The sequence below is a fragment of the Equus caballus genome, chromosome 18 (assembly GCF_041296265.1).
Source record: "Equus caballus isolate H_3958 breed thoroughbred chromosome 18, TB-T2T, whole genome shotgun sequence".
Classification (NCBI taxonomy): domain Eukaryota; kingdom Metazoa; phylum Chordata; class Mammalia; order Perissodactyla; family Equidae; genus Equus; species Equus caballus.
Genome location: NC_091701.1, coordinates 570,144 through 631,091, shown reverse-complemented (window position 1 = coordinate 631,091; position 60,948 = coordinate 570,144). Strand labels below are relative to the sequence as shown.

Sequence of the window (60,948 nt, the reverse complement as noted above, 5' to 3'; positions counted from 1 at the left end):
GGTTTATGGTCTAAATGACACCCGGACACTCCTCTGCTACCGGCAGCCGGGGCCTGCTTCCTGCCTCCTTCCATCAAGGTCAGCTCCAACTCTCACCTGAAAGGTTGGACTCTAGGTGTTGCTGACTTCCTGTTCCCCGTTCACCTGGGGAATCCCTACATTTCTCTTCAATTCCTGGTTTCTGCTGGTTGAGCTGCCTCGTGTGCAGAAACCTTACAGCACTTGACAAATTAAGGCAGTGCCAGCAAGCACTGTTGTGGTCAAGGAAGGCATGTTTCATCCTCCTTTCACCAACATTCAAAGGGCAAACGACTTGTGACAGGACCTATATTAAACGCAGGGACCCAGAGCTAATTATGGGCTAACATTTACTGGGCACAAGGCAGACTCCTGAACTAAGTCTTCACATTCTCTCCTTCGCTGGTCCCCACAGTAAGCGTATAAGGGATGTGGGCCTGGCTGGGCAGGTGGCAGGTAGAGGCCTTGGTGGTCCATGCTCATCACAGACACAGAACAGCTCTCCAGCAGCCTGGGGAGGGTGCCGTCTTGGGGAGGGATGGCTGGGAGTCCGCCTCGATGAACCTGACAATGTCACACAGTCAGGAAGACCACACTGAGCGGGAAGCTCACAGAGCAGGATCAGGGTTTTGGAGCATCAAATTTACTCGTCTTTCTGTCTCCCTGGAGTTCTGGCCAGTTTGAAGGTCTGTCTGGATGGGGGACTGTTTTCTGGCTGGGTAGTCCATCTGTCTGTCTGTCCAGCTGGAGATTTTCCTGGCTGAGTGTCTACCTGTTTAGATGGGGATCTGTCTGGCTGTTGTCTTTCTGACCGGGGCTCTGCACGTCTGTCAAGCCAGGGGCTTGTCTGAGGGTCTTATCAAGCTGGGAGTCAGTCTGTCTGGAGTCCCTTTTTCCAGCTGAGTCTCTCTACTTGGAGGTTCATCAGTCTGTCTGGCTAGGGGCTGGTCTGTCAGTCTGGTCAGACAATCTGTGAGGCTAGAGGTCTGTCTCACTGGCTGCAGATTTGTCTGTCAAGCTGGTAGTCTGTGTGCATCTGCTGTCCAGCTCCAAGGTTGGGGGACTCTCTGGCCAGGGGCCTATGTGAACAGCTAGGGGTCAGTCTGGTTGAAGGTCTTTCTCTCTCTCTGGCTGGGGGTCTGTCTTGCTGGGGGTTCATTCATCTGTCCTGATGGGGGCCCACTACTTTATCTGGTTTAGGATCTGTCCATCCAGCTTGGGATCTAGCTAGCCAGTTGGCTTGGGGTCCACCTATCTCTCCAGCTGAGAATAGTGTCTCACTGTCCGGCTGGGAGTCCATCTGTCCAACTAGGGGTTCAACCATCCAACGAGTCCAACCTATTTGAGGGGCTGGGGGTCCATCTGGGTAGCAGGGAGTCTGTCTATCTCAAGGATCTGCTGATATGCAGTGTATGCCCAGCTAGGAGATGGTCCCGGATAGTGGGGGCCCACCTGGCTACCTTCTCAGCAGGAGATGCATCAATTTGTCTGCCAAAATGTGGGTTCTGTGTAGTTGGTGGGGTCTGTCCACCTGTCTGGAAGTCTACCTATCTGCCTGGTTGGGAGTTGGGCCGGTAGGTTAGGATGTCTGTGCAATTAAGGGTCTGTCTGTGTGGCCTGGTATCTGTCTGACTGAGTCCACCTGGCTAGCTGGAAGTCTGTCTGACAAGAAGGTCTGTCAGTTTGCCCACCTGGGGGTGGGTCTGTGTAACTGAGGGGTCTGTCTAGCTGAGAGAATGTCTGTATCTGTTTAGCTAGGGATCTGTTTATATCTGTTTGGGAGTTTGTCCAGCTAGGTAGACGTCCATCTGGCTGGTGTCTGTCTGGTTATGTAGCTGGGGGAGGGGCCCTGTCTTTTTGGTGGCCTCTCTTGCTGGAAGCGGTCTGTCAGGCTGTTGGTTGGTCTTTCTCTATGGCTAGAGGTCCATCCAACCAGCTGTGGACTGTCCCTCTGAAGGTCTGTCTAGGGGTATGGCTAGCTGCCTGCTCAGGTTGGGGGTCCATATGTCTGTCTGGCCATCTGGTGAGCTTTCTACCTATCTGTGAAATCAGTCTGGTTGGCTGTTTTTATGCCTGGCTTGGATCTGTCTTAATGGTGGGGGGTGGTCCACCATTCTTTCTCAGGGACCATCCATCTCTCTGTGTCTGAGCGTCTGAGTGTGGGAGGCTCAGATACTGAGATAAACTACTGTATTATGTGGTGAACCGCGAAGTCTCCAGAAGCCCACCTGTCCATCCTCCCCTTCACAACTGGGGGGTCCTGCCCAGCCCTTTAAGGTTGGGCCCACTCCTGATGTTTATTCTTGAATCTGCTCAATGCCATCTCACCAGCCATTATTTCCCAACTACTCCCACGCTCCAAACCTTGAACGCTATGATCACCGGGACAAAGCCCCCACATTTCCCACTCTGAGAAACTTTTATTTTGATCCAGGTTCAGCATTCCCACGCAGCAGAGCATGGCCGTCAGCTGTCCAAGTGCCCATGGGGAGCAACAGGCAGGCGGGGGCGCAGCACTCACACCCGGGTCCACTCCACAGGGGGGTCCCGGGGTCCTTTAGGCCTTCCAATGCGTAGGTTGAAGCCTGAGAAAGGAGGGGAACCATGGGTCTTACGGAGAAGCTGAGACGTGGAGAGGTAGGCAAACTGTGGAAGGCCATCCTCAAGCCTCCAGACCCTCCTGGTTTACTGCAGCCACACCCACAGGACTCTGAGGGCATGGGTCCCATGCCGCCATGCCTAAACCCCAAACTCTGGGATTCAGTCAAAGCTGCAGAGTCCCAGCGACCCAGCCTTTGGGGGACTTACCTAGCCCACCGGTCTGAGCTCCATCCGCCACGTCCTCGTAGGCGCCAGGCGCAGCAGCGCTTCGGTCAGCAGGAGCTGCGAGCAGGAAACCACCCCACGAATCAGCTCAGGCCGCCCCGCCGAGCGCCGGCCCCGATCCGGGCGGAGACGCCTCCTCCGGGAGCCCGCCGAGGTGGGCGTGGCGGGCCCAGAGCGAGACCTCCACAGCGAAGCCCACCCGGCCCGGCCCCGCGAGTCCGCCTGTGACACTTCCGGGCGTGACCACACCGCGGGCGACAGTCCCAGAGGCGTGGCTAGGGACGCACGGACGTCCGCCTCAGGGCATGACCAAGCCACACCTGTGGGCGGGGGTCCTCGTGGCCGCCAGGGCCTTCCCGACCCCAGCGGGAGCAGGTGGGCGCCGGACCCCCCAGCCCCGCGCCCCACCCGGCCTCAACTCACCGCGGCTCGGCGGCGCCCCCCGCGCGTCCTCCGCGGGCGCCTGGGGCCGCCGGGCGCGCGGCGCCACCTGGCTGTAGAGCGGCGCCTCCTCCGTGCCGCGCGCCCCCGACCCCGGCCCGGGGCCCGCCAGCGCCCCGCGCTTCTGCACCACCGCGTACGTGTCGGCCATGGCGAGGGCCGGGGGCCCGGGTACCGAGATGCTCCTGCGGTGGGGAGGGCGGGGAGGAAGTGAAACGGCGGCGCCGAGGGAGGGAGGGAGGCAGGGGGTGGGCAGCGTGCTCAGCGCGCAAACCACAGGCTTCCTTCCCCAGTTAAGGAGGGAGGAGGCGGGCGGCTCTCAGAGAGGAGGAGGGGTCTCTGGGTTCGGGGATCTGGTTTCTCTGTCCCTAGCGCCCAGCAAGTTAAGGAGATGAAAGAGGTCAGAGGCCAGCTCGGTAGGTGAACGGGGCAGAGCATTGGTATTGAGGGGTGGTCATTTCTGTGTAATTGTTTATTGAGTAAGTGAGTGAGGAAGTGGCATCGAAAGGGGAGGAAGGGATAGCCTCAAAATGGAGAGCTAGTCTCAAGGATGAGGGGGTGAAATCTCTGCCGCAAAGGAGAGTCAGTTCCGTGTCCGCAGCACCCAACCTGAGGCCTGACAAGTGCGCGGCATCAAGAAATATTTGCTGAATTTATGACTGGGGGGCAAGGAAAGCGCTAACATCGGAATGTAGGACTAGCCTTCGAGGCAGAGGCAGCGGGATGTCTGGGGTTAAAGAGTCATCTTGGGGCAGGTTCCCAGAGCTGAATTCAAACAAAAGGCCAGTGAATATTTGATGAACTGAACAGCAATGAAGGGGCTGGTATTTCAAGGGTGAGAAAAAGGTTAGCTTCTGAGCATGAGCAATTGGAAAGGGAAGAATGAGAGGAGGGAGCTGGGTACCTGAGGACCCCCCCAGGTAGGCGGGGTGTGGCAGGAAGGGTCTGGGAACTCCGGAGGGAGAGGGCATCATCGAAGAGTGGGGCACGATTCTGGGGAAAGACAGAAGGGGAAGGGCATGAGTTTTGGGGGGAACTGGCCAGGCCCATGATGGGGGTCACAATGGGCTCTGTGAAGTGAGCTCAGTGGGGACAGTCTGATAAGGGAGCAAAGAGGAAGACAAAGGTAGATATCAGAGTGAGTCAGTCCGTGCTTCCAGAAGGAATCCAGGGGCTGGATACTGTGATAGTGGTGGTCATAGACTTCTGCTCTGGGTCCTGGTCTCTGAAGGTGTTGATGGTGGACAGGAAGAGAGTAGGAAGGGGACCTTGGTACCTCCTTTAGGTTCTGGTAATGGGGGCTAGAGTTCCGCAGTGCTGAGAAGAACATCTGAGCCACCGTGTGGTACAGGAACTTGTACTGCTCCTGGTGGGGGAAGAGGGGTCGTCAGGAAGGGCAGACAAGAGGAGGAGGGACTTGTTCTTGCAATAAGGAGGCTGAGGCTCGCACCTCTGTCTGTACAGCCGCAGGCCGCTGCTTCCGCATCTCAAGAACAACGTCGAAGAGGCTGAAGTTAGGTGGAATCATCTGGGTCAGAAAGACAGGGAACATGAGCAGGACCTCGTGGGCATGGGACCCACACTGCACACGTGCCCTCTTCATACCTGGGTCAGGAGCAGCTGCCTCACATAATCCACTGTGCACAGGACGCCTGTTCGCCCACAGCCCGCGCTGAAAAGGGAGAATCAGCAAGCTCGGTCAGGGTCTGCCCACAACCCCTTCTAAACAGGGCATTTAGAATTGGGGATGAGGACCCTACTAGGGGATCCCTTGCATCACCTTTTGATAATCAGAATCCCCAGATTATAATTGAAAGGAAAAACTTTTTAATTGCTTACATTTGTTGAGCATCAACTGTGTGCTTACTCCCTAGCTGGCAGTCTGTACTCAACAAATGCTAACAATGTCAGTCAAGGGCGCGTGAGCAAGTGTGGCCTCGGGCTTCTGGAAAAGGCACTGTCACTGCAAGGCCCTGCACTGGCCTCCCTGCCTCTCTGTCCCAGTCCCCACCAGACGCCCATAAAGCCCGTCTCCTACACCTGCAGTGGACACAGAGGGGGCTGAGACCAGAGCCCTGGAGGCGACGAGCTGCCTCCACCATGGCGAGCACATGGTCAGGATTGCCAGGGACCCCTTTGTCTGGCCAGGACATATACTGCAGCTGGTACACCGGACGGGATTCCTGAAACACAGGAAAATAGGGGCAAAGAATCAAAAAAGAAAGAAAAGCATTTATTGAACACCTACTACATGTCAGGCCCAGTTCCAAACATCTTCCATTTAAATCCAACTGATAACTGAGGAGATAGGTACTATTATTACTGCCCATTTTACAGATGAGAACACAGACAGGAAACAGCTCTCCAGTCTGTGAGCCTCCTCCTCCCCTTTCAGTACCTTCTGGAAAGTGACTTGGAGGGTCCTGAGCATGGTGTCTGCATTCAGCCGTGTCTCCCTGGTCTGAAGATGTGGGGCAGGTAGGAAGAGGGGAGAACAAGATCACCAGGGCCAAAAGACACATTTATAGAAAACAAGTATTTCTGATTAAAAGTCAAATACAAACAACACATTTTTAAATATTCATTTAGCCCAAACTTCCCCACAGTTTTTGTGAATGAAACATTTCAGAGGGGAGAAAGAGAACTATGATTAAAAACTCAGACAAGCTCATTTATAGTGAAAAAGATTTCTTTTGTTCTAAAATAAAAGTTTTCTTGTATGTATTAAGTAACAACTATATGTATTGACTTCAGGTGAGAGATTTTCTCTGAGTTCTTTTAAAATGGTAAGGAAATAAGGATTTTAAGAACCTAACCAGGCACATTGATATTACAGAGATAAAACCATGATCTTAGTTAAAATGCAAAAGCAGTGCATATGTTGAGTTCTGACTGTCTGCCTGTGAGTAGCAGAGAGCTCCCTGCAGGGTGAGGGGATGTGGGAAGCTTGATCCTTTCAGGCCTGAACCAAAAGCTTTTGTAAGGGAGGAAGACAAATCCTCTACCCTCTGGTCTTTCCGGCTGGCCCACGAATTAAACTGACATGAGGCAGAATAACAGGAGAAAATCAAAGCTTTATAACATGTATACATGGCAGAAACCCAGGAAAGCTGAGTAACTCACCAAAATGGCCAAAGTTGTCACCTTAAATAGCGTCTTTAGCTAAACAAAAAAGGAGAGTGTTGGGGGTAGTGGTTTGGGACTCAAAGGGGAGGAAAGCAATTCACATGGAGATGGAAAAGCAAATGTGGTAAATAGAACTTTGATAAGAGTGGGCTTAGCAAGGATCCTCCCAGGCTCCCTGGAACCCAGAGTTATCTATGTTGATGGCCTGTCCTGGCCACCAGGCTTTATCTTAAATTCCTTTAGGCAGTTAGGGGAGGAAGTCAAAGTTTCTTTCAGTCTTTTTTTCTTAAAAATAATCAAGGTAAGGCAAAGAGACACATTTTGGGGTGGCCAATTCTGATCCCCCACACTTTCCACTCTGAGAATCTTCTGTGAAACCTTCCACAACATCCAAGACTCCATGAACTCTGTTCCCATCCGTGCCCCAGCTCACCAGGGTGATGCAAAAAAGCCCAATCTGCAATGGCTCCTGTTCTTGGGCCCAGTAGCGCTCACACTTTTTCTGCAGAAGGCAAAGGAGAAAGAGCAGGGACTGAAGAGGGGTATCTGCTCCAGAGTTCAGCTCAGCATGTCCACACTCCCACAGGACTCCCCAGGTACTGCTGGTGGAAGCACAGGCAGCTGCAGCTGTAAAGGGGGCCAGCTGGCAGAGCTTAAACACACACAGACTCAGTGGAGACTTTGAGCTTCTGACTGTGCAGGAGGGAGACACTCCAGGATATTCTCCTACTGTAAGCAACTTAAAAAACTGGGCAAAATATATGAGCCACATTTTCAGATGTTGGCACAGGCATTGCAGGACTGATCACTGAATGGAGGGAAACACATGAGTCAAACCCTATGAGCACCCAGCTTATTGCCTAGAGGCTGAAGGACACAGAGAGTGCAATGATCCCACTGAGCTGAGGAGCCAGACATCAGGGCTCAGGGAGGCCAAGGCAGCCAGAATTTCAAAGGCAGAGTCCTGAAAGAACAGAGCTATGCAAACAAAAGCAAAAGCTCCGTAAGTCTGCATGGAGGTCCCCTTGAGGCTTTAGCTGAATGATAATCTGAACACATATAACGTGAAAGCCCATGAGGCCAGGCAAGAATAACATTCCATGAAAGAGTAATAACTAGGGACCTGTAAGATGAACACTTAACCTGTGTAAAATTAAGAATAAGCATCCAATAAAAATTTACTGGACATAAAAAGAAGCAAGAAAACGTGACCCATAACCAGGAGAAAAATCAGTCAATAGAAACATACTTGATAGAGATAAGGAAAGAAGCAGACCTGAAAACAGCTTTTATAAATATTGTAAGTATATTCCAAGATGAAAAGGAATCATAAACCTGGTGAAAAGTGAAATGAAAGATATAAAAAAGACCTAAAGGGAACTTCTACAGAGGAAAAATAAAATACATGAAATGAAACATTCACTGTCTAATACCAGAAGAAAATATAAGTGAACACGAAGACACAGCAATAGAAACTATTCAAAATGAAAAAGAGAGAAAAATGACTGGGAAAAAATGAATGGAGAATCAGTTACCTGTGAAAATATATCAAGTAGTCTAGTATATATGCACTTTGAGTCTGGAGCAAGAGGAGAGAGAGGGAAGAACAGAAACTATATCTGAATAACAGCTGGAAAATTATCCAAATTTGATGAAGCTATGAACCCACACATCCAAGAAGGTCAATGAACCATAGGGCCATAAAGCACACACCAACATAAAGCCACACCAACGTGGATCATGATCAAACTGCTGAAAAAGAATGATAAAGAGAAAATATTAAAGAATCACACAAAAAAGACACATTACATACTGAAGTACAAAGATAAGAATGATGAAGAATTTTGTCAGAAACTCTGCAAGCCACTGGTCAATGATGTGGTATCCTAAAAAGGCTGAAATTTTTTAAAAAACACAAAACTTTTAGACAAACAAAAGCTGAGAGAATTTATCACAAGCAATCCTGAACTATGAGAAATATTAAAGTAAGCTCTTCATATAAAAGGAACATGATACCAAATGGAATGTGGGTCCACACAAAAAGAATGAATAGTAGAGAAAAAGTAAATATGTGGCTAAATATAAAAGGTATTTCTCATTTTTAACATCTTTAAAAAATAATCTAATGAATTTTACCAAGCAAGGAAGAATAGCAATTCTTCATAAACTTTTCAAAAAAAATCAAAGAAGGAACATTTCCCAACATATTTTATGAGGCCACTATTACTCTGATACCAAAACCAGACATGGACATCAAAGGAAAGAAAACTACTAACCAATGTTTCAAGAATATAAACACAAAAATTCTCAACAAAATAGTAGCAAAGGATTATATACCATGACCAACAGGAATTAATCCCAGGAATGCAAAATTGGTTCAATATATGAAAATCAATGTGATAAGTCATATTAATAGAAAATAAAGCCAAAACACACAATCATCTGAATCGATACCGAAAAAATTTTTGAACAAAATCCAACACCTTTTCATGATGAAAACACAAAAGAAGCTAGAATTAGAAAGGAAATTTCTCAGCATGATTAAAAAACACCCACATCTACAAAAAACCTCCATAGCTAAGCTCATACCTAATGATGGATATCTGAATATTTTACCCTTAAGATCAGGAACAAGACAAGGGTGTTTGCTCTTGCCACTTCTGTTCAGCTTTGTACTGGAAGTTCTAGCCAGTGCAATTAGGAAAAAAGAAAGGAAGGAAAGGAGGGAGGGAGGAAGGAAGAAGGGAAGAGTGAGAATGGAAGATAGGGAGGGAGGGAAGGAGGAAGGGTATTCAGAGTGGAAAGGTTTCAATTTGCGGATGACATGATGTTATATATAGAAAACTCTGAAGAATATACACACACTATTAGAGCTAATAAACAAGTTCAGCAAGGTTGCAAGATATAAGATGAATACATAAAAATCAATTGTATTTCTATATAGCAAAAACTATTTGGTTTGCAATAAGCAAACTGAAAATGAAATTAAGAAAACCACTCCGTTTACAGTAGCATCAAAAAGTACAAACTACTTAGGAATAAATTTAACAAAGTACAAGACTTCTAACCTAAACACTATAAAACATTGCTGAAAGAAATTAAAGAGGACCTAGATAAATGAAAAGACATCCATGTTCATGGATTGGAAGGCAATGTTGTTAGGATGGCAGTAGCCCCCAAATAGATAAATTCACTACAATCCTTATAAAAATCTCAGAAGGCTTTTTGGGAAGCTGATCTTAACATTAATACGCTAACATTGATAAGTGTGTCGCGGATACCCAAGAGCACCCTCAGTTTTGATGATTCACCAGCAGGACTCACAGAGTTGTACTCATGGCTGTGATTTATTACAATGACAGCATACAAAAGAAAATCTGCAAAGGGAAAAGGTGCATAGGGCGAAGTTACAGGAAATAAGGCTCCAGTTTCCAAGGATCTTCTCCCAGTGGAGCTGCACAGGATGTGCTTAATTCCCCCAGCAATGAGTTGTGATAACATGTGTGAAAAGTCCACAGGGAGGCTCATTAGGGACTCAGTGCCCAGGGTTTTTATTGGGGCACTCTATGCAATATGTAGGCAGCCTCTGATTAGTATGTACCCAAACTTCAGACTCCCAGAAGGAAAGCAGGTGTTCACCTAAACCATATTGTTTGTATAAACAGTTTAGGCATAGTGAGCCACTCTTATAAGAAATTCAGTTTCCAGGGGCCGGCTGGGCGGCGCAGCGGTTAAGTGCACACGTTCCAATTCTCGGCAGCCCGGTGGTTTGCCGGTTCGGATCCTGGGTGTGGACATGGCACCGCTTGGTAAGCCATGCTGTGGCAGGCATCCCACATATAAAGTAGAGGAAGATGGGCACGGATGTGAGCTCAGGGCCAGTCTTCCTCAGCAAAAAGAGGAGGATTGGCGGCAGATGTTAGCTCAGGGCTAATCTTCCTCAAAAAAAAAAAAAAAAAAAATCCAATTTCCCGCCAAGAGCCAACCTTGAAGGAAGGCCTTTTTAAGCATAAGCAGTTGAGCCTGCTACGTTAACTCTTTTCTGCACAGCAAGTGACTCAGAATAGCCAAAACAATCTTGAAAAAGAACAAATTTGGAGAACTCACACTTCTTGTTTTCAAAACTAACTACAAAGCTACAATAATAAACAAAACCCTGTAGTACTGGCACAAATATAGATATATCAATCAATGGAATAGAATTGAGAATCCAGAAGTAAACCTTTACATTTATGGTCAATTGATTTTCAATAAGGATACCAAGACTATTAATGGGGAAAGCACAGTCTTTTCAACAAATGGTGCTGGGACAACTGAATAGCTACATACAAAAGAATGAATTTGGACCCCTACCTCACATCATACACAAAAATTAACCTAAAATGAATCAGAGACCTAAGTGTAAGAAATAAAACTTTGAAAAACTTAGAAGAAAACATTGAGTAAATCTTTATGACCTTTGGTTAGACAATGACTTCTTAGATACAATGCCAAAAGTACAAGCCAAACAATTATAGACTGGAATTCCTCAGAATTACTAAGTGGGCTTCAAAGGACACTATCAAAAAAACGAAAAGAGTGGGGCCGGCCCCATGCCCAAGTGGCTAAGTTTGTGCATTCCGCTTCAGCAGCCCAGGGTTTCACTGGTTCAGATCCTGGGTACAGACATAGCACTGCTCATCAAGCCGTGCTGAGGTGAGGTGGTGTCCCCCACATAGTAGAACGAGAAGGACCTACAACTAGAATATACAACTATGTACTGGGGGGCTTTGGGGAGAAGGAAAAAAAAGAAAAGAGGAAGATTGGCAACAGATGCTAACTCAGGGCCAATCTTTAAAAAGAAAAATTATTAAAAAAGAAAATGACCCACAGAATGGGAAAAATATTTGTAAATCATACACTGATAAGGGACTTGTATCCAGAAGAATTCTTACAACTCAGTAATAAAAAGACAACCTAATTAAAAAATGGGCAAAGGATCTGAACAGATATTTGTCCAAAGAAGATATACAAATGGAAAAATAAGCACATGAAAAGATGTTCACATCATTAGGTAAATACAAACTAAAACCACAATGAGATACCCCTTCCCACCCATTAGGATGGCTAATAAAAATAAAAATAAAAACAAAAACAGAAAATAACAAGTGTTGGTGAGTGTATGGAGAAAGTGGAACCCTTGTGCATTGCTGATGAGACTGTAAAATGGTGCAGCCACTGTGGAAAACAACAAAAAATTAAACAGAGAATTTCCATATGATTCAGCAATTCTCCTTCTAGCTATATACTCCCAAGAATTGAAAACAGGGACTCAAAACAGATACATATACCAATGCTCATTGCAGCATTACTCGCAATAGCCAAAAGGTAGAAACAACCCAAATATCCATTAACAGATGAATGGATACACAAAATGTGGTGTGTACATACAATGGAATATTATTCAGCCTTAAAAAGAATGACATTCTGATACATGCTACAACATGGATGAACCATGAAAACATTGTAAGTGAAATAAGCTAGACACAAAAGGGCAAGTATTTTATGATTCTAGGTACCTAGAATAGGCAAATTAACAGAGACAGAAAGTACAATAAAGGCTACCAGGAGCAGGGAAAGGGGGAATACGGAGTAATTGTTAAGTGGGTAGAGAGTTTCTTTTTGGGATGATGAACAAGTTCTGGAAACAGATAGTGGTGATGGTTGTACAACATTGTGAATGTACTTAATGCTTCTGAGGTATGCATTTGAAATAGTTAAAATGGCAAATTTTATGTTATGTATATTTTACCACAATTGGAAAAAAAAAGACATAATGAAATACCACTTTACACCTAGTATGATGGCTGTAATAAAAAACCAGACAATAACAACTGTTAATAAGGATGTGAAGAAATTGGAACCCTCATACATTGCTGGCTGGAATGAAAAACGATGTCGTCACTGCAGAAGACAGTCTGGCAGTTCCTCAAAAATGTTAAAAATAGAGTTACCATATGACGCAGCCATTTCACCTCTAGGTGTATACCCAAGAGAAATGAAAACATACATCTACATAAACACTTGCATGCGAAGGTTCATAGCAGCATTATTCACGATAGCTCCAAAGTGGAAACAGCTCAAATTCTAGAAACTGATTAATGAATGAATAAAATGTAGTAGAGCCATTCAACAGAATATTATTCAGCAATAAAAGGAAGTGAAGTACTGATGTATGCTATAACATACATGGACTTTAAAAACATTATGCTAAGTGAAAGAAGTCAGTCACAAAAGACAACATACTATATGATTGTGTTATATGAAAAGTCCAGGGTAGGCAAAGCTATAGAGACCAAAAATAGATTAGGGTTAGGGTGGAGACTGGTGGGAAATGGGGAGTGACTGCTAATGGATACAGCGTTTCTTTATGGAATGATAAAAATAGTCTAAAATTTATTGCGGTGATAGTTGCATAACTCAGGAATATACCAAAAACAGTTGAATTGCACACTTTAAATGGGTGAATTGCAACTCAATAAAGCTGTTTTTAAAAAACAGATAATCTATAGCAAAAATAATAGCAGTGTATTGTGGAGTATATTTTATATTTGGAATTAAAACGTATGACAATAGCATAAAGCATGGAAAGGGAAAACTGAAATAGACTATTGTAAAGTTCTCATATTGTACATGAAATGGGATAATATTATTTGAACGTAGACTGTGATAACTTAAAGGTATGTATTATAAACCCTAAACCCACCACTAAGCATATAATACCAAGAGGTATTATTATTCAATGGAATCATATTCCATTGAATGGATCTACCACATTTTATTTAACTAATAAGTGAATAATGACTATGAAACTGACTCATGAAAATCCTCAATCTGAAAGAAGATAGAAAAGAAGAAGAAAGGAACAAAGAACAGATGGAACAAATAGAAAAGAAACAGCACTACCATATGATCCAGCAATTCTACTTCTAGGTATTTATCCAAAGAAAACAAAAACACTAATTTGAAAAGATCCATGCACCTCTATGTTCATTGCAGCATTATTTACAACAGCCAAGACATGGAAACAAGCTGAGTGCCCATCAATGGATGAATGGATAAAGATGTGGCGCGCATGCGCGCGCACACACACACACACACACACACACACACACACACACACACACACACGGAATACTACTCAGCCATGAAAAAGAATGAAATCTTGCTATTTATGATAACATGGATGTCTCTTTAGGGCATTATGTTAAGCAAAATAAGTCAGATAAAGACAAATACTATATGATCTCACTTATATATGGAATCTAAAAAAACAAAACAAAATAACAAAACAAAACAGAAATAGACTCATACATACAGAGAAAAAACTAGTGGTTGCCAGAAGGAAAGGGTTGGGGGGTTGGACAAAATAGGGGAAAAGGATTAAGAGGTACAAACCTCCAGTTATAAAATAAATAAGCCATGAGGATATAATATACAGCATAGAAAATATAGTCAATAATATTGTCATAAGTTTGTATGATGTCACATGGTAACTAAACATATTGTGGTCATCATTTATAATGTATAAAAATATTGCATCCCTATGTTGTACATCTGAAACTAATATAATACTGTACTTCAATTAAAAAAAAGACCCTTTCCCCAAAAGAGAAAGAAAGAAAGAAAACAAATAGCAAGATAGTAGATTTAGATCATTATTGATCGTTACATTAAAGACTAAATACCACAATTAAAGGCAGAGATTGTCAGACTCGATACAAAAGTAGGTCCCTACAATATGCCACCTACAAGAAACACACTTTAAAAATAAAGATAAATATAGACAGATAGCAAAAGAATGGAAAAAGATATATCATGCACACTCTAAGCTAGAGAAATTTAAATGGCTCTATTAATATCAAAGTCACTTCAGAAAAAGGAACATTATGAGAGATAAAGAGGGACACTACATGTTGGAAAAGGGACTGATTCATGGGGGAAACATAACCCTAACTGTATACACACTAATTGTAGAGTTTTAAAATACCATGGGTCAAAGAAGAAATCACAAGGGAAATTAGAACATATTTTCAACTAATTGAAAATCAAGTTTGTCAGTTGCAGCTAAAGCAAGGCTTAGAGAAAAATGAATAACATTAAGTGCTTATATCTGAAAAAAGAAAAACCTCAAATCAATTATTTACGTTTAAGAAACTAGAAAAAGAAGAGCAAGTAAAACCTAAAACACTACAAGGAAGGAAATGATAAAGATAAGAGAAGCAATTAATGAAATAGAAAATAAATAAAAACAATGGAGAAAATGAAAAAACCCAAAGCTGGTTCTTTGAAAAAATAATAAAATTGATAAACCTCTAGCTCAGAGATTGGCTAACATTTTCTATAAAGGGCCAGATAATAAATATTTTAGATTTTGCAAGCCATGCAATCTACCTAACTTACAACTACTGAACTCTGACATGGTTGCCTGAAAGCTGGTGTAGACAATATGGAAACAAATGTGTGTGGCTGTGTTCCGAAACGCTTATTTACCAAAACAGGCAGCAGGACAGATTTAGTATGAAAGCTAAAGTTTGCCCATCTTTACTCTAGCCAGACTGATGTGGGAAAGAGAGGGACAGACAGACCACAAATTACCAAAATCTGGAATGAAAAATAGGCATCCGTACAGACTGTGCAGACTCCACGATCAGCCAGTCCCCCCAGGACGATACTTCGCCCACTCCTAACTCCGTCTGTGGGGCAGTCCAGGATGCAGAAACCCTGTGCCTTCAGTGTTGACATCCATTTAGTAACTAATTAACGCTAACAGGAAAAACAAAGATCCCTGCCCTCATTGAGCTTATCTTTTCGTCAGGGAGACAGAATAAACAACGTACACAATACATTAGCAGATTATGTTAGAAGTTGGTAAGAACTGTGAAGAAAAAAGCAAAGCAGGAGAAGGGAAGGAGCGTAGGAGTGCTGGGAGTATTAAATGGTGTGAGATCCAGGAAGGTCTCACTGAGGAAGTAGCATTTGAGCAGACCTGAAGGCAGAGATGGAGCAAGCCAAGAGAAAAAGGTCCCAGGCAGAGGGAACAGCTGAGGTGGGCAGAGTGATCCCTGGCATCTGAGGAACAGCAAAGCCAGAGTAGTTAGAGTGGAGAGAATAAAGGGGAACAGGCGGAGAGACAGATCAGAGCTGACCCAGGGAAGCCACAGCATAGGGCCTTATGCCTGTGGTGTGGTATGGGGTGCGAAGACAGGCAGCAGAGGTTGCCAGCACTGGAGGGAGGCCCTGCATGGATAAAAGGAAAAAGATCCACAGCAAATTAAAGAGAGCAATAGTGGGCTTTCAATAAAGCTACAGTGCGGGGGCTCCAAGAACCCGGCCCTTGAGTCCCGGCCTCAGGGAGGAGCTACCAAGATTCCTCTGCCTCTTCCCTGCACAAAGAAAGGCATTCTAGGGAGCTGAGGACACCTACCCGCCCATTTTCCGTCTCTCGACATGCCATCAGGATCACCTAGACAAGAGGGGTCCGGGGAGAGGGAGGTGATTTGGGGCTGGGTTTGGGAGAAATGGGGCCAAGGAAGGACTTAGAAGGCTGGCCCCACCTCACACTCCCCGAAAGCTGACCTTGACTCCGAACTCCCAGACCATGCGCCAGAAGTCTAGCAAGGTGTGAGGCAGGGGTCCTTGCGTGGCGATGTAGGCCGGGCTTCCATCTGTGCCCTGGTAAAGGCTAAATTCACTACCGAGATCCCGCTGTTGCCCCCACCACAGCCGCCCCTTTCCTGACTCCCAGCCTGACCCGGATGAAGTTGCCATTGATGTAGTCGCCGTGTCCCTCCTCCTGAAGCAGAGAGAGGATCACTCTTGTCTGATCATCTGCCGGTGCGCAAGGTGAGAAACACGGAGTTTGGGGATGACAGGGGCATCAAGGCCCTGACAGCCTCCTGAATGAAAGCCAGCAGGGGAGTGGCACACCTCGCAGGGGTGCCACCGACCTGCACTCCAGGGCTGCTCGGGAGAAAGGCAGCCACGGCAGAGGTCTGGGAGGGAGAGCGCTGCAGTGGATGGCCACCCTGGACAGCCACCGGGTGGGGGCGTGTGCGGCGCCGCACGGACTCCCTCGGAAGCCCCCCGACTTACATGGCAGCACATCCTTGTAGCGGTTCTTTCTCACGTTCTCGGGGCGACTGCCAGCCTCGGTGGAGCACACACTGCCAGTCTTCCAGGCGGCTGAGCGGGCCCGAATGTCCTGGTGGGAGGCCCCGTGAGCGACCCGGGAGGAGAGAGGAGCCAAGTGAGAATCCTGGCTAATTGCAACGATACAACGATCACAGCGCCTCAGACCGCCTTCTCTGTGGCAGGCTCTGTGTTAAGGGCACTGAATCATCACAAGGTCCCTCTGAAGTGGGTTCAATCATTGCAGTCCCCATTGTGCCAGGTGAGAAAGCTGGGGCACCACATGGTTGAGCGACTTGCAGAAAGTCCCACCCAAAGCGGAAGGGGCACAGTGAGGGTAGCACTCAGACCTCTCAGCATCTGCTCTCTGTACACTCAATCCGTATTGCATTGTATTGTAAAGACTAATTGTAATGTATTATGTATTTAATATAACAAACATGGTAAGATATATATGACAATATACAATGTATATGAATTATAATGTATAACATTACTTATGTAACAAGATACTATAAGGACTTTATACTGTTAGATTATTATAATTAGTGAATAGTATATTACCATCATCATCAGTTATTCATAGTCATGGTGATAATAAGTAACACCAAGCCACCACTGGGTGTGAGTCACCATTCTAAGTGCTTTACTTATGCCCATCCTGTCATTTAAAAACTCCTGGACACCCTAGTGTAGTGGGGACCACTATTAATATTTCTGCTATACAGATGAGGAAAACAAGGCCTAGCGAGGCCTAGACTCCTGTGAGTGCAGGCACTGCTCACCACCCAGTCTTCGGCATAAGGGGTCCTCAGCATGGCTCACTGTCCCAGACGGGACAAGACCCAGATGGGCATGACATTATATACCACCTGGGTATTATATACATTTTCATATTGAATAAATGATATATTTTGCATTTATTATACATTTCTTACATAAAAGATCTATTTTTATATTTGCGTAAATTAGATTTATATTGTAGTACTTTTACCTATTCGTTACACATTTTATATTTACTTAGGAACTTATTGAATAACTCCTTATTTTATAAACTACAATTTTATATGCTGTATTTACGTTTATTTATTGTTTTATTAAGTCAAATGTTTATTGTGTAAGTTGTACTTTAAAATCATATTAATTTCACATATTCACTATATTTTATACTTAATAAAATTATTTAATAAGTTTGGTTCTGTTATCTATTTTTATTGTACTTAGTGATTAAATAAACTCATTTATTATATAAAGTATTTATATCATATTTATTAAATTTATTTTTATATATTTATTATGTCACATATTTCTAAATTTGATGTCACCATATATTGTATTTACATACTTGCATAGTATATGTCTATATTTGTTACAAAGTTACTATATTTAAAACATCTCAGGCACAGTATGTGGTGCCTATGACGCTGCATTATCATTCCTCAGACATGGCTTACACAACCTCACTGTAATGTTTACAATATTTATAACTAACGACAAAGGCTCCTACAAAGTGAGCGCTCAAGATGTGCTAAGCGCTTTTTTACCCACCTCAGTTATTTAATCCTTAGGCCACTTTAGACTCAAAAAGAAACCGAGGCCAGAGGGGCTGGGTAATCTGTTCCGAGCCACAAAGCCGACGAGAGGCCGGTGTCCACACCCCTCGGCTGGTTCCTCTTCTCCCAGCCCCTTCCTCCCCAAGACCTCAGCGGTGACCGCCGGGTCGCCCGGAGCGCAGGGGCGCGCCCGCCCCCGCCTGCGGCGTCCGCCCTCCCCCGCGGCGCCCAGCAGCGGGATTGTCCTGAGCGCGACGAGGGCACGGGGACCCGAGGGTGTGTTCGGCCCCGCCCAGCCCGGCCCTGGACTTCGCCCTCTGGGGCTCTGCGGGCAGACAGTGAAGACAGGGAGAGAGCGCAACAGAGAGAGGTGCGGGGGAGAGAAAAATAGACCTCGAGGCGAGGAGATGCCGCTAGACTCCAAGAGAGAGGCAAGCGCAGCAGGGCGCACAGGACAGACGTCCGGACAGGCCAGGGCGAGGAGCCAGAGCGCACTGCGCCGCCGTCTACACTCGCCCACTCACGCTGAACTCGCCGGCAAGGATCGCCCCCTCCTGTCCGCCCCGCGCCTCCAGCTGCTCCACGAAGCTCCGCACCGCATCCAAGCTTCGGCTCATGGTGCCGCTGGCCACCGAGGTCAGGTTCAGCCGCTGCGCTCGGTGCTCTCAGCTAGTGTAGACAGTGCTGGAGGAGGACCGCCTCCTGTCTCGCCAACCAATGGAAGCGTGCAGCGGCCGGCACGGCGCGCCCCTCTGCCAATGACATTTGAGAGCCCATCCCAGCCCCACCCGCAGGCGTCCGGACCCTGGCGGTGCCAGAAGCCTGGGTCCTCTCCCGCTGTAACTGGGCAGTAGGTCCCCTGCGGGCGCTTCCCTTTTTGTGGCCGCCGCGCCGGCGGGCTGAGTCCGCACAGCCCCACGACGCTTCCTCACGCTTGGGCCCGGGATTCACGCCAGGGGCCGGCCTCCCTCCGAGCCCGGCGCTGGGTGGACGGCCGCGCGCGCTCGCCTGGCCTCCCAGCCTGTGTCCTGGGAGCTAGGCTGGGTCGGCGTCCGAGCCGGGCTGGCGCGGCAGCTGGGAGTGGAGACGGTCGCCGAGATCGAGCTGCAACTCCTGCCTCGGGGACCCCGAGTGGGTGGGGTCCCGCGCTGTGCGGGGTCGGAGGGAAGTCAGGGCGGGTAGCCGCCGGGAAAAATGACGCTCGGGCACCGGTGCCTTGAGAAAGACCGAGTGGAAGCGGGTGCCTAGGTATCTGTATTTCCTGAGCTTCCTTCTTTTTCCGGGTCAGGCTGGGAGGAGGTGGGGGCGCCGAGATCCAGTCCTAATTTGAGGGTCTCAACCCGCAGAAACCTGCCGGGAAACTGAAAACTGAGCCCCCGCAAGAAGGTTCCAGGAGACAAGATGTTCTCAACCCTTTTAAAGAGCTTCTCTTTTCTTCTGTACAGGAAAAGGCTGGAGGACAACTGCTGCTCCAGGGTTACCAAGCGAAGGCTGGAGAGAGGAGAGAACCTAAAGGCCCGGCCGCGGACCGGCCTGGGAGGTGGTCTAGCCCACCACTCACCCGAGTCAGGGAATGAATTTCGAGGTGGGGTCTCTTTGGATAGCGTGTCGTCTGGGGAGTCTAGTTTGAGGTCGTTGAGGTGTGACCAATGGATGAGGTGTACTTTCGGTCAGTGAGGCGTCAACAAGGTCATTGGTTCAGGTTGTGGACTGAATTCATTAGGCTGTCATCAGTGTTGAGGCAGGGATGGGCAAACTCTTAAAGGGCTTTGGTCTCTAGTCTCTGACCCAGCTACTCAGCTCTGCCTTGGCAGTGTGAAAGAAGCCATAGGCACTATGTAAAAGAATGCGTGTGGCTTTGTTCCAGTAAAACTCTGTGGACACTAAAATTTTAATTTCATGTAATTTTCGAGTCACATTTATATATATGTATGTATATGTGAGCTGCAGGCTGTAGTTTGCTGACCCGGGTTTAAGTGACAGGGGTCACTTAAAGTGGCTGAGTGGGGATGTTTCATTTATTGAGGGCTAGTGGGGGTCACTGTGGACTCAGTGTTTATCAGTTTCATCTTTGAGAGTTCAAGAAGGGAAGGTCATTGAGGGCTCCCACTCAGGGCATGATAGTGAAATGTGGAATCACTGAGATTTCATGAATGGTCATGGGTTGTTGGAGACTCAGGTGGGATACAGAAGTATCAGAGATCTCTGAGAAAATATGGAGACTCTTAAGTTCCTTAGTACTCATGGATACTAATGGTAGTCATTCGGGTGAGTGGATACCAGAGTAAACAGGGAAGAGTCTCTGACGGGTCATGAAAGGTCTTTGTGGACCCTAGTGGTAGTGGATGTCATTAGAGGTCAATAGTCACTGGAAACTGGTGGTACCTGGGGAGCAAAGACAACACTGAGGGGTCAGTGGACTGTCCATATCATCTTTGGTGATGACTAGGGTCTGGCTAGCTGGGGATCTTCTGTCCAGCTAGGGTCTGTCTGATTTGGCCGGGGGGGGGGGGGGGGGGGGGGGGGGGGAGGCACGTATCTGTCTGTTCACCTGGCTTGAGGGTCTGTCTACCCAGCTGACTAGGAAGGATCTGTCTGTCCATCCTGCTGAAGGCCTAACTTTCTCATAGGCTGGGGTCTGTCTTACTGGCAGAGGGTAAGTCTGTCAGGCTGAAAGTTTGGGTGACTAATTGACTAGGTGGGTGGGGTGTCTTTCCGCTTGGGTAACATCTTACTGTCCACTTGGGGGTTTCTGTCTGTCCTTTAGGTAGTCTTTTGGTTGGCTGCAGTCACCTTCCAATTGGCTGGAGTGGAGAGTGTCCGTATGTCTGGCGACAGGTCTTTCTGGATATCTGGCTGGGCATCTTCCCATCTGTGCAATAATCTGTCCATTAGTCTGTCTGGCTGTCCCACTGGAGTCTGTTTGTCTCCCTAGGATTCTGTCCATCTAGAAGTCTGTCTGGCTGTCCCACTGGAGTCTGTTTGTCTCCCTAGGATTCTGTCCATCTAGAAGTCTGTCTGGGTATTTTTCTGCCTATCTGGCTGAGATCTTATGGCCTATGAACACAAGTGGCTGAGGTTATGGTTCATCTCTTGTGCTTCCAGCCGGGTTGGGTGTCCTGGCTGCATGTCCACCCCAACTCATGCCCCCATCTCATTGTTTAAGCTGCCTGCCCTCCTGACACTGACCATCCCTCCATGCCTCTCCAAACATCCACACTCTCCAGGCTTGTCCTCCACTCAGCTCAGGCTGGGTGTGGGGGATACGCAGACCCCCAAGACCTCCTCCAGCAGCCCTGGCCCAGCCCACTTCTCCCTTCTCCCAGAGGACTGCAAGCTGTGTTCCTAAAATGGGACTCGCTGCTGCTGGTGGCCCTCTTGTTCACCCTACTGGTGGAAATCCTGTGCAGCAAGAGCAGCTGGCACTGCTCCTGCAGATCCTGAGCACCATAATGCCCACAGGCCACGTGCCAGCCTGCCACCTGCTTGGGAGCTCGGAGTGCTTGCTGAACTGGCCACTCAAGAGCCAAATGGACTGAGTGCTGGAGGGTGCTTGGGGAAGCTTTTGCAATGCTGTGAGGAACCCAGCCTGTGCTGATGTTGCAAAGGGGAAAATCCTAACTTTACAGTGGAGAAACCTGGCAGACGCTACCTCAACGGTGTGTTGGTTGACAACCTCAGGGGTGTCATCCCAAGTGTAATCTGAAACCAGCTTCCCTCTACACGGAGGGCAAGGAGAGACCAAAGAATGAGGCAGTCCACTCCAGATTGGTAGGTGGCAGGTTTAATAAACAAGGGAAATATGAGGCTTGTCTTGGGCAGCTGCAAGACGAGTCGATTTCCACACCTGCCCACCAGAATCTTAAAAGTTTATACAGAGGCCTTACCTGGGTTCAGTCATGTACACGGTCCAGATGGTCTCAACACCACATTAACTCTCTCAAGGCTGTGTCCTTGGAGCAGCTCCCGCTCTGGGAACAGTGGGCAGAGCGTCCATTCCAAGGACAGGGGAGGGGGTGAGGAGCCTCTGATTGCCAGGGTCCAGCTCACAGGTCAACCAGCAGTGACATCCTCTAGGTGACCTCCTCCAATACCCAGGGATCTTGTGGGAAGATACTTTGAGGCTACTGACATCCCTATTATACAGTTCCTCTCTGGTTTCCTTTTTTGCTAGGCCAAAGGGCAGACGAAATTAAAAAAAATTCTCTCACTGCTCCACTCTGTTAAGAAGCTGCAGGCTGGATGGACTGACCTATTGACCCATCCACAAATCTGGCATTTGGCAAATAGGAAAAATGCCACTCATTCCAGTTACAAGTGGCAGCTTGCATGCACCAGGGACTGGCGCTAGCTGCCTTTGGAAGGGCTTTTTAGTCTCCTCTAACTCTCCTCAGGGGTTCTGGTTTTCAGCATTTTGAATTGAAGATTCCCCCGGTCCCTTTATGGCAAAAGATCAGCAGCTCAGAGCTAGGGGAACATGCCCAAGGAGAAAGCCACACTATTCCTTCTCAGTCCTGCTGCCAACCCCCACAACCCCACCTCTTTGTGAAGGCTGGATTTCTGCCCTCGGGAACTGCCCTGCAGTTCTGCTTCAGGGAGGGAGAGGGAAAGCCCTTTTCCCCAACTTTAAAAAATGACATCCTGGGGCCGGTCCTGTGGCTGAGTGGTTAAGCTTGCACGCTCTGCTTCAGCAGCCCAGGGTTCCCTGGTTTGGATCTTGGGCATGCACCTACATACCGCTCATGTTGTGGTGGCATCCCACATAGAACTAGAATGACCTACAACTAGGATATACAACTATGTACTGGGTCTTTGGGGAGAAAAAAAAAAAAAAAAGGAAGATCGGCAACAGATGTTAGCTCAGGGCCAATCTTAGGAAAAAAACAAGTTGGGAACTCAGAAAAAAATGACATCCTTAAAATGTTCATACCAGCTTGTCCCCTGGCTGGCCCCACATCTTGCAGAGCACAGCCTGGGCATTGCCATCGCGCAGAGCAAGCTCCAGATGCTAGAACGTGCCTTTGGAGGAAATAAACTCAGCCTTGGGCTCTGAGCTAACAGCTCAGGCTCCTGTGAGCTCCAGGCAAACAAATGCTCCGACAGTGATGTTGGTAGCATAGTGGGGCCTCTTTTAGGCTGCCTTGCATCCTTGGCTTGCAGTTTCCATACCCAATTTTAGCTCGGCATAAGCACACCTGTGTGTGTGGTGCTTTATTTGGAAAAGACCAACTGGCCACATTCTTTTAAGCTTAGGCTGGCTGGGATCCTGCACAGCTCAGGGCCCTGTTGTGGGTACTGAATGCAAGTCAAGGGCATCACAACAGCCAAAGGGAGGTATGGAACTGTCTGCATCGGCTTCTGCCACTCAACTGTAAAACCAGAGAGAAGTAAGTGCACATCGGTGTCTGGGTAAGCATTAATATCTCTGGGAGTATTCCTGTAATGAGACTGAGGGCAGAGGGCATCTCACCAGAACACCTGCTGCTGTTGGGTGTTCTGAAGTCCTAGCCAATGCACTGTGGCAAGGAAAAAAGAAGAGGGGTCTGTCAAAAACACTGTAACTGGCATATGGCATAGTCAGCTGGAAAGTTCTAGAAAATCTTATGAAAAACTGTAAGAACTTAGAAGAAAATTTAATAAGGTATCTAGTTAAAATATAATACACACACATCACACAAATATCACTTTCCTATATACCAGCAATAATGAATTTGAAACTCGAATGCCAAACAGATTTCATATTGATTTCTTGAAAAACAGGCACCAAGTTTCACATCGCTAGTGAATTAATGGAACTAAGCAATGATATTAATGTCTGCTAACATCACAAAAATGACATCCAGACATTATGACCCTCCTGGTGAGAGAACACACCACTTCATCAAGCATTTCTACCAAAAAAGTTTAAAACTGTATCTGTACATCTAGTTCTAGATATTAATTCAGAGGAAATACAAGGGCACAGGCAAGTGTTAAATAACACCACAGGATCAGAAACATCCAGACTGTGGAAACCACAGGACAAATAAACCAGTTTCCTAATTGAATAAAATAGAAAGAAAAATAAAAAAAGAGAGAATCCCATAGGTTGAAAGAGACTTAGGACTTACACACAAATGCTCACAGCAGCATATTACTCATAATAGCCCCAAAGTGGAAACAACTCTAATTTTATGAGTATGGTATGTATACAATGGAATATTACTCAGCAATTAAAAAAATGAAATACTGATACATGCTACAACATGGATAAATTTTGGAAATAACGCTGAGAGAATCCCATCAAAAACATCCCATATGATTCTATTCATATGAAAAGTCCAAAATAGGCAAGTCTATACATAGAGACCAGAAGGAGATTAGTGGTGTGCAAGGGGCTGAGGGTGGGGGGGCATGGTTGGAGGAGAATGGGGAGTGACAGCTAATGGGTATGGGGTTTCTTTTAGGAGGGACAAGAATGTTCTAAACTTAGGTTGTGGAAATGATTATAGAACCTTGTAAATATGATAAAAAAATTTAATTGTACACTTTCAATGGGTGAACTGTGTGATATGTGAATTCTAGCTCTATAAAACTGTTTTAAAAAAGACGACGAGAAACTTGTCAATCATTTGTAATGAATAGACCTAATTTAGATCCTAGTTCAGACAAACATACTGTAATCTGGGAAAACTGAACACTAAGTAACTATTTGAAATAATGTATTTGGAGTAATTGTTGATTTTTTAAGTGTGATAATGGGGTATTCCTATTTTTACTAGGTCCTTATCTTTTAGAGACATACATGGAAATATTTATAGATGAAATAGTATGGTGTCTGGGATTTGCTTAAAAATAAATGAGTGGATATAGGGAGTGAGTGGGGCTACGAAAGAAACCAGACCAGTCAACATTGAGACAGGCTCATGCACTCACTGTACAGTCCTCTCTGCTCCTGTGTGTGTGAAATTTTCCACAAGATGTAAAACAGGGGCCGGCCCTGTGGCCGAGTGGTTAAGTTCACACACTCCTCGTGGGTGGCCCAGCGCTTCACCGGTTTGGATCCTGGGTTCGGATCCTGGGTGCGGACCTAGAACCGCTCATCAGGCCATACTGAGGCAGCATCCCACTTAGCACAACCAGAAGGACCTACAACTAGAATATACAACTATGTACTCGGGCACTGTGGGTAGAAGAACAAACAAAACAAAACAAAACAAAACAGAAGACTGGCAACAGATGTTAGCTCAGGTGCCAATCTTTAAAAAAAAAAACAAAAGATGTAAAACAATCAACCAATATAGAGGCAAACAATCGTTTCTATCAAGAGAGCAAACAGGTCACAGAGAACAAACACACACACAAATGGCCAATAAGTATTTCAAAAGGTGCACAACCTCCATTATGATTAAAGAAATGTAAATTCACTGGGGAACCATCTTGCACCTAGAGTTTGGTGAAGATGAAGAGTCTGATAGTGCCCAGTGCTGGCAAGGACATAAACAGGCACTCAGATCCACTGACAGCGGCTGGGATGGACAGCCGCTCGGAGGACAATTCAGCAGCATCTATGATCACTTTAAAGACAGAATTCCACTGGTAGGAATTTATTCCTCAGACACACTTCATAATTATACACAGAGGTATGCTCAGTGATGTGTCTGAAGCAATGTTTGTGGGAGCAAAAATAGGAAACAACTTGAATGTGCAGCCATTAAACTGGAGGTGGATCCACATGTATGAGATATCCTAGAAAACCTAAGGGTACCCTTGGTAACCCAGGGGTAGCCTAGCGAGATCACTACAGGGAAAGATGGCAAGTTCCAGAACGGTGTGCATAGTTCAATCCCTTTTGTGTTAAAAAAAATAAATAAATAATACCATGAATAGAAAAATATCTGACTAGATTTTTTAAAAAGTCAGTAGCCTCTGGAGGGACTGCTGAGGATGCGGGGAGAAGGAAGGTGATTTATTTGTCACTGGGTCTACTTCTGTACGTTTGAAATAGCAGTACAGCCATGTGTCACTTGACGGGGCCATGTTCTGAGAAATTAATCGTTAGGTGACTTCATCATTGTGTGACCATCAGTGTCCACTTACACAAACCTAGATGGTATAGCCCACTACACACCTAGGCTCTGTGGTACTAATCTTGTGGGACTGCCGCCATATACGCAGTCCGTCATTCACTGAAATGTCGTTATGTGGCGCATGACTGTATTGCAGAAATAGATGCAACATCTTTAAACTCTTGAAAGCCAACAAACAATATCCAAGTGCCTCCCCTGCACTCCAAAGAAAAATGAGCAGAGAACCCAGAAGGCAGCTCTCAAAAATGGTCAACAAGTAAATGAAGCGTTTACCCACACTAGCATTGAAGTCTCCCTGCTGCCTGGATCCGGGTGTACCCGTTCCCTACCCCAAGGCACCAGCGGCGGCATGTGCACCCCTCCGGAAAGAATGCAGTCCACACGTGAGCGTGGGCCCTCCTCTCCTTTCTTCTGCACGGCGGGAACGTATCACAGATAGTGCTTCACACCACACTTCCTTTTATTTAATACTCTATCTTGAGGTTCTTTTCAATGACTACAGTGTTCCACTCCGTGGATGCCTCCTAATGTAGGGACCTGCAGTCCTGTTAGTCAACAGCTAGGCTGTTCCCCCGCTTTTGCTGCTACAAACAGTACAGATCCTGGCACTGCCACTACTGTCCACAAGTTGGAGTGTCCATGTGAGGCACATCTGGATTGCACATCTGTCTACTGGACTGAGGAGAGAGGCATATTATTACTTCTGGGGATATTACAAAATTTACCTCCAAAGTTCTGCACCTATTACATACAAAACCCCAACCCCCCATATCCTTACCAACCATATTCGAATTTTTCATCTTTGTCAATCTGATAGATAAAAATGGTCTCTTGCCTCAAACTTTCTGTAGTAAACAGCAAAAGGCTTAGACTTGTACATCTCCTTCGATCAGAAATTTCATTTCTAGGAATGTACCCTAAGAAAAAAACAAAGGGTAGTGGGCAAGATGTTCAGTGCAGCCTGGTTCATGGACCTGAGCCTAAAATGCACTTCGTCTGGTGCTTAAAGTTTTACTTTTTTGTGTAAGTAAAAAATGGATATATTCTCTGCTAAAAATTTCAAATACACAGATGTGGAATAAACTTCTCCATCATCCTTCGGCCTTAACTGTAAATGGCTTTGAATCACCATTGACGGTTGGTATGTCGTCTTCTAGATCTTTTTATTTGAAGGTTTTTAATAATTTAAAACGAAACAGAAATATGAAAGCCTCTTTCATAACAATGGAAGGCATTTGTAATTATTTTCCTTTTAATCCTCTATTACGAGAAATGTAAAACACACATCAAAGTAGAATATTACAACAAAACCCGTCTACATCACCTAAATCTGACAGTTAGTATTTTGCTCCAGCAACTTTTTTCCCCATCTGCTGAAGCATTTTCAAGTACCAGGCTGCTATTTCACACCCAAATACTTCACCATAGCTCTAACACCTAAAGACGTTTCCTAAAGTAATCCTAATGCCGAGTCACCCAACAAGATTAACAATTCCTTTAAAACTTCAATAATGCTTTATTTTGAAATAATGTCACGTTTATATAAAAGCTGCAAAAATACTGCACAGATCTCCCACATGCCCTTCACGTGGATTCCCCACTTGTCAGCATTTCTGAGTACTGAGGAGAATCCTAGAGCACGAGACTCAGGTGCAGCGGCGATGCAGGCTTCTCCCGGGGCTGCCGCGCTCTGCCTGGAGCTGCTCGCACTGAGCACAAGGGACCAGGTCCACGTCCGTCTCCTCCCTGTCCTTTACAATTTACAGTTACACAAGTACTGACTGATTTCTTCCTAGAAAAGTCAAACAGCAGATGCACCAATAGCCCTTTAGCACTGCACCGCCCCTCTAGTCCAAGGCTTCCCGCGAGTCCTCAGGACGTTCTCTGTGCCAGAGGACATTTTCCCAACTTGCTCAAACATGCAGACAAAGCTGTGCCCAAGCCGTCCCCAGCAGCATCCCAGCAACCACTTCTGATCCTAGGATGGTGACTCAAGTAGAACCACATTTTAAATGTTAAAAAACCCTGCCAAACTGCCATCTGCAAAGCCTTAACCCACAGATTCTTCCACCAGCACGGTATCCTGTTTCCCCAGAGCGCCACAAACAGTAGATACCACCCACCCCAACAGCTAAACACAGCTGATGAGCAAAACGTGGACACAACTGTCCTTCAATCATGCCCTCCACGGCAGATATGCCTGATGTGCTGGGTTCTCTGAGGAACTTCAGAGAATTATACTCACAGGCTTCTTCAGCACAGAGGATGTGAACTGAATAATAAATGGTTCACATCTTGCTTATTTTCTGTCTGTCTCTGGCTAAGAGCTGGCCCCCAGTGCCAGGCCCTGCTCTAAGTGAGACTTATGTGCTCACATTATTAAAAAACAAAACATGAGTGACTAAGGGCCTGCTCTGTGCTGGGGAAGCAGCAGAGAGAGCCTTAGGCCTCGTGGAGCTCACCTGGGAAGATGCTTGGTCAGCAAGGGGTCATCCTCATCATGCCTGTGATAAGTGTATGTAGGAGGTACCCAAAACAGGAAGGGCAGGAGCACCCACACTGACTGAGGCTCACCTTCTGGATGGGGACACGCAGTTGGATGAATGGTGGCCCCCAACACACGTGTCCATAGCCCAATCCCTGGAGCCTGTGAACATGATCTTATTTGGAAAATAAGGACTTTGCCGATGTGATTAAGTTTAGCACCTTGAAATGAAGAGGTCATCCTGTATTTTCTGATGGGCCACAAATCTAGCAACAAGTGTCCTAAGAGACATACAGAGACTTGACAGACCGGAGAGGAAGGCCACATGAAGAGAAAAGCAGCGACCAGAGTAATGCAGTTACAAGCCAAGGAACACCAAGGATTGTTGGCAGACCAGAAACTGGAAGAGGCAAGGAACGGAGGAGGGGTTGGGGGAACTGACACCTTAATCTTCCATTTCTGGCCTCCTGAACTGTGAGAGAATAAATGTCTGTTGTATTAAGGCACTCAGTTTGTGGCAATTTGTTGTGGCAGCCCAAGGAAACTAACACAGAACATCATACTACTGTATTTTTGTATGTATTTTGGAATTTCCATAACTTACAAAAAAACGTTAATTGCACGTTCTTCATTTGTCAAGCTGGGAGAGGCCCTGGAAGGTGCTGCAGAAGGAACTGGATTCACAGGATTGGGACCCTAAGTCACAGACGTCCCATGAAGGCCTATCCCCTGCTCTCTGAATGCTGTGGCCCAGTGGGTCCTGCGGGTCCCCTGCTCTCCCTGAGGACAGCCTCTTACTAGGCCACTCCTGTTCCTGGAATCCTTATGAGCACTGTCCACCTCAGGGTCTTTGCATGGGTCATCCAGGTGGCCCCTGCATCTTTCTGCCATCATGTAGCCCTCAGGGCACCTGCAGATGCCTCCCCATTCTCCATCCCCCTGCCTGCCTTGTTTCTTCATAGGCCTGTCCCACCCAGTGTGATGGATTTCTTTCTTATCATCATCACTCTACTCCACGTCAACTTGTCTCCATTCTGTAGGGTCTTGACACCCATTCTGTGTAAAACCAGGGCCCTTGGGTACATAGGAAAGTGGGGAGAGAGAGAGGGCAAAGGGGATGAGTATGGAGCCAAGGGGAGAGCTCAGCCTCTCCTGGGCAGCCGTGGCTCTCCCTGTGTGACTTCAGATAAACCCTGCCTTGACGAGAGAGCTGAAGCTGTGTGCAGCAGGCGGTCCCTAAAGCGTCACCGTGTCCTCAATCAATGGACTTAAGGTGTGCCTGAGGCGGACTGAAGGATCCTGCTGAGCACGGAGCGGGTCCTGCCTTCTCTGTGTCAGGCCCCCAAGTCTCACAGTTGCTCAGAGCAAATGTGACATGCCCTGCAAATGTACCCATCCCAGATGATGACAACAGCACCAAATCTCTCAGGGGTAGCACCAAACCCTCCCTATGGCTAAGGGCAAGCCAGCATGTGGGGCCTGCCTGGTCCTAGACACAATGGCGACACCAGGCCTGAGAACGTCCCAGAGCTGGCAGGTCCCCACCTGAGGAGACCCCATGGACATTGGTCTTCACGTTCAGCCAGACAACAGGCCTGACTGGACCACTAAGAGGCAAAAGGGGTGGTGTGGCACACAGACTTTATTCTAACCCCTTCAGTCCTGGGTCCGGGTCCACGTCCTGACCAGCAGGAGGCTCACTGGGCACTCAGGAAGACCCTCTTGCGTGCGGTGTTGGTGTAGGGATGCCAGCGCCACTCCACGTCTGCTGTGGCCTCCTGTTCCAGGGTGCCCAGGCGGATCATGTACACTGGGGGAAGGGGACAGGGACGCTGTCACCTACACAGCCAGCATTCCCCCACCACGCCCACTGTATCATGGGATAAAGCCCCAAACTCACACTTGAGCTCAAAGCGAGGCCCGACTTCGGTCAGCTCCACGTTGCGGTGGTCAGTCTTCCTGTACACGTGGTGCCTGAGGCAAGGGGAGGCAGGGAGCAGCTGCGGTCAGCAACAGCACAAAGGTCAGGAAGGCATCCCGGGGCCAGCCCACAGACCCACCGGAAGGAGATATAGTCATCCTGGTTCGCAAATGTGATAACCCGGTGGCTGTCATCTTTGGGCACAGGGAAGAGGTAACGGAGTATGTCAGAGACCTGTGGCAGAGGGAAGGAGAGTGGGGAAAAATGCCCGGCTTGGCACCCCCTGCCCCCAGCCCTCACCCAGTGGCCCCAGACTCACCCGCTTGCCCAGGCGGGAAGAGAAGCCATGCATGATGAGATGAGGCTTGGCCTCTGACACAGTGCCCAGGTCGGGGATGTCATGCCGCATGACCACATTGCACAGTGTGAAGTAAGCAGTGGGGCCGAAGGGCAGGTGGCTAACGATGAACCCCACTGGTGGGGCCAGGAAGGCCGTCAGAGACCCTGTCTCCTCTCAGACGACCACCCTGGCAGACACCCTGCTCCCCGACACCAGCCTTACCAGGTGTGCCTCGATGCTCGTGGACAACCAGCAGGTCGGTGACCCCATTAGCTTTGCAGGCTCGCACCAATGCCCCTACCTCATGTCGGCCACGGTTCATGCGCTGGGCTCCTGGGAAAATCAACTTCAGCTCCTGCACATAAACATACTCCAGTTAGAACTGGGGCCACGGGCATCTGAGCATCTCCCACTCACTCCCCGCTACTGGTACCTTTGCAAACATCTTGAGGCGTGAACTGGGGTCACGGGAGGTAGTGATCATGATCTTGGGATCCTCGACCCCTGCCCATCGATATTCGTCATCCACGTGGTTGGTCACACCTGTCAGGAGCATGAGGGGCAAGCCGACACTGTCTTGGAAAGTGACATACTAAGTTGGGGGCAGCAACGTCTGCCAGTACCTTCACCGATGGAAACGCTCCATACCCAGAATGGGCAACAAGGTGGCTGCCAGCCAGACTGGCTGTAAGTACAAGCGCAAACGAGGAACTGAATGTTTACATGTGATTTAAGTTTAGCTCATTCAAGCTGTATTAATCACATGGGCTAGAGGCTATCATGTTAGCACAAGTCCAGATTCTGTTAAGGCCAAAGGTAACAGACCCCTTTCTCTCATAAATACTTATATGTTTGTCACCCCTTTCATATTCATCGAATAATGCAATGAATGAAACAACTGGCTGCCAATGAAGTGCTGGGAACTGGGGACATGGCAGTGAACAAAATGGACACTGTCCTGCCCTGGCAGAGCTCACATTCTAGTGAGGGGGACAATCAAGAGATGAAGCAAAGCAGAGAGTAAGTGGGGTAAAACTATGTGCATCATAAATGGATTGTGAGCACTCAGGGAGAGCTCTCCTGAGGTGCCACCTGTGCAGAACCATGCTGGCACCCGCAGGACAGCTGCAGGAGCAGGAGCCACAGAGCCTGTCCTCAAGGGATCTGAGGAAGGACGTAGAGGCCAGCGGACTTGAGGGCAGGTAGAGGAGTTGGCCCACAGTGTGGAGGAAGGTCACCTTCACCACCAGCATCGTCAAACTCCAGCGAGCCCTGCAGCGCTAGAGCCTCCCGGCGCAACTCGGTGGGAATCAGGCGGTTCTCTGCAGGAGAAGACAGAGGCTGAGTGAGAGACGCGCGGAGCCCTGAGCTTAGACAGCACTGCGGGTTACAAACCTGTACAAACCTGATGTGTTAAAAACAGGACACAGGCCCCAAATGGAGTCACTTATGCTAAGCTCCACATCACCAAACCGACACTTAATTACAATTTTGGCTCTCCCAGAAATGGACTCTTAAACCAGCCAGCCAGGAACCGCCTGGTCAGCACTAGTGAGGGCATCTGCCTGATGGACCCCTGCCACCCCCCAAAGGCAAGTGACCTTGCCACAGCCAATCCATGTTTTTGTCTCGTGTAACTCCCCTGTCTTGTCCTCTTCTGCCTCTAAGTCTTTCATTTTGTCCAGCTCCTCGGAGCTCCTTTCTATCTGCTGGATGGGATGCTGCCCGATTCATGAATCACTGAATAAAGCCAATGAGATCTTTAAAAGTTACTCAGCTGGGTTTTGTTTTTTAACAGTGGAAAAATACCCTTCTCTCTCCTTTCTAAGCAGAGAGGTGATACGTGATTACTGGGCAGTGAAGGGGGGAGGGACGACAAAACTATTTCTGTCTATATGCCAATCTGTTAACAGTGGTTACAAGAGACTTTATTTTCTACGGTTCCTGAGCCCTATGGCTTGAGGACTTTCTAAGATACTTAATCACAAATATGTATTGCTTTTGTAGTTACAAAAAAAGTTAACAAACTAATTTTTAAAAGAATAAATAGAGGGGCCGGCCCGGTAGCGCAGCGGTTGAGTGCACACGTTCTGCTTTGGCGGCCCAGGGTTCGCTGGTTCAGATCCCAGGTGTGGACACAGCATCACTTGGCAAGCCATGCTGTGGTAGGCATCCCACATATAAAGTGGAGGAAGATGGGCACAGAGTGTTAGCTCAGGGCCAGTCTTCCTCAGCAAAAAGAGGACAATTGGCAGCAGATGTTAGTTCAGGGCTAGTGTTCTTCCAAAAAAAAAAAAGAGAACAAATAGAGATTTCTCTTTCTGTATGAAGTGGATCAGAAATCATGAAATCCTCTAACAAAACCATTAATCATGACGCTCCAGGTCAGAGGTTTCCTCTGTGAACTAAAGTGGACCTAGCACAGGTGTTGGGGCTGTGGGTATGCTGACTTCGGAGTATAGAGCTGAACAGGAGCATGCCCTTGGATCCAGCACTTCTCTCCAATATGCCCTGGAGGAACTCTTGCACATAGAAGAGAATGTTCATAGCAGCAGTGCCGTTCCTAATTCCCCCAAACTAAGAATAAGCTCAACACCACCAACAGGGGAATGGATTAAGACTGTGGAATATTCACCTGAGGGATCTCCCCATTACACTCAATGGCTCTCAGAAACAAAGCTGAACCATAAGAGAAAGTTGCAAAATAATGCATATAACCCAATACTACATTTAAACTAAAAATTAACCAATACGATTTAGGGATGCAAACAAGTATGACACAAGCACAAAGAAAAACAAGGAAATAGGTTATTTTTAAACAATATTCAATACAGTGCTTATCTAAGTTGCGGAAAATATTCCTGAATTTCAGTATGTTGATCATTTTTCATTTCTTAAAGTGGGCAGATAGGTCACAAGTGTTTAACATTATGCTTAACATAAACATGTACACACATGCCACATACATTTTATGTATTTAAAACCTGGGAACATTAAAGTGAATTTAAAATAATCAGAGGTATCGCGTTTATGTGCCATCAGATAGGAACAATGCTCCACTGACAGAGGATCCAACATAATAGTGATAAATATGGCATTTCCAATCAGGCATGTGTGACACACTCGTCATTAGTAAGGCAAATGAAAACTGGGGAAAATATTGCAAAGTCAGATTCCTAATTTACGACGCGAATAAAATTTACCTCTACAGGGCTAACAGTTTAAAAGTGCAAGGGAATCCTATTAGCCCTAAAAGACAGTAAAACATTCTTGCTACCTTGTATTGAAGAAGGTAACAAGAAGAAAAACCAGGAGAGGAAAACAATCTATAGGACCACTGTAAAAATTTAAAATTTGGGAAGAACTAGACAAACTGTAAACAAAATTAACACACAAACTGTAAAATCTGAACACTGCAACATAAATGGGAAGTAATTCACATCATCAAATGGAGGGACATCTGCAAACCAACAGGAAAACCTGAAAACGTGAAAAGAAGTTCAGCCACACTAACACAAAGAAACGCTAATTCAACGCGTTTTTGGTGAGGAATACTGCCAATCCTCCTCCTCCTGCTTGAGGAAGACTGTGGCTGAGCTGACATCTGCGCCCGTCCCCGTCCATTCTCCGCGGGACGCCGCCGCAGCGCGGCTTGACGAGCGGCGCTGGGTCGGCGCCGGATCCGACTCGCGGGCCGCCGAAGAGGAGCGCGAACCCGACCACGCGGCCAGCGCCCCGCGCTTCCCTCCGCGGGGCTCCCCGACGGCCTGGGGGGTGGCGGGGCCGGCCTACCTTCGAGCGCGCGCCGCAGCTTCTCCTTCCGCTCGTGCGCGGCGCGCTGCGCCTCCTCGCGGGCCTTGCGGTACAGGTACTCGCGGCGAAGGCGGGCCTCCCGGCGCAGCTGCGGAACGGCGGTCTGCTCAGCCCCTCTTTCGCCACGCACGCCGGGGCACCACCCGCCCAGAGCCCAGAGACCAGCCCCAGCCCAACGCAAGCCCCCCACCTCCAAGACCGGGGCTCGAGCCTCTCCCCTACCATACTGAACACCGCTCCCACGTGGCTCCAGCCGACTCTGAGCGCCGCGCCGGCGCAGCGCAGCCCTTGCTGCTGCCCTCAACCAACAGGATCTCCAGCAGCTTCACGAGGCTTTGCTGCCCTGGAGAGTGCCCAACGTTAAGATGGCGAACCGTGGGTGGGAGTCGCAAGGCCACCGTCCAGTCCGGAAGCACACGCCCACTGGAGCAACCAATAGGCTGCGGGTTAAGATGTCGTCACTTGGCTTACGACAGCCGTTAGGACAGACGTCAGCCGAGGCTTCACCGCCAGCTCCCCCGGCAGGGCGCCCAGTGTAACGACGAGCGGCTAAAAGAATCATAACTGGCTGCTCGAAACGGTCCAGCGACAGCAAAAGCAGCGCAATGACTGACCGCAGGGCCGCCCGCCGGCTCCGTCCGGAATTAACGTTAAAGCCGCTCCTCCCTTAAAGCGGCGGCCGTGCAGCTCCGCCTCCTGCCGTCGCCGCAGCGACGGCCCCACTTTTTCAGCGCGGCCGCTTCCAGAAGCGCCTCGGCCTCCCGCAGCCTCACCGCCGGCCCGGTGGGCGGGGCCGGGCGACCCGAAGGAGGCGGGCTCGGGCCGCAGCGGGGCCATGGCGGCCGCGGAGCTGCGCGCCGAGCTGGACTCGCGGCTGCTGCAGCTGCTCGGGGACCTGGAGGACCTGGAGGCCAAGCGCGCAGCGCTGAACGCCCGCGTGGAGCAGGTGGGCGCGGGCGGCGGGTGGCTTCACGGCGGCGGCGGCGCGCGCGGGGTCTCACGGGGCGTCCGCTCCCCTCTGTCCGCAGGGCTGGCTCGCGCTCTCCCAAGCTCGTTACGCCATGGGCGCCAAGGCCGTGGGGCCCCTGCAGTACGCCTCCCGCATGGAGCCGCAGGTCTGCGTGTGCACCGGGTGAGGAGCCTTGCATGCTGGAGCGGGTAGGCGGGCGGGGTCCAGCGGGCGGCCAAAGGTCCATCCCCTCTCTTGTTCTTCAGCGAGGCCCAGGACGGACTCCAGAGGTTCTGGGTGGCGAGAGCCGGCGCCCAGACTCCAGAGGAGGTGGGGCCCCGCGAGGCAGGTGAGCCCCCATTCTTCCCGTCAGGCCCTTTCCCAATGTGAGAGACGGAACGCACGGGACAACTGACATGATTTTATTCGGGCTCTTGCGATAGAGGGAACGCCGCGGATCTGAAGATGGGAATGTCTCCCCAGGGTGGTCTGTTGCCTTGGAGTTTTATAGGGAAACACAGACAAGTTTATAGTGAGGGCTTTCACACTTGGATTGCTTTACAATCAGGGGAAGTCTGAGCTGAACAGAAAATGTTTCTCTTTGTCTAGCTAGTTTCAAGACAGACTTCTACTCTCATTCATTCATGGGACAACAGGGAGGAGGAGGGTCTGTCTGACCTTTCACCATATTCAGGCAAAATGGGAAAGGTCAGTGTGTGGCTATGTCACAGGTAAACAAGGGGGTCGTCTGCTGGTATTATAAGAGTCATGAGAAAGAGTGGACAGAAACTCGCATGTGAATCGCAAGGGGAAGGGTGATTCTTTGTGGTAAGCTGTTTTCTGAAACAAAAGGTAGTCGGTGTTTCCCAACCATCAGTATTTTCCAGGATCATGAGCTCAGATCAAGTTCAACGTTGTCACTGAGAACACAAGGGCCAGGTAATAAGACCCCCAGCCTAGGACCTTTCTTTCTCCAGGTCTGCGCAGGCGCAAGGGTCTCACCAGGACCGCAGAGCTGGAGTCCTCCCAAGCCCCCCGGGACCCTCTGAACTGGTTTGGAATCCTGGTTCCTCACAGTTTGCGACAGGCCCAAGCCAGCTTCCGGGAGGGTGAGTAGACCCTGCCAGTCTGCATTGTGGCCCTGAGCCAAATTTAGACCCTTTATCTACAGGGAGAACTTGAGCACTAATGCCAGGGCTGGGGTTAGTCTGCAAAGGGCTTTTGCAGATTTTCTCTGTTGCAGACTTGTGTTGCACACCTGCTGTTTTTTCAAAGAGCATTTACATTTATTGGTTCTTGGCAGTGTTCCAGGTTCATGCTAGGTGCTGGGGTTACAACTGGAAATAAGAAGGATAAACACTCCTCATGGAATGTTTATTGAGGGGAGAAAGAGAACATGCAAATAAATAAGTAGGCTCTAAATATAATGCCAGGTAGAGAATTGTTATGAGAAGATAAGATAAGGTGTGGTGGATGCAGTGGGCTGAGGGAACTATTTTATGAAGCATGGCCTGGAAAGGCCTCTCTGAAGAGATGGAGGAGAGAGCTTTGTGGGTGATCTGGGGGAATGGTGTTCTAGGCAGATGGACCAGCCAGGGCAAAAGCCCTAAGGTGAGATTATGTCTGGCATGCCAGAGAGGAGGCCACTGGGCTGGACTGGAGTTGGGGCAGTGGGGAGTGCCAGGAGCTGAGGTCAGAGGGGGCTGGGCCCAGGTGATTTGAGGGCTAGGTAGGCCCTGATGAGGACTTGGGAGTGATGGGGTAGCTCTGAGCAGAGGGAGCTCCAGTTGGACTTGCAAAGTGACAGGATTCCTGTGGGTGCTGGCTGGAAAAAGACGAGAACAGAAGGAAGAAGCAGGTGCCAGGGAGCAGGCAGGTGTGAGAGACAGGTGGAGGCAGTGGTGGAGGGGTAAGTGGTGGGAACCTGCACATTTTGAGAGTTGAAGCCACAGGATTTGCTGACAGATCAATTTGGGAGTAAGAAAAGGAGAGGAGTGAAGGATGAGCCCATAGTCTCCAGCCAGACCGCCTGGGAGGATGGAGCGGCCCTCGCCTGGTGTGGGAAGGCTGCACAGCAGCAGCAGAGGGGAAGTCAGGAGTTGGGTGTCCTGTGCTCCTAGTGCTGTGTGGTGGAGATGCTGAGCAGGTGGTTGGCCACATGCATCTGGAGTTTGGAAGAGGCCTGGGCTAGAGACACAGATTTGGGAGCCCACCACATAACACTGGTGTTTAAATTCCCAAGTTGCCAACACAGATACGGCATTAAAGCTCAGATGGGATAAGATCAGCAGAGGGCCTAGGACTGGACAGGAGGTGAGGAAGTGGAAGGGGAGAAGCCAGTTGAGGCGCCTGAGAAGCAGCAGTGAGGCAGCAGCAGCACCCAGAGGGTGAGGTGTCCCAGAAGCCAAGAGGCGACAGTGTTTCCTGGAGGGGGGTGATCAGACATGTGGCCAGCTCTGCTGCCAGGCAGGTAAGCTGAAGATGGGACTAGCTAGTGGATTGGGCAGCGTGGAGGGCCCAGAGGACTTGACAGTAGCCGTTCCAGCAGAGGCATCAGGCAAAAGCCACCTAGAGGTGGATCCAGGGTGTGGACCACTCTTGGGGGCAGAGAAGACAGTAGAAGGAGAGGGGGTGAGAGTAGTGAGGGACTGTGATCATGGAGAGAAAAAGGAAGGAAACAAGCACAGGAGACAGTGTCACGATCTGTGAGTTTTTAGTTCCTGGTGGGTGATAGAAGGGAGAATCAAAGTTTTCTTAGGAGATGACATTTTAGCAAAGAGGTGAGGCTGTGGGTCCAGTGAGGTTCAATGCAAGGCTGTACCTGAAATATTTTAGGAATAGTACAGACTAGAGAGGCCTGGAGCCTTTCCAATGTCTGGGGATGTCCAGAGCCCCCTGAGTCCTGTCTCACAACTCAGATACCATGTTGACAATCTCTCCTTTTCCTCTAGGCCTGCAGCTGGCTGCAGACATGGCCACCCTTCAGATCCGGGTTGACTGGGGTCGAAGCCAGCTCCGGGGGCTCCAGGAGAAACTCAAGCAGCTCGAGCCAGGGGCTGCCCAGCCTGTGACCACAGAGGCAGGGCAGTGAGCACAGCTGTTCTTCCACTTGGCTGCCTCATCTCAGGCCTTCGTCCTTCACAGATTTCCTCTGCACCCACTCCCACCCCAGAAAATCCTCCCTCCGTAGAATTTCTCTGGTCTGCATGTTGCCAACTTTGTTAGGTGTGAAAGTTTAAAGAGGCAAACTCAGTAATGTTGAAAGTCACTACTGTGAAACCACCTCTAGGCTTGTGTTCCGCTAGGACACGTGGTGCTGGTACAGAGCTGTTCGGTTGGTAGTTCTTTGTGAACAGGTAGAACAAGCTCCTGGATGAGGCAGATGTGGTTGCCTTACAGGATGAGCTCCCGCACGGGCAGTGGCAGGGAAGCGCAAGAAGTAGCCCTGCCGTTTCACCAGACACTCAGAACAGACTTTGGAGGAAAACCATACATGGCTAACATCAGGACAGCATGATTCCGCAGAAGTGAAAGCACAAACGCCTGAGTAGATGGGTGGCCTTTGGCAGCTTTTAAGCCAGAAGGTAAAAAAGATCTGACGTAGCTTTTCAAGGGAACTCGAAGCGACCTTTCAGGTTTTTAAAAACCCGCTTTTATCTTTCCAGGAGTGACTGAGCCTCTTTTAATTTGTTGAAGGGCCAATTGTGTTTCCTGTTGTGGGAACTCTGTGTGCTTGCTTCCTTTCCTACTGAGTTGTTGGTATTTTTAGCAGTTTCTAGGAGCTAATCTTTATGTTTGGGGGAAATTACTCCTTTGTTCATAATATGAGATGTAAATATTTTTTCCCAGTTTGTCTTTTACCTTTGCTTATGGTGGTTTTATTTTTACTGTAAAATCAACTTTTTATTGTAAAATAAAACATTCCACGGAACTGCACAGAGCAGTTGAAGAGCTTAATGCATGTGCAAGGCACCGTCACCTGGCTCTTGGGGGTTTTAGTCAATGTTCTTAGCAGAGTTGAATTTATCAATCAGCTGTTTGATGATTTCTGGATTTGGGGTGGTACTCAATGTGGTAAGGGAATTCTTGAGTGTTTCCTCCAGAACTTTGGTGGTCTCAGATGAGGTATGACGTGAGTCTCGCCTGCACCTTCGTCTTTTCTACCACAGGTCCACCCTTACCGCAGGTTTGAGATGCCACCTTTGCCGTTTGCTTAATCCCAGTGTATACCGTGCCCTTTTTTGCAGCTTCCATTCTGTCTCATTGATCTTACTGTCAGTAAACACACAGGTACTACACTATTGTGATTCTGGAGACTTTAACATATACTTCGGTCGCAGTAGGGCAGATTTGCGGCTGGATTGGGGGAATCCATTTTCTTTGACACGTTAGCTCGAGTTGTCAGTGACAAGCCTAATGGAAGCTCTTAAAGGGAAACCCCGTGACTGGAGGAAAAAAGGACAGCCTTCCCCACAAAGGGTGAATTTCAGAGCAAAATCCTGCGATCAACAAAGTACCAACCAGGGAGATTTTGAAGCCAAAAAGTGTAAAACAGAACACATTCCCTTTTTGCTTTTCGCGGCAGAGATTCAGGTGGAACTCCGGCCCTTTATTTTAGATGTCAAGGTCGAGCAATAGCCTTCCTTCCTTTAAGGCTTCACTTCGGGTTTCAGCGTGGCCTTTCCCGAATCTGCTCAGCAACCCGCCTGGCACTGGCGATTTGGAGACTTCCCGGAGCAGGAGAGGCCCGGGTGTCCCCGCCGAGGCCCGGTTGGGGGAAGGGGTCCCCGGCATTGAAGCAGCAGCAAATCGGGAGGAACTTCCGCGGGGGCGGAGCGCGCCTGTGGGCGCAGCTGCTGTATGGGAACGCTGACGCGGACGATGGGTATGCAGACAAGCGACAGGCCACCTAGCGGTTCCCATATGGTCTAGCGGTTAGGATTCCTGGTTTTCACCCAGGCGGCCCGGGTTCGACTCCCGGTATGGGAACAACCGGCACTTTCTTTTCCTTAAAGTTGGAAATATTTAACAGAATTTTGGCTTCTCGCCGGCAGAACGACTCAGGTCTAATTGGGTGTTTCTTTCCATTTAAACCTGGAGTAACTAAGGCCGGAGAAACTCTGGGCGTCATTGTTCTGTCTTTTGATCTAAGCGTCAGTTTTCATCACATGATTAGTTTTCTCTGTCAGTAACTTATTGATTATATTAGATACCCTATACATTATAGATGTGAATAGTATTATAAGTATTTAAATATTCAAAATTTATCGTCAAACTCCGAAGGGGACGGCCACCCCTGCCTGACTCCTCCCACACACCCCAGGGTGCGGAGGAGGGCAGGGGACGGAGAAGGCTCCCTTTTGCTCGACTGTCCCTTCCTCACTTTACTTCTTTCCTCTTATATTTTACTATGAGCATCAAGGAGAAACAGCTGTGCTTGCAGCGCTCCGCTTGGAAATCTCAGTTAAGTACCCAAGTTCATTGCTTCCAAGTTCTACTTTTACTCCAACACAATTTAGCCAAATTCTCTACCGTTTTATAACAAGGATTGCTTTTCCTCCAGGGTCCAAGAACGTGTTCCTCATTTGCTTCTAAGTCCTCATTAGGAGCAGCTTTAACATCCATGTTTCTGCTCACATTCTGTTCACAATGTATCTAGTGTCTCAGAGGAGAGAAGCATTTCCTACAGTGCTCCTCACTTCCTTTTTAGCTTTTACCAGAATTACCTTTAACGTCTGTATTTACTTCTACCAACCACCTCTTCAAGAGATTCTAGGCTTTTTCTCTCATGTGCCTCAAAATTCTTCCAACCTCTATCCATTACCCAATTCCAAAACCACATTCTACATTTTAAAGTATTCGTTACAGGCGTACCGTACTTTGTGGTATCAAAATCTGTATTAGTTTCCTAGGGCTGCCGTTATAAAGTACCACAAACTTGATAAATTATTATCTCACAGTTCTGGAGGCCAGAAGTCTGAAATCAAGTGGTTGCCAGGGCTACCAGTTGTCCTCCAAAGGCTCCAGGGAAAATTCCTTCCTTGCCTCTTCCTAGCTTCTGGTAATCCTTGGTATTCCTTAGGTTGTAGCTGCATGCCTCGATCTCTGCCTCCATCTTCATATGGTCTTCTTCCCTCTGTGTGGCCTCTTCCTATAAGGATAAGTCATTGGCTATGGTGCCCACTCTGATCCAGTATGGCATCATAATTGCATCTTCAAAGATCCTATTTCCAAATAAGATCATACTCTGAGGTTGCAGGTGGACGTGAATTCAGGGGAGGACACTATTCAACCCACTACAGAGCTCATGGTGGAAAAAATTGCAAGACTAATGGATTCTTATAGTTTTTATAAGTGCTTTCTCGACTTAGTTTTGAGGCTCTGGCTAGAAGCAAGTCAGTTCCCCTTCATGAGTAGCCAATTAAATCCACATCCCCAGCCACCTCCTTTATCAGGCTCTCACACTCTGGGTGACAAGGCACTTGCCCTGATCACCCAGGGGCCAGGTACCAGCCAGCCAGGGACAGCACTGTGTCCTTGAGCCCACTGAAATTATGCAAACCAACCAATCCTAAACTCCTCCCACACACCATTTGCCCCACCTCATCCATTCATTCCCCAGGAAACTACCATGAAGGCTTTTGCTCACAGTTCCTCCCTCTGCCTCTTGATCTCCATCTCAGTCCTTCTTGGTCCTCTACTCTTCTGCCCCCAAATAATGTGTATTCCCTCTCCTGGGAACTTTGAGTAAAATTAGCTCCTTTCAGTGGCACTTGTCTCCTGATCTGTTGGCTTTACCATATCTAAATAAAAATAAAGCCCATTGAAACAATTTGTCCCAGTAATTAGGGTGGTGTGGTCCCACACTGAATGACATGCTGCTAGACTGCTCTTGACTTACTAACAGGCTCTTCTAGATGGCAGCAGCAACGTGGGCAGGGGCACTGCTTCCTGGCATGTTGGTGCTGTGGTCACAGCTGCTTTTCGTTGCCTCTACCAAGTGTCGCTGTGAATCTCTGCCACTAACTATGGAACTTGGAAACAGAGTCCTCCCCACATTTCTGTCTAAGTCAAGGTGTCCAGTGTCCAGGACAGAGCACCTGGGGGCAGCTCTAATTAATTGGCTACTTTTGATTGTTGAAAGACTCCTGAAGGGAGTGAGGGGTAACCCCATCCAAGTGCCGTGGGATGGGTCTGAACAGCCCACCCGGCAAGACTGACGAGTAGTGGGGCCAATAGAGTCATTGTATTCTGTAACAGAGTCGTTTTCTTTGGCCTGTTCCACACTATGCTAGGAGACTACGTGAGACTGCTCTGTCTTGAGCCATTCATGGGGTCAATGTGAGGGCATCCCAGTGACCAGGGCGTCACACAGGTCCTGTGATAAAGGTCACGATTGTTATTTTGTTGTCTGTCTAGCTGCCTGACCCAGTGAGGTAGGAGGGACTACATGAATGGAGACTGGTGACACAAAGCTTAATGAAAAAGGAAAGGAGAGGACACTATTCCTACCTTGCCTAAGACCCCTGACAGGGAAGTCGTGCCATTGATTCAGGAACGTAAAACCCTGGACAACTCTCATGGGCCTTTCTGAGCGTAGCAGCTTACCAGCTAAGGACATTATGCTCAAAACCTGGAGCCTCAAAATACAGATAAGGCCACTGTGGCTCTCCTGGAAGTGGATCTAGAGCCCTCAGAGGTGACTTGGGACATCCTGGAGAGGGAGGCCACCACCTACAGACAGGACCACTTGGGATCACAAAGAGTTTACCTGATAAACACTCAAAGAGTCAAAATAGTTTGGGACATACAAAAGACTAAAACAGAAACTAGAATTTTCACCTGCCTAGAGATATAAGCCATTCTAAAAGATTTTATCCAAAAAGACAATGAAAAGGGACTTGTACTTCAGACCAGGGGCTAAATGCACTATCCCAAGAAGAGGTTGTGATAGCCTCTGAGTGCCTCAATCCCTCAATCCCTGGGAGGTGGATGGGGAGCCTTGGAGAGAGAAAAGGGCGCTCTTCCTCTCCCCTGCTTCTGCTGTGATCACCCAGCGTGTCCACACAGTGTTATTAGCCATGGACTCAGGAAGCTAATAGCCTAAAATGAATGAACAGATAAACAAAAAAAGGGAAAGAAAAAGAAAAAAAGACAAATGAACAGGGGCTGGCCCAGTGGCTCAGCAGTTAAGTTCACATGTTCTGCTTTGGCAACCTGGGGTTCGCTGGTTCTGATCCCAGGTGTGGACATGGTGCCGCTTGTCAAGCCCTGCTGTGGCAGGCTTCCCACATGTAAAGTAGTGGAAGATGGGCACGGATGTTAGCTCAGGGCTCATCTTCCTCAAAAAAACCCACAAACCAACCTAGATAGAGGGTAGAGAATAAAAAGTAAACAACTGAATTTTATATATGTGTGTGTGTATAAAGCTCCATAATTTGACTCGATTATAAATGAAAAATTTACTAAAAGAATTTATATAACAAAAAAGATAAAAGGGGCACTGATTGGCTTTTGTGCCTCAATAGGTTCTAAATTAACTTTAATATCTGCTAAAATGCACCATTTGACAAAGCTTCATGGTCTTGATGCTTGGCCTTGAATTACAGCCATAGCTGGGGATCCCACTAAATTTAAACATTGTATTCCCTATAATCTTACAAAAGTAACTAAATATAAAATGGAGTAAAGTAGGTACACCTCACTTTATATAGCCTTGCCTCAATTTTCCATAGTCATGGTATCCATTGCCCTAAAATATCCCATATTGGATATAGACCCTCTAGCACAATGAGTAGTAAATTAAAATTAAATTTGGCCGTTGACATTTACAAATTGGCTTGGTAGAATGGGAGCCCCATATAGCCCCAGTTAAAATACTTAATATGGCCCAGTGTAGGGTAAGACGGAGACTTTAAGGACTAAAACTTATTATATAAGACCTAATTAATAAAGAAGTAATTATCCCCACTGCCTCTCCATTTAACAGCCTAATTTTGCCTGATTTTAAACAATAACAAAAAGGCATGTGTGCCTCATGGTGGATGACTGCAACCTTAATGCTGTGGCCTCATCCAGTAGGTATCCTGTACCTAGTACCCAATGTAATTAAAATTACTGACTCCATCCAATCAACAACCAGTAAATATTTTACTATTACGGGTTTGGCTAACATGTTATGTTCATTGCCTATTTCAGCAGACTCTCACCTGCAGTTTGCCTCTTGTCCAAAGGGACACAATATACTCTTTCCAGGCTGCCCGTGGGGTTCCCCACAGTTTTGCCATCACACACACTCTTTGAAGACAGGATCTTAACCACATCACCTTTCTCCAGGAGCACTGGAATGATGTTACACTTGACAAATAAAAATGGCAAGCAATAAGATATATTGGAGGATATGAAGAAGCCATTTGGTATAAACCTAATTCGGCCTGACTGTGGCTGTTGAGCATGCATTGTATATCTGCTTAGACATTTCCTATGGCAAGAACAAAGGCCTTGAGATAAAGGTGCACTTCCCCCCACATTAGCATTTCCTTAGGGATAAGCATTTTTCCTTAGGCTGGGAACTGATTGCTGCACTCATCTTTGACCACCCAGCTCACCTGTGACCAGTCAGCTGGAGACAACAGACTGCCACCCTGCTGTTTCCATCAATGGCTGTGCGGACAGAGCAGTCTCGCGACTATTGTAAAAGGGACATTTCAATCCTATGTGAAACATCCTCTCTGGGGGTATATAACCACTCTGTGCACCCCACTTCTTTCGTGCCCTTTCTTCCTTCGTGCCCTTTCTTCCTTCGGGAAGAAAGGCCCCAGGTTATAATCCTCAGATTTAAGCTCAGAATAAACTCACCCAAATTTTCATTTATATATTGGTTATGGATTATTTTCGTCCAGAGTTCTTGGCGTAGTCCCAGCAGGATTTCAGAGAAACCCACTGGAGGCCACCTGGAATCTACACTGAACTGGCATTTGGTACCAATAAGGGCCCATTGAGCCCCCTGGATCACTGCATTCTTCAGGTGACCCTGGTGAGTTCTCCTGAAACCTGGACCTCCTTACTTTAAGTTGATGGTCCAAGAGTTTATATGAGCTGGGTAAGGTCTTAAGACTAGAGGTTTTGAGGGGTACTGGTACATTTCCTAGATGGAGAAAAACCTAGAGAGAATTCCTAAGCCATGGGAGCTTAGAGGAGCTTGGAGTGAGGTTGTCCTTTTAGTTTGGCTTTAAATTGGAAAGAATTGTGTTTATAAGGTCTGAACAAACTGCTTGATAGAGAAATGAGAGACTGAACGTGTTCAGCTCCGAAGAAAAGGGACACTTGCTCCTCCCAGCCTTTACCAAAAGGCGCCCTTAGGTGACTAAGGACCTCAGCGGGAGTGTCAGAGGATCAATCCTCACGACTGTGCAGCGGTCCCATAGGGAACTCCACTCTCATTCACCGTAATTAATTACAGGCTCGTCCGGGGACGCGAACATAAGGGCTGGTCACCCGCGCTTCCAAGACCCACGGTGGTTTTAGACTGTCGGAGGAAAAACCGAGGGGCGTAAGAGAGTGTTTACGACCTTTCTATAGGGAGTAACACTCACAAGCAGCACACTTCTGACCCACTACATTGTCCTTAGAAGTTGTTCAGACTTTAAACAAACAAACAAAAAAACAGACAAGCAAAAAGAAAATGGGAAAACTGTGCTTTTAAAGCCAGCCAGCTCCCAGATGGACAACCTCCCAATGGAACTCCAGCTGGTTTACTGTATGGAAACAATGCTTGCAAGTATCTAACAAAATGGGAAGGATTAACTAAGATGACTTAAGTGGCCAAAGTGGGGAACGTTCGATATCTCAAAGCTACTGTATTTGCGTGCACAAGTAGAAAGAGCCGGCTCTAAAACTAAAGCAAAAGAATGGGAAGCTTATTATGATTGGCATTTAGAGGCTTCAAAACGTAATAATGAGAAAGTGAATTCTTTACAGGAGACTAACCGTAAATTGGCAGAGACTGTATCTGAATTTGAAAAAAGGATAAGAAGTCAGAAACCATCCCAGCCCGCTTATCCCTTCCATCTCCTCTGCAGCTGCCTTTGGAATCTCAGAGCTCATCTCCTTCTTCTTTTCTAAAGAGCTCTATCCCATTGACTTAAAGTAAGCGCTTACAAAAGGTTTTTCTGAGTAGAACTAACCCAAATGTCTTCATCTCTCTTAGAGTTACAATGGCCATTTTCGTCTCCTTTTGAGCTTTGCAACCGGGAAACAAAGAAATCTTTAAAGAGTCAAAGGCTCCACCCCTGGGAGCCCCAACTTTGGGTTTCTGGGCCTGAGCACCCCAGCAACCCTAAGTGGGGTGCCCTCTCTTGACAGTTGACTCATTGAGTATTTTAGTCACCTACTGAGTCAGTTATAAGGGTAGGAGACCTGTGATTTATTCTGTGAACTGTCCTGCTGGGGTTGTGTGCCCCAGCACGGGAACTGTTGTGTGACTCTTATCTTGATAACGCTCTGGAAGAGGCCATGAGGGTGAGCTCTGATCTCTTCTTTTCTTTGTCTGTTTCATTCATTATCTCTTCTGTTGTCACCAAGTCGAGGTTAAGTTCAGGATGGACCTGACCAGAACCTGGACCTTCTGTAAAATCGAAAACTTGGGTTTTTCTGTGCCTTTGTGATGCAGTTGGACAGGTAGATCAACCTGGAATGTAATTTGAGTTACAACCCAGTTTCTGGGAAAGCAAGAGCAACTGTCCTTAGAAAATCCTTGCAAGACTGGAAATACTGCTCTAGAGGCAGTTCAGATTCCAACCAGTTCCTTTATCTCAAAAAGGATTATCATCTCCCCTCTCCAGGAGCTACTACCTAGCCCATCACTAATTCCTAAGACTGAAGAAAAGAAAAAGGGGTGGGGGGAGGAAAAAACAGCTTCCAAATTCTTTTTGGTAGCAATCTTGAGTTCTGCTAAGTTAAGTGATAAAAATCTGAGTATATGGGTAATTTTTGGATTGGATAGAACAAACGTTGCTAAATATCTAAGTTTATCTGCTTTTGGTTTTTATTGCAGAGATGCTAAAAGTCTTTGGATCTTTTACTGTAAAGTGATGTGTTCCTAGAAATTATGAAGTGTTTAGAATGCTGATATAAAAGACAATTCATAACTGCTTGCCTTTTTAGTGTTTACTAGAGTCTGTTAATGGTTAAAAGTTCTAATTAACATAGATAATTAAAGCTATTGGAAATTAATAAGGAAAACAGCTCTGCATTCAAGGAAAGTTAAAATGAAAGTTTTCAGTAAAGAAGGTATAAAGAATGGAAATATTTTTGTTTGGTTGGTTAAGAAAGATAAATTTGTCCTAATGTACTAGAAGGGAAGAAAGAAAGCATGGGACAAATTCTGAAGGCAAAAAGAAAGTTATAGAAGGTTTGTGAAAGAAATTCTGAAAGAGTTTTGTACCTGGTCAAGTTGGTTAAGATTGAAATGAATCTAATTAAGTAAATGGGTTTTAATATGAAAAAAGGTAAACTGGTACAAAAATTAGAATTTGGCTCTCTCTTAAAAGGATAATTTTCTTAAACTCTTAGTCTGCTCTTGATAACGAGATTATAAAAGGTTTTCCTTCTGAGTAAGTTTACAAAAGGTCTACGTTTTGTTGTATCTATGTTTATGTTTACTAGGTACAAAAAGACAGAGGTCTCTCTATTAAGGTTTTTTTTTTGCTGTTGATACCTAAGCATTGTTTCACAGTGAGCATTGTTTAAATAAGTGTTTTAAAAACCTTTTGATATTTTTGACAGGCTTCTCTAACAACAAAAAAAATATTCAAGTCCTAAATAAAGGTTTTCCTTTGACCTGAATGAAGGAAGAGAATTTCTCTGAGGATTTTCAGAGGGCCCCTGAGACTTCACAGAGAAAACTTGCTCTCTCTTCCTATAAGGTGGAAGATTCTAAACTAATCAGGCTTATTTTGTCTGTTAAATTACATTGGAAGCATGGTCAGATAAGTGATGATAATCTTTCTTAGTTGGTATTATGTGGGTAAATGTTATTGATATAAGTGTTCTGAAAATTATATAACATTCCTAAAATTCTGATCTGTCCTGGTTATCAGTCATAATTCTAATTATTAGTTTAAGGTGTTGTATATCACAGAAATAATAAGTTTCTTCCTCAATTGCTATTTTTAAGTCTTGTATTGTTTACAGTCAGTTGTTTTACTCTGATGCTCTTTGCTTTTGCAAATATGTCTCATCTTCAGAGGGATTCATGGAAAGGACTCTGACACTTACTCTGGAACACAGTTTTCTGATAAACTTTCAGATCATAGGACTGAACTCTGGGTAAGAAATTACAGAAATCTAATGGAGAAACTGATGACCTCATAAAACTGCTAACGGAAGATTAAGATCAAGAACGGGTTATGCAAGACTGAATGAACTGAGGATGATTATAATTTTTTTTTTACGACTTTTGTTTGAAATATTGTTTTTGATGTGTTGTTTTGTTTTCTCAGATTTAAGAAAATCTTTTCTCTTATGCTAACTATGACTTACAGCAATTAGTGAAATTATACCTTTATGAGCAAAACTGAAACATTTATCTTTTTCTCCCTACCTGATCCCTCCAGAATTTGGAAACTCTTTGTGAGTGAGTATGGTTATTTCATGGCAATATAGTTATTTGCGTAAGTTCAATAAGAATCTGTTCTCCTTATAACAGGACATTTGTTATCTTACCAAAACTTTGAGTGGAATGTCATGTTTGAGAGAAAGATACAGACTCAGATATGACAATACTGCCTTTGAGGAATAAGGTTGACTTTCTGGAAATAAAGCCACTTGGAAATATGGGCCTGGTACCTTGCTTTACAGCGAGAGATTCCAGCAATCTTACCTGGTAAGTAAGGAAGCTTGCTTATCTGACAGGTGCAATGAACCTCAAAATATTCTGGGGAATCTCTGGAAAGAGAGAAATTCACCCAAATCTAAAGTATTGCAGGCAAGGCCTGATGGCACAAATCCTTGGTGTGGCTTTCCTGGCCTCGAGAGGTCTTTAAAGTTCAATCTGAGATTCCTCATAAAAATTCCAGCAAAAGCAGATTTAAGAGTCTATATGATCAATTGCTATTCTTGCTGCACTTATGTAAATAATTGGGCCAAGTTTCTTGAAACTAAACTTATTTTGGCAAACCAATTAGTCTTAACTTGACTATCTTTGGTAAAAATGAGGGTGATTTTAGAGAGAAGAATTGTTTCAGTGAAAAATTATAATACGCATTTGTGGATATTAGATCCTAGTTCTGTTAATTGTCCTTGAGGCTTTTTCTACCTGTGAACTGAACTGCATCCTGAATTCTTCTACTGAAATATCTGGTTACAAACCTCCAAACTAATGTTTTCAATTTTTCCCTCATTTTCATTTGGAATCATTGAGAATTGAACATGCTCTTTTTCCTGAAACCTTGCAAACTGAAGCTGAACGACTTGATAGAAACTTAAGAGAGATTCCTGTCTGTTGCTGTGTAAGCTGTAAGCCACTCAGAAAGATACCTGAATGCCCGATGACATCATCAGAGACCTTTCAAGCTGCAAAAAGATGCTTTGATTCTGACATCTAGAAGTCTTCTTGACTGCCTGCCCCCTGGACACAGGAACTAATTTATAATTTGCTCCAACCATTAACCTTGTTACCTTGCTTCCAACGTCACAAGGGAGAGAAGACCACGACTGCATTCTATTGTTTAATTTGGTTTACAAATGAGTCTTACTTCAATGATAAGTGAGGATGTTACACTGTCTAGCCTCAAGAATGCCTGCTACTTTCTGTTAACTCTGCTAACCCAGTAAAAGATTTCCTTCTACAGGCTCAAGAAATTGCCACAAAACAAGAGAAACAGATGTGGCAGTCAAAAGGGGGAATTTTTGACACCCCCCTCGCAGATGTGGTTCGGGCCCAATAAGAAACCCACTCCATGGGTCGCAAGGCCACTTTTCCTTCCTAAGGGACCCTTTGAGGTATGACAATTGGACTTTGTCCAAATGCCACCATCTCGAGGATAAACATATCTTGTAATGATCTGTATGTTCTCACATTGTTTTGAGGCCTTTCCTTGCAGAAGAGCAACGGCTTTAACAGTAGGTAAATTACTATTAGAGAGAATAATTCCTGTTTGAGGAATTCCTCGCGAGTTACGCAGTGACTGGGGAACTCAAATCTGTTTGTAATGTTTGGCCAATATTGCAGCATTTCCACTGTGCTTACCATCCTCGATCCTCAGGACTGGTAAAACTAATGGCACAACTAGAACTTAATTGGCAAGCTTTCAGAAGCATTTACTCTCTCACGGCCAAAAGCTCTTGTGCTAGTGCTCCTTAATCTTAGATCTATACTTTTTGTAAACATCGGCTGTCTCATCTTGAAATAACAATAAAACAGCCTATGCAATTAGATGAAGAAATATATGAATCAGCTTTCCTTAAGGGATATATAACATTGTTGTCACAGTCTTACTGAGGTACTTAAAGTAAAATGAGATTGGTAGCTGATTCTTTCACAGAGCTCCCAGAATTTAAGGATCTTGGACTGTAACCTGAAGAATTTATTTATTGAAAGAGACATCAAATAAGACTGTTTGCAGCCCTGTCGAAAAGGACCAAACCAGGAGGAGAAGAAGACGACATCTGTTGTAGACAGCTGTCCCAAGACTCCGGACCAGGCCTGTATTCCCAACCTTGTATCTCCTCATTTAAACATTTGTTATGCTTACACTGTATACCTATTTTATACTTTGTTTGGAATATTATTATACTTAAAGAAAGTGATTAATTTGGAACAGACTGGTCTTGAAGGCCAGGAATTTATCGAGTGACTCCTAATGGAACTCCATGGTTATGTGGAACAAATCTTTGGCCTTGGCTACTGCCTGGGTGGCTAAGACACTGCACCCTGAGTTTCCTTTAAAAGCAGGAAAGGAGTCAGGCTGAGTTAAAACCTGTTGCCAATCTCCCTCTCTTTAAGGCCAGATGGGCTTGTTCAGTGTTCCACTGGTATGGCTATATTTGCAGCTATATTTGCTCCTTCTTTGGAGCTAAAAGATGTCATTATTACATATGGAAGATCTGACTAAATTTACTCAAGAAGCCCTTAATGATAGTCAAGCAGGAATAGTCTTATTAAATACTGAAATGTCTTTAATGAGAAGGGCTGTCCTGCAAAACAGAATGGCTTTAGATATTCTTACTGCATCCCAAGGTGGTACATATACGGTCATTCAGACTGGATGCTGTGCTTTTATACCTGATGAGTCTTCCAATGTGTCATCTCTGCTAAAGCACATGAAGAAGCAAGTGGATGCCTCGTGTGATCCGACACCCAGTCCTGAATTATTTGGTTGGCTCCCTTTTCAGTATCAGTTCCCTTTTTCGATCCAGAATGGAATTCCTATTTCTATTATTTATTGGAATCCTTGTACTGGTCATAATATTCAAACTAATTGTTGTTTTCTTTACTCAGTTTTGTAAGAGTAGCATACAAACTAGAGTAATGATTGCTCGACGGCTTGAGATGGTTGATCTGTTTTATAACCCTGGACAAATTTCCTTTTCTGATAGGGACTATGACTAAGAATTCATTTCAGACTAATCCTTTTAAAAATGCTGAGTTATTATTGTTACTGTACTTGTTCTATAATCATATACAATGTAAATGTGAAGTGTCATAGAAAAGCACATATACAATGCTTGCACAACAATCTAAAATTAATTGGAAATTACATGGCATATGAAATGCTTCCTCTGTTAATAAATATACTTCCATGCTTGTCCACTATTTCCCCACAACATGGACAACTAGGCAAATAAATGAAATAGAAGCCTAGCACCGAGGGACATGATGGACCCAGGGCGGGCAGCAACCACCCTGGCGCCCAGGGACAATATTTTGATCATCAATGCTTTCTCTCGAAAGATTAGAGATCAAAAGGGGAAAATGACAAATAAAAATGGCAAGTAGTAGGATATATTGGAATATATGAGGAAGCCATTTGGTGTAAACCTAATTCGGCCTGACCTTGTCTTTCCAAAAGGGCCTGACCGAGGCCGTCGAGCATGCATTGTATATCTGCTTTAGAGATTCCCTATGGCAAGAACAAAGGCCCTTGAGATAAAGGTGCAACTTCCCTCCCCCTCCCAAGTTTGGCGTCTCCTTAAGGACTAAGCATCTTTCCTTAGGCTAGAAACTGATTGCTGGGCTCACCTGTGACCACCCAGCTTGAGACAATAGACTTGCCTCCTGCTACGCCCACCAAGATAGCAGACCCACTACCTGCTGTGTCCATCAAGTGCTGTGCCGACAGGGCAGTCTTGTGACTGTTGTGGGAGGGACATTTCAATCATATGTGAAACACCCTCTTTGAGGGTATATAACCACCCTTATACCCCCACTTCTTTGGAGTGCTCTGTTCCTTTGTGGAAAGACTCTCCCGGGTTATAATCCTAAAATTTAAGCTCAGAATAAACTCACCCAAATTTTCATTTATAGATTGGTTATGGATTATTTTCGTCGTCAGTTCTACCACCTTTTCAATGTTTCCTCTGCTTCCTTCTAACAGGCACCGTGCACCAAGTGTGCCACATCCTCTGTGTTCCCACTCATCCTCCCACCTTCTCCACACCACACGAATTAACATGCCCATTGTTACAGATGGGAAGCTGAGGGCCAGAGAAACCAAGGGATTTGCCCACAGAGGAGGAGACATGCACATGTGGGAGGACTTGGCTCCGAAGATGGCTTTGTCCATTGTCTCACATGGCTTCTGGTTCACTATGTCCTGCTCCTTGTCATCTTGGAAAGCCCAGTGGGGAGGTGTGGTCCAGGCTTTCCTTTTCCTAACAAACTGTGCCAGCTAAGGGAAGTCGCTTCTCCCAGTGGGGCATGGCTTCTTTGTCTGTGAAATGAAGGTTTAATTAGATGAACTCTGGGGTGTCTTCATATTTCTTCTATGAGTTTCCTGACCCGAGACTTAGGAGAACACAGACTTCTGCAGGACCGTCTCCTGTGCCTCTTCACCTCACAAACCCTTCCCTGAAAGGCGCATGAAACGAGCAAGACGGAAAAGCGGTGCGCAGGGCTAGCATTTACGAAGAGCTGATTATGCACTGGAGTTCTGCTGGGTGCTGTTAGCCAAAATTCCTGCTTTTGTTAGGCCTCATACTAATTTCCTTTAGATTGATTCCTGGTATTTATAAACCCTTCATCATTCCTATGATTTGTTGTCTTTCTACTTCTCTATGTCTAGAATGCTTTCTTTCCGCCTCCTCCCTGCCAGAGAACACAAGCAAGAATAATTTACTTTGGATGGCACCCTGCAAGAGTGCCCTACTATGTTGATGTTTTGGTAAAGAGTTGCAGAGAAGAAGGCGGGACAGGAAGGTTGGTTTAAAAAGAATGAGTATAGGTGCTTTTCTTTGTGAAAGGCTAGAGATGGTTTCCTGACGTCTCATTAGTCTAGACTATTTTGGGGACCTCCAGGGCCGTGAAACCTTGATTCTTTTTCTGGAAAGGAATAAAAAAGATCTTTTTTGTTTGTTTCTGTGACATCTCAGGAACTTTTTTGCTGTGTGGGAGTGTCTTGCTCAATACTCACTTCTAACGCTTATTTAAGGGTTCTAATTTGTGGATGACTCATTTTCTCTGGAGGATGCTGGGTGGAGGGGGACCTCAGAGGACTTGACCCTTGGCCTGTAAGGGCTTGAGAGTACAATCGGCAATTCAAAGTCCTACCTAAGTGATTTCTCTGACTGGTCTTATAAAAAGTCTTAGAGACTTTAAGAAAATCATAGGAAATTATTTGAGGAGGCTGCATCCACCCCCTCCCTGGGCAATCCTCACAGGGAAGTTGGGACTCTGGAGCCTCCCGAGTTCCCCTTTTATTGAAAGAAATAGGCTGAGAAGCTCTCAGGAGGATGGATGCGTAGCCCCTCTGGCTCACCAGAATGAAGAACGTAGGTAACTCCTAGGCGTAAAGAATTCCATTAATTTCACACCCATTCAAGAGATTTCTCAAAACCTTGCTACTGGATTTGATAAACTCCCAAGTTTCCATGGCTTAGCACAGTTGACGTTCATTTCTCCTGTGAAGTCCAGGCCTGAGGAGGCTTTTCCTGACCTCGCCCTGTGTGTCCACACCCCTCTGAGGGAAGGAGGAAGAGAGAGCAGGAAGGTCCCTCAGGAGGACGCCATGGGCCACTCCTGTCGCTCACTCTTGGTGGCTCAGACTTAACTCCTAGGCTCAGCTAGCTGCAAGGGGCCTGGGAAATGCAGCTCCTGGCTGGGCAGACGCTCCTAGCCACAGCTCTGCATTGTGAGGGAGAGTGTGGCTGTTTGGACGCTGTCTCTAGCTGTCTCTGCCACTCACCTGCTGCACGCGTGGCGCAGAGCTCCTGGGGGCTTGATGGAGTAGGCGATGACGATGCCCCCTCCCCTCCCTCCTCCTCCCCATTCCCTGTGGACCGCCTTTCCATCCTCTTACTGTTCCCTTCCATCCTTCCTCACCTCCAACACACACACACACACACACACACACACACACACACCTCCCTACCCCTTTTCCTCTGCTCTTGCATGGAGAATCTGCACTACAGGGGCCTTTCATGTAGAAGTTAGACTGAAAGTACCGGTCAAAAGGAAATCAATATACATTCCCTCCCCCAAAAGAGGCTGGGAGCCTGAAGGATATTGGTTCAGGCCTAGAGTTATTGTCTCTAAATGTAGTTGTCATCAGTTACTGCCTTGCCTAGAGACTCAAGGGGACTCCCTGCTGCTGTACCAAGGATGCACTCCTTTGCCTTTTGCTTTAGACCCCTTGTAATATGGCCCCTACTCCCCAGTCCAAGCTTATTTCCCGTATCTCTTTGTTCCTCAATGGGGAATAAGTCCTGCCCATGGTGGGGTGTTTACTCACTGCCCTGCTCCGCCTCTGCACTGGATGTTCTTGAAGGCCCTTCCAATCTCCACCCAAGGGTTGAAGCCTCCTGACAGCTCTTGCCCTGATTTGAAATCCCACTTGTTAGGAGTGGTCTTCTAGTTTAACACATTTCCCTCTCCTTATGTAAGGCCTGTTGCAGTGTCCTTTGTTAGGTTAGACACTCTTAGGCAGAAGAACAAGCCTGACAGCCCCTGCTTCTCTCTGCTCAGTGTCCTGCTATTGTCCTGAGCCTGTCTTAAAATTTTGTATTTTAACTACATGTTTGCCAGCTTCCTCACTGCAGAAAGCTGAATGTATATGTATGCAGTGTCCTATTCACTCAAGAGAGCTGTCTGGCTGTGCAGCTCAGTACCTACAGGCTTAGAGTGGGAGTTTCCTGGCTGGGACATGAGGGTATCTTTTCTGACAGAATGCCAGAATCCATTCCAGCTAGAGCTGGGGACACTTGTTTCTCCTCTTGTCCCCAGAGTGCGTAACAATTGATACGGACTTGCTGCTTACTTATTTAAAATTAAAAACAGCTGCTATTTATAAAAGAAACCTGCTAAAGTTGATTTGGTATCCATCACCGACCAGGTGTTTATTTACTGTGTGTTCACATCTGTCATCTGAATTAAACTTTCAACAGCTCAGTGCCACAGGTGTGATCATCCCCACGCTTCTAAGGAGGTTGAAATTACAGGCCAGCAAGTGGAAAAACCGGGGCTCTGAATCCAAGTCTCCTGACTTCAAAGCCTATGCTTTTTTCTATTGTTCTATTTGCTTCACCGATTTTCTATAAAAATCACTGATGTTTCAATCCTTGAACCCTTACAAGTGGGAGCCAAGGGATTGGGAAAGACAGACTGATTTGATGGACCCAAGTTTTAATGCTGAATCTGTAATTGAGTTCACTGAAGCCGCTAGCCTTCTGGAACGTCAGTCTCCCCCTGTCCCGCCCACACCTGTGCAAATCAAATCAAACATGCAGAATTGTAAAAGAAAGGCTTTCACTTCTCCTGAGTAATATTTTTTGCTAGAAACTTTTTTTTTATTGGCACCTGAGCTAACAACTGTTGCCAATCTTCTTCTTCTTCTTCTTTTTTTTTTTCTTTTTCTCCCCCAGTCCCCCCAGGACGTAGTTGTATATTTTAGTTGTGGGTCCTTCTAGTTGTGGCATGTGGGACGCTGCCTCAGCATGGCCTGATGAGCGGTGCCATGTCCACTCCTAGGATCTGAACCATCAAAACCCTGGGCCGCCGCAGCGGAGCATGCGAACTTAACCACTCAGCCACAGGGCCAGCCCCAAAACTTTTTTTTTTTTAATAAATATGTTCCACGGATGAGGAGAAACCAAATTTGAAATCCGTTTGTCTGCAGAGCACTTGACCCGAGTTTCTCCAGCGTTGTGCTGTCTTCTACGTAAGTGTGTACTGGTCTCGGTAGACGTCTACGCCCGCCTGGAAGTCCAGAGTTCACATGGTGTGCTCCCTCGGCTCTGCCTTGTGGGCCAGCCCCAGAGTTTGGGGTGACAGCAGTGAATGAGAGGTCCCAGCAGCAGCAGGAAATGCCCACAGCCTGCATGAGGCCCAGAGATTCACTCCTCTCCCCGATGTTGCGGCGGACACCCGTCCAGAAGGCCACAGGGCCTGCCTTCCTCGGACTCCAGGAGGGCCCACAGGTGAGACTGCTAGTGTTTACATCATGCTCCCCAGTTTACACAGTGCTTCTTAAGCATGCCTAAGCATTCAGGCTGTGGAATGACCACGTGAGCAGGAGTGTTGTATCACCCATTTCACATCTGAGGACTCGGAAGGCCAGATGTTAAATAACTCACCCAAGCTCTCCCAGTAAGTAGCCAAACCCATTCTCAAACCAGCACCTTGGACACAGGTCTCGCCCTTATAAGGACACCTCTGTGTGTCCCAGTGCATCTGTTCAGGGCTGGCACCCTGCACCAAACCATGATTCCCCAAATGTGCTCCCTTCCCAGCCTCTAGGCCCTGGCTCATGCCATCCCTCTGCCTGGAAAATTCTGTCTCCTTCCACCATCTCTGACTGCAGAATCCCAACTTTAAGGCCCGGCTTCAGTGTCAACTTGTCCACAAAGGGTTTCCAGATTCCTCCTGGACTCTTCCCCCATGTTTCTGAGATCCTTTCCTGTACTTAAAAAAAAATAACACTTATCACAGTGTGCTGAGTGTTCTAGTTCTACCTTCCTGTCAGCCTCATGGTCTGGAGAGGGCAGACCCAGTGTCTAGAAAAATGCCTTATGTACGTCAGGTTCTCAATGAAAATACTTATCCAGTTGAATTCTTATTATGGACTTACTACCAATTCTTCCTAGGTAACATTTGTTGGCACTTTCCATGTGCCAAGTACTGTCTGAAAGCTTTGTACGTCTGCCTAGTCCTCATCACCAGCCTGTGAGGTAGGTTCCATCACTGTCCGTGTCTTAGAGATGAGAAAACTGGAGTTGAGGAGGTTAAGTGACTTGTCCAGGGCCATGCAGCTGGTAAGACGCAGAGCTGGGTGTGAACCACCTTCTCCACTGCCTATAAAGTGGGGAACTTGAGACAGGTCCTCGAGCCCTAAGAGCTGTATGTTTATTTCCTTCTACAAGAAAGACCCCTGTGCGAGGCCAGAGAACAGCTTAGAGCATGCGATTGAAGAGCACGCCTAGCCCACCTCCGCCGCCCTTCCCCACTCTCCTCATGCGCCCCACACGAGAAATCTGGAAGACCTGATTTCTTGAAGCATCTAATGCTTAGGAAGATGTCGGGGACTGCAGCAAGAAGCAATAACACACTCGACACATTTAACACAACCTGACATCACCTTCTGTGTTGCTGGTTTGGGTGCGGTGGGCATGGCGGGGTAGCTTCTCCAGGCAGGGGTGCTTCTGTCTCAAGTGGACTGTTCTAGAGAGAGGAACAGGAAGCTTGTGCTCTGCCCTGCTAAGGCCATCTCGGCCTGAAATACACGATAATAATAATAAAGTAATATTTCAATAGCAAACACTTAGGAAGGACTTGCTATGTGTCAAAGCTCTTCTAAAGATTTAATTCTCAGGACATTAAATTACATTAATTCTCATTTAATTCTCAGAACAACACCACGTGGGTATTGCTATCATCCTCATTCGGCAGAACCAGGAACGAGCGACAGAGGCTCCGTGTTACTGAATCTTTGCTACGTGCCGGTCATCGCACTAAGAAAATAGCTTGCAATATCTCATCTAATCCTGATGCGACCTGGTGACTTATATATTACTATCCTTTTACCAATGAGGAAACTGAGGCTTGGAGAGCTCGAGGAGCAAGTCCAAAGTGGAACAGCCCGCGTGTGTGGAGCTGGGGCTTTGAGGCCAGGCCCGTGTCCTGCGAGGCCTCCCCAGACCCCGGACACAACACGAGTCGCAGATGCTCATGGGCCTCCGTGCAAACCCTGGGAGGAGAAGGTGACCACGGATAGGACTCGTGTGCCACCTGAACAGTTGTTCCCAAATTCCTCCTGTCTCTCTCCCTGGCTGTGTGGTCCCCACCTCTCATGTTAGGCGTAGGATCCCTCACTTTCTACGACCTCAGAACCTCCTGAAAATGAAAACGATAAACCAACAAGCTTACTGTTTATACAATGCCAGCCACACATTGAAAGCTCAATGCAGTGTTTCTAATTCTACCGGCAACCCTGCCAAGCGAGTATTGTTAATCACCTAGTTTTACTGACGGGGAAACTGAGGTGCAGAGTTTAAGTAACTGGCCCAGAGCCCCTGGACCAGGAGATGGTCGAGCTGGCAGTGAGCCAGGTGCTGGTCTCAGGCCGCAGCTCCTCTGGTGGAAGAGGGGTCCGCAGTGCCCGTGGAGTTTCCGTTTGGTCCCAGCCTCATCTGTTGTGAAATGCAAATGCCTCGTTTATTTCTCTGTTGCCCCAGGGGAGCATAAGCGTCTGTGGCAGCACAGGCCCTTCGTGCCTCTCTCTGCAGCGGGTTTACCCCTAGGTAAAGCCGAATGCGGGGGCTGTGAGGGTGGATGGCCCCCTCTTCCCGAGGTCAGAACGCTTTCCAGTGATCAAGAGGGTGCTGGAGAGGACGTCTTTGCATCAGTTCTCTGACCTTCCTGACGCCGTAGCAGTGCTTAGGAAGTCGGGGCAAGCTGGGAAGCTGGACTGTCCTTGCGTGTGAGTGCTGAGTTACTGTTGTCTGGAAAGGAGGAACGCAGGCGGGGTGGGGCAGGGCAATGACCCGAGGCCCACCTGCGTGCTGGGGGCCGTCCCTCTTCTGGGGTAGGGACTGACCAGGCTGGGAGTGCCTCCGAACACGGAAACACTGAGGGGTTTTCCCCTGAGACGCTGCCCACGAGGGGGAAATGATGGGGACTTCTTTACAAAAGCAGCCGAGGCCCAGGGCTTCGCCTGGGCGGCAGGGCGGTCACTCTGTGCAGAGCCCAGCCCCAGAGCCTTGGGCTCACAGGACCCACAGGCACGCAGAGGCTCTCTGTGCGCAGGGGAACCCTACTGCCAACAAAATCTTCCGAGGAGGCAGTGTATGAAACAGAAAAAAAAGTCGCCTTTTAGTGTATACATTATTTTATAGGGTTAAATTTATTAAACTAATTATAAGTAGTCAGTAAGAACAGTGAGGCTCTTGCGACAGACACAGACGTTCTAAGCGGGAGGCGAGGGCAGCGCCTACTGACTAGATGCTGCTGACGCCTCACCTACTTGTTATTTGGTGGCACATTATTAAGAAAAGTCTGGATTCATACAGATCAACTATTATAAATTCCAAAAGTTAAAACGTCTTGCTTTTCAATTTCAGGCTATTTTAAAATTAGGGCAGGAGATTAATTTTGGAATGAACATTAAAACAGACTAACCTAGCAGCTGAAGTTAAAACTTTGGTGATTTCGCGGCCGGCCCGTGGCCCAGTAGTTAAGTTCACGCTCTGAACTTTTACCAATGAGGAAACTGAGGCTTGGAGAGCTCGAGGAGCAAGTCCAAAGTGGAACATGCTGTGGCGGTGTCCCACATAGCAGAACTAGAATGACTTACAACTAGAATATACAACTACGTACTGGGGCTTTGGAGAGAAAGAAAAAGATTGGCAACAGATGTTAGCTCAGGGCCAATCTTCCTCACCAAAAAAAACCTTTGGTGATTGCCAATGATTTGTATGTTGGCTGTTCTATCTTTGAATATATTTTCTCAATTTTCAGTTTCAGAAATAGTTAAGAAGTTATACCTAGAAAGTGAAGGTGATCCTTGTAGAACCCTTGACATCAGCC

The 60,948-nt window shown here is 46.8% G+C and overlaps 3 protein-coding genes and 1 non-coding gene across 8 annotated transcripts; 2 read left to right on the top strand and 2 right to left on the bottom strand.

Annotated features, from left to right (window-relative positions):
• Positions 1-2,418: 2,418 nt before the first annotated feature.
• PTPN18 (protein tyrosine phosphatase non-receptor type 18) lies at positions 2,419-19,366 on the bottom strand. 5 transcript variants are annotated; one of them, XM_023622612.2, is made up of 16 exons: positions 18,659-18,851; positions 16,546-16,654; positions 16,205-16,281; positions 16,030-16,125; positions 15,878-15,916; positions 6,845-6,913; positions 6,409-6,447; positions 5,684-5,746; positions 5,326-5,468; positions 4,891-4,957; positions 4,736-4,813; positions 4,562-4,651; positions 4,190-4,278; positions 3,268-3,470; positions 2,827-2,901; positions 2,419-2,603 (listed from the first exon to the last, which is right to left on the bottom strand). In XM_023622612.2, the coding sequence occupies exons 1-16, from the start codon at positions 18,749-18,751 to the stop codon at positions 2,536-2,538; spliced, it is 1,398 nt and encodes a 465-aa protein (XP_023478380.1). In that variant the 5' UTR covers positions 18,752-18,851; the 3' UTR covers positions 2,419-2,535. The 5 variants fall into 5 exon arrangements, 4 of the variants coding, with proteins under 4 accessions (XP_023478380.1, XP_014587832.2, XP_023478381.1 ...); XR_011428641.1 differs by lacking the exon at positions 4,190-4,278 and having other exon boundaries at positions 18,659-18,861; XM_014732346.3 differs by lacking the exon at positions 6,409-6,447 and having other exon boundaries at positions 18,659-19,366.
• Positions 19,367-27,699: 8,333 nt separating this feature from the next.
• Positions 27,700-35,681, bottom strand: IMP4 (IMP U3 small nucleolar ribonucleoprotein 4). The gene is made up of 9 exons (XM_023622610.2): positions 34,985-35,681; positions 34,742-34,850; positions 32,188-32,271; positions 31,383-31,492; positions 31,172-31,304; positions 30,929-31,083; positions 30,749-30,843; positions 30,589-30,662; positions 27,700-30,498 (listed from the first exon to the last, which is right to left on the bottom strand). Exons 1-9 carry the CDS (start codon positions 34,985-34,987, stop codon positions 30,386-30,388), a joined length of 876 nt encoding a protein of 291 aa, XP_023478378.1. The 5' UTR covers positions 34,988-35,681; the 3' UTR covers positions 27,700-30,385.
• CCDC115 (coiled-coil domain containing 115) lies at positions 35,249-39,668 on the top strand. The gene is made up of 5 exons (XM_023622611.2): positions 35,249-35,708; positions 35,791-35,894; positions 35,978-36,060; positions 36,689-36,820; positions 38,663-39,668. The coding sequence occupies exons 1-5, from the start codon at positions 35,598-35,600 to the stop codon at positions 38,800-38,802; spliced, it is 570 nt and encodes a 189-aa protein (XP_023478379.1). The 5' UTR covers positions 35,249-35,597; the 3' UTR covers positions 38,803-39,668.
• Positions 39,669-40,628: 960 nt separating this feature from the next.
• Positions 40,629-40,700, top strand: TRNAE-UUC (transfer RNA glutamic acid (anticodon UUC)). Its single transcript has one exon. It is a non-coding gene; the product is annotated as a tRNA-Glu (tRNA).
• Positions 40,701-60,948: the final 20,248 nt, after the last annotated feature.

Bases quoted from the DNA above. Each gene is read 5' to 3' on its own strand.
- CCDC115 (XM_023622611.2), top strand. From the start codon at position 35,598: ATGGCGGCCGCGGAGCTGCGCGCCGAGCTGGACTCGCGGCTGCTGCAG. The intron at 35,895-35,977 runs GTGAGGAGCCTT...CTTGTTCTTCAG, and splicing joins CAGGTCTGCGTGTGCACCGG to CGAGGCCCAGGACGGACTCC. The intron at 36,061-36,688 runs GTGAGCCCCCAT...TTCTTTCTCCAG, and splicing joins GGTGGGGCCCCGCGAGGCAG to GTCTGCGCAGGCGCAAGGGT.
- PTPN18 (XM_023622612.2), bottom strand. From the start codon at position 18,751: ATGAGCCGAAGCTTGGATGCGGTGCGGAGCTTCGTGGAGCAGCTGGAG. The intron at 5,747-6,408 runs GTGAGTTACTCA...CCACATCTTCAG, and splicing joins TGACAACTTTGGCCATTTTG to ACCAGGGAGACACGGCTGAA. The intron at 2,604-2,826 runs GTAAGTCCCCCA...CTCCTTTCTCAG, and splicing joins AGCTCAGACCGGTGGGCTAG to GCTTCAACCTACGCATTGGA.
- IMP4 (XM_023622610.2), bottom strand. The intron at 32,272-34,741 runs GTAGGCCGGCCC...CTTCTCCTGCAG, and splicing joins GCTGCGGCGCGCGCTCGAAG to AGAACCGCCTGATTCCCACC. The intron at 31,305-31,382 runs GTACCAGTAGCG...GTTTATGTGCAG, and splicing joins GCCTCAAGATGTTTGCAAAG to GAGCTGAAGTTGATTTTCCC.